The 72,089-nt window shown below is 29.4% G+C and overlaps 5 protein-coding genes across 11 annotated transcripts; 4 read left to right on the plus strand and 1 right to left on the minus strand.

Annotated features, from left to right (window-relative positions):
- Positions 1-12,801: 12,801 nt before the first annotated feature.
- Positions 12,802-15,603, plus strand: LOC112747700 (NEP1-interacting protein 1). The gene is made up of 5 exons (XM_025795870.3): positions 12,802-13,602; positions 14,087-14,265; positions 14,661-14,744; positions 14,879-15,046; positions 15,245-15,603. Exons 1-5 carry the CDS (start codon positions 13,449-13,451, stop codon positions 15,365-15,367), a joined length of 708 nt encoding a protein of 235 aa, XP_025651655.1. The 5' UTR covers positions 12,802-13,448; the 3' UTR covers positions 15,368-15,603.
- Positions 15,604-32,756: 17,153 nt separating this feature from the next.
- On the plus strand, positions 32,757-37,402 carry LOC112747701 (aspartyl protease family protein 1-like). The gene is made up of 10 exons (XM_025795872.3): positions 32,757-33,589; positions 34,176-34,311; positions 34,414-34,649; positions 35,269-35,493; positions 35,682-35,817; positions 35,929-36,014; positions 36,156-36,252; positions 36,359-36,416; positions 36,765-36,836; positions 36,937-37,402. Exons 1-10 carry the CDS (start codon positions 33,273-33,275, stop codon positions 37,134-37,136), a joined length of 1,563 nt encoding a protein of 520 aa, XP_025651657.1. The 5' UTR covers positions 32,757-33,272; the 3' UTR covers positions 37,137-37,402.
- A 2,680-nt stretch (positions 37,403-40,082) lies between these two features.
- Positions 40,083-43,871, minus strand: LOC112747704 (uncharacterized). Of its 6 annotated transcripts, none has more exons than XR_011873104.1 (10): positions 43,442-43,871; positions 43,258-43,362; positions 43,083-43,169; positions 42,935-42,985; positions 42,556-42,649; positions 42,392-42,476; positions 42,122-42,279; positions 41,364-41,801; positions 40,764-41,082; positions 40,083-40,650 (listed from the first exon to the last, which is right to left on the minus strand). XR_011873104.1 is itself a non-coding variant. In XM_025795875.3 (9 exons), exons 1-8 carry the CDS (start codon positions 43,601-43,603, stop codon positions 42,036-42,038), a joined length of 723 nt encoding a protein of 240 aa, XP_025651660.1. In that variant the 5' UTR covers positions 43,604-43,832; the 3' UTR covers positions 41,169-41,801; positions 42,033-42,035. The 6 variants fall into 6 exon arrangements, 2 of the variants coding, with proteins under 2 accessions (XP_025651660.1, XP_025651659.1); XR_011873106.1 differs by lacking the exon at positions 40,083-40,650 and adding an exon at positions 42,033-42,067 and having other exon boundaries at positions 40,681-41,082; positions 42,173-42,279; positions 43,442-43,832; XR_011873103.1 differs by lacking the exon at positions 40,083-40,650 and having other exon boundaries at positions 40,681-41,082.
- On the plus strand, positions 40,425-42,023 carry LOC112747702 (peroxidase 64-like). The gene is made up of 4 exons (XM_025795873.3): positions 40,425-40,628; positions 40,897-41,085; positions 41,170-41,332; positions 41,426-42,023. Exons 1-4 carry the CDS (start codon positions 40,425-40,427, stop codon positions 41,818-41,820), a joined length of 951 nt encoding a protein of 316 aa, XP_025651658.1. The 3' UTR covers positions 41,821-42,023.
- A 12,310-nt stretch (positions 43,872-56,181) lies between the features above and the next one.
- LOC112747705 (la-related protein 1C) lies at positions 56,182-60,337 on the plus strand. 2 transcript variants are annotated; one of them, XR_011872701.1, is made up of 7 exons: positions 56,213-56,878; positions 57,204-57,690; positions 57,762-57,924; positions 58,018-58,108; positions 59,242-59,313; positions 59,426-59,890; positions 60,114-60,337. XR_011872701.1 is itself a non-coding variant. In XM_025795876.3 (6 exons), exons 1-6 carry the CDS (start codon positions 56,477-56,479, stop codon positions 59,726-59,728), a joined length of 1,518 nt encoding a protein of 505 aa, XP_025651661.1. In that variant the 5' UTR covers positions 56,182-56,476; the 3' UTR covers positions 59,729-60,337. The 2 variants fall into 2 exon arrangements, 1 of the variants encoding a protein (XP_025651661.1); XM_025795876.3 differs by having other exon boundaries at positions 56,182-56,878; positions 59,426-60,337.
- The last annotated feature ends 11,752 nt before the right edge of the window (positions 60,338-72,089 follow it).

The raw sequence follows: 72,089 nt of genomic DNA on the forward strand, positions 1-72,089 counted from the left end.
ACCTACATATAAATGAGAAGTCAATAAAATTAAATTACAACATGAAAAATATATGAGAAAGAATTAAAAAAAACTATAGATGGCATAACATCGATATTTAATTGACATTAAAATTTTCAAAAGTTAATCTGAAATACATTGGCCGAAAAAATAAATGAGACTTCAATCGAACTAAAAATGCAGCAAAAAAAACATCTTCTCTAATGCTAAGCAACATACCTGTTTGGATCTTCTTTATTGGCATCCATGGCCATTCAGCCTTATCAGATAGAGAGAGTTGGTATAAAGATTCAAGAACAAAGAAAATATCTTGTCTCTTACTGTAAAAGAGAAAATTATAATAAAGTAAACCCTAATAGGAGATTTCAACAAAGTCAAGAAAAACAGGTGATAAAATTGAATAAAGAAACTTAAAGAACAGACATAAAAAAAGAACAGCAACCATTTATAAATAAAAGAAGAAATAGAGGAACAAAAATATCATTATTTATTCTAGTAAATTAAATTTCTACTAATGCTAATTATAATGTTGAGAAGTTTAAGAAAGCTAACAACTACTACTAATAATAATTTAAAGAAACAATCATGAATTATGAATTTGTTAATTAGAATATGCATTACAAACGATATGAAAAAAAAGAAAATATACAAAAATTAAATCAATAATAAAATATAAAAGACCAGAATGAATATCAAAAAATTATAATTACAATTTTATTTTTTTTACTCTTAAAAGTGTTTTAAATTATCTGCTTAAATTTTTCTTATTCGATACAATATAGTAATACTAAAATTACCGAATTTCACACGGCCAATACAACTTCACTAAAATTGAATTAATTAACTTGCTAAAAAAAATTAACAAAAAAAATAACTTCCTGTTATTATCCTTTGAAGTTCTCTCACGTTAATAACTTACATTTTAGTATGTTACCTTAAATATAGCTTCTTAATCAAGATGATTAACAAAAGTAGCACCTATCCACGTGTAACAACCTGCTAACAAAAAGCATAAAAAAAAGAACTTAATAACAATCAGATGTTGGAGATATCCAAGTGTCAGAGATCCGTTGTTTTGGAAATAAAAAATGTCTTTCTTTCTTTTTAAATCGGGAAGAACCTCTCCTTGAACGATACATGCATGCCAAAATATATGACAATCTCTTATATTGGTTCAAATTAAAACTCAGCAAAATGGGAGAGCAACAAAAATTTGAGTATTAGACAAAAAAATAATCAGAAAAGATACTTGAACTGAGACTATTCACATAAAGGTATTAACTGGATATTTTTAGAAGACAAAACTTTAGTTGATGAAATTACCGAAAGGAAAGCTAGAAAAAATGAAAAGAAAAGCAAAAGAAAAAAAAGTGAAGAGAAGATCATGTTGGGACTGCAATAGTTACGGCAAAACCTTCACTTGTTATTCGATTGTCAAAAAATTTACCTGTTGAAAGAAATGGAGACAGACCACTGGAGATGACGACAAGTTTGTATCTTGTATGATTATTTGGGGTTTAACCATGCAAAAAGTTGGGCGGTGTCTTTCTGGGTTGAGTGAGCTGAGACCCCAGAGAGAGAGAGGATGGACGGCGACGGCGTTAGGTCTTCTTTCTGACCTCCTTTTTTTTTTATTGCGCGTGTGTGTGTAATGTTTGTGAACTTTGTTTTTTGATTGCGTGTGTGTGGAGGTAGGAAGGGGGGTGGGAGAAGAAAGAGTGACCTTTGATTTTTTAATGTTTCTTGGTAATGTTAAAGAGCTAAAAATACTAATAGAAGATATAAGATTATAATTAAAATAATGTAGATAATTCCTTACAAATAAATGACACCAAAAGAACGGTTATGAGAGATGAATTATTAGACAATACAATTAATTTCACAATTATTAATCAGAAAATTTTTTAATATTTATGATAGCTAAAAATAACTAAATACTGAGAAAAATATATTGTAATATAGTTTTTTTATTCATTTGAGAATTTTTTATATCAATAAATTTTATTTGTCTCAAAGTTTAATTAATTTTCATAATTTTTTTATTTTTATTTCTATTGATAATTAGAAAAAAAATGATAGAAAATCACAAAAAAAAAATAATTACTGAACAAAAATTATACGAAATATAAAACAAATTAACATACAAATTAACAAAAAATAACTAAAAAAATAATTAAAAATATTTTTATTTTTTTATAAAAAAATATGGTTCTTCCTCTTAAATATGAAACTTATTAAAAAAAAGTTAATTATTGTTAATAATTTTATCAAAAAAAATTCTTTTTAGTAATAAATATATTCGTATTATTGTACATATCCGAGTATATTGGTCAAGACTTTTATATGATTGATCGTATCTGGATATTCAGTATTTAATTTATATATAATTATGCAGTTGTATCGTATCATTTTTTTTTAAATTATCATATCTCATATATACAATATTCAGTCTGTATAATTAAAACTTAATATTTTTTTTATACGTGTATCCAAAATGTGTAATAGTATTTAAAATCGTAATTTATCTCTACACAATACACATTTCAATAAATATTATATTTTATTAATTTAAATAACAAAATCATCATATAATTTTAGGATTGAATTTATCTCAAATTTGAAGATTGATAAAATAAAAAATAATCATTTAATTATTATATTAAATTAAAAAATTAGGATCTATAATTTTATATATAATGTAAGTTATGAAATGAATTTTTATTTTTTATGTTTTAAAATTTTTAATTTTAGATAATTTTTTCTGCTATCCTGTTTCGGAAGTGAAAAGACAACCCCGTCCATGAGATCGTGGCGAATTGTGGCTCCTGTGATGAGTTACTCTACTTGGTCAATTGTGTCCAGCAACCGTTGACTTTTATAGTAGAGGTTACGTTGAATCTTTTAATTGTTCGATTCATCTCTTTCATTCCCCATAGAAAATTTTTACCTAAATTTTAACATTTCAATTTTATTAGTCATCATTGTCGTCTATTTTAATGATATGTTGAATATTGAATTATTCATTTTTAAAAAATGATTGGTTGAATAAAAAAAATATATTATGAGCAAAACAAATAGGACGCATTTATGTAGAAAGTGGAAACATAAATTTTCAACTAAAATTAATTATTCATAAGTTGATGATGACTGGAAAAAACGAGATACATAGAGCACTTATGTCCATGAATATTCAAATATGGTTAAACATTTATGTATTTATATAAAAAATTGTTAATAACGTATTTATTATATATATAGAATAATAATGGGGAGTCTTAATTCATTTTTTTAATTATTTTCAAATACTTAAATGAGAATAAATTTAAATATGATGAGTTTGAAAAACTCTAATTTAATTTGATGATAAACAAACATTATTAAAAATAATTAATTACAAAATTATTAATTTGATCTTAATTCATATTTGCTTAATTAATAATTTTGTGTGTGCAGATTTGCTATTGGACCGAAAATAAAAGAAAATGTTGCAAGTCCATATATGCATCTCACCTTCAGCCTTGGATATAAAAAATGATAAATTAAGTGGTTGAAGCAATTTGTGATTATTTGGGCCGAAATGAAAAGTAGAGATCCTAAACCCAATAAAATCAAAATTCAGGCTTATGCAATTTTTGTCATATGAATGTTGGCTGAAATGTTTTATTAGATGGGCCAGCTTTACTTATTATTGATACAAGCCCAAATTATTTTGCTTGCCTGGTCCGAAACCAATTGAGAGAGAAAGCAAAAATGCTTCCAATGGATCTCAATTTTTACCATATGATGGATTCCAAATTCATTCAATTATCATTAATTACATGGGAACAATGAGAGAGAAAAAGGCATTTGATTTGATTGCAGCACTTAATGCTACACGCTACTAAGCAAGGGAAGAATCATTTCATTTAATCACATTCTCTTTCCTAATTCAATGCTTTTCAAATTTCTCTCTTCTCTCTCTACTTGCTTCTCACTTTCGGTCATATCACTCAGCAACCATGGAAGCTATAACAAGCTACCATAGAGAAGAAGAAACACGCCTAAAGACTATCAAAATGATGACAAGAAAAATAAAACTAAAAGTATGCTATGGCTAAGATTCTCATTCACTTTTGGTAAGATTTTGTGATGAGATCTTGGCTTCTCCATACCAAAAATGGTTAAAGAAGATTTCGGTCAGCAAGGAGAAAATCTTTGGAAGGATGGCTTGTCTCTGATCTTGCTCAACTACCACAGAAAGTAGCTACAGTGGCTACGTGATGGAAGAGGCAGAGATAGGAGCAAATGAAGCTATCATCATCATGAAGCATCAAGGGCCAGGAGTTCATATTGGAGAGCAAGAAAAGATGAAGGGCTCGGATTGATGAAGATTGGTGACTAAGGAAGGACTAGAGGTAATTACATGTTGGATTTTGCATGGGTTATCTCTTTTCTCTCTGGCCGAACCGGTTCTGCTTTGAAGAAGAAGAAGTTTAGCTTGGTTTGTTTGATTTCAACCTTGAAGGCTTCTCCATATAAGTAAGGGTGAACAATCAGGGTTTGATTCAAGGAGAAAGTGTGAGAGTGCAAGGTACAGAGTTCTCAGAGCTACCTGAATTAACAGATTTTCTTTTCCTTCAATGTATTCTGTTTTGTAATTTTTCTGTTTAATTTTGTCATGTCTTGAGTCTCATGGAAAAAGGCAAACAGTGAGGTTTGTAAGAAAAAGCCATAGAGCGAAAAAATACAGAGAGTGCAAAATTAAAAGAAAAAGCCATAGATGTCCTTAGAGTTCCTTTATACATCTGTGTTGTGTTTCATGATTCTGTGAGAATTCCCTTGTAAGTTGGGTTAGCACTTTACAGTTGAAAGCTTGGCAGTGACCAAGTCAAGTTCAGGATTGGGTTTAGATTTTGGATTTGTCCCAGATAGGAAGGGTAGTTCATAGGGAGAATTGGTGTCTGTAATCAAGAAGATTATAGTGAAATTCTACTCATTGTTGTGATGGAGACTGGATGTAGGCTGCACTGCACTGAGCAGTTGAACCAGGATATATTTGGGTGTAATTCTCTTTCTCTTCTACTCCATTTTCTGTTTCTGCTGCACATGAGATAAAGCCGCAAAATATCTCGTGCCAAATGACGAGACAAAAAGAAAAGTCTCGTGGCCAGGAACGAGACAAAAATTAAATAAATCTCCAGAAATTATTTCAAAGACCAGCAAGCGTTCTAAAGTGAAAAAGGGGCTAAGATTCAACCCCCATTCTTTTAGCCACTGAAACCATAAAAAATATATGTTATTTTTTAAAAATATAAAAAATAAAACATTACAACTTTTTTATTTAAAAGTTAAATAGATAAAAGGAATGAACTATGACTCGATCATTTTTTCTATCCTTTATTATCTTTTGTTTCAAAATCAAACTACAACTATTTTATATACTAACTACTTATGATCCAATAATGGGTAGCAATTAGGGTTGGAAATGAATTGAGCTGAATTTGAGCTTGACTCGCGAAAATTGAGCTTAACTCACGACTCTATAAATATATTCATATTAATAATCGAGTTAGTTCACGATCTAATCAAACTTGACTCATTTAATTTATAAGTTCAATTTCAGATTTAAGCTTGGCTCACCAACTTATGAGTTTAACTTATCGAGTTATTAACGAGTTGAGTTTGAACTAGTTCATGAACTGACTTGACTCATTTTCAGTCTTAATAGTAATATTTAAAGGACCCATACAATATATATATATATATATATATATATATATATATATATATATATATATATATATATATCCTAAAAAAATTTTATTGAAAAATAAAATTTTTTGTTATTTTTTATTAAATATATAAAAAAATTATATTTTTTATTATTATTGTTGTTCTGTAACAAGTGGTAGCTAATTTCCCATTATTAATTAGGGAAGCAATAGATTTGATAGCCCCAGCCATAGATGCAAGCTTGCAATATAATATTTCATGATATCTACATCTGTTAGTTGCTTTAAAATAATGCATATAATTAGCTTGATTAGACTTATTGTATTAAAATACATAGAATTATGTTTAAATATAACGAAAATTTCAAGTAGCAGGCCATGATATAGGTTGAAATGACAATATTATATTCTCCAGGGAACAAAATTAAATTCACATGGTGGATTTAAATGACAATATATATTATATTATCCAGGGAAGAAGAAAATTAGTATCATTTAATTTGTTCTTCTGCAAGCACTGAAGACTTATTTATTAATTAACGATATTCTTTTGTTATATTATATTATTAGAATATGGTGGTATATATTCAATCTTATCCACAAAAACTTTAAGATATGGCCAAATTGAGATTGACCAATGCAGAGAATAACAACTACGTTAATTAGGGGAAGTGAAAATCCACAGAGACAGACATTGACATTATTATACAAGTTTGGATCATTGTAAATGTCTAATCATGTTTTGATTCGTTTAGGATCGGAAGATTATTATATGCTTGGAAAAACTTTTCATATATATCTTTCCATTAGGTGTAGTTGTTTTGGACTTTAATGCCTTACACAATGCAACCACCAACAAGCATATACCACGGCAGAAGTAGGCCTATTTAAATTCAGCTGAATCTCTCAACCAATATTCAAGTATATATATACACTTACAAAATTACTATTATTATTGTTAGAATATAATTAAGATCAATTAGGATTCATTAGAATTATTTAGTATATCTGAATATTTATGATAGAATATTATATCTTTATTATTACGATTCTCTTAGCACCTATAAATACTCTTTTATATTATTTATTCTAGACAATTTGATTACCGTCAATAATACACAAATCCTTCCTCTAGTTTAGTTTCTTATTTTTAATATTGTATTAGAGCCATAGTATCATCTTTGAAGATGATATGTTGTTTTTCTTCTGGTGAAATCACCATATTTTTCTTTTGTGCCATTTTTTTCCTTCTTTTTTGTCAATGTTTTTTTCGGCTTCTCCATGCATCTTTTCAGCTGTTTTTCGGTCACTCTTGCGGTAGTTCCGCCTGCATTCTCGTCCGGCAGTTTTATCTGTTTTTTCGTCTGGTAGTTTCATTTGCTTTCCCGTCCTGCAGTTACGTTTGCTTTTCCATTCGGCAGTTTCGTTTGCATTCCCTTCCGACAGTTTCATTTGCACTTATTTCTGGAAGTTCCATATGCACTTCCTTCAAACAGCGGCAGTTTCATCTGCGCTTCTTTCAGACAGCGGCAGTTCTATCTGCACTTCTTTCTGACAGTGATAGTTTCATCTGCGATTCCTTCAGACAGCGGTAGTTTCATCTGCACTTACTGCGCTTTCTTCCAACAGTGGTAGTTCCGTCTGTGCTTTCTTTCGGCAGTTCCGTCTGCATCCGTTCTATTAGTTTATACATTTTTTATTTCGTTGTTTTAAATATGTTTCAAACTCAAGTGAACATTTGAGTTTGAGGGGGGATGTTAGAATATAATTAAGATCAATTAGGATCAATTAGAATTATTTAGTATATCTGAATATTTATTATAGAATATTACGTCTTTATTATTACGATTCTCTTAGTACCTATTAGGGCTGGCAATTCATACCCTACCCGCGGGTACCCAACCCGGTCCAACCCGTTCGAGTAGGGTAGGCTACCCTACCCACTGTGGGTAGGGTAGGGTACGGGTTTAAGATGTACCCTACCCTACCCTACCCGCACCTCATATATAACATATAATTTATAAAAATCTCTCTATATAGTGAAGGAAGTAAGAGTTGAACCCACAATATCTCTTATGTAATGACTTATAATAAGTGAACAACTACTAAACTAATTAGTTAATTTAGTAATTTAGAGCATTAGTTTTTTATTTTTTATGTTATTAATACGTATAAAATTCGAAATAATTAACTTTTATATTTACTTTGAAAAAATTTGATATTTTTGCATGTAGGGTAGAGTAGGGTAGGGTTTAGAATTTTAGGGTGTAGGTAGAGTTAGGGTTGAGAGATTCTCAACCCGCGGGTAGAGTATGGTAGAATTTTAATAAAATTTTTAACCCGTGGGTAACCCTACCCTAACCCTACCCATTACCAGCCCTACCTATAAATACTCTTTTATATTATATCATTTTAGACAACTTAATTACGATCAATAATACACAAATCCTTCCTCTAATTTAGTTTTTTATTTCTAACGATTATTATTAATTATATTCTCTCGTTATTAATATATAATATTATTTGATTTTTTTACTACTGTCAACAAGTCTATTGTCGAAACGAAAAACATGTAATGAAACTCATTATTCGATCGACAATAATAATAGGTGCATGTTATGGTGTTTATATATATTTGCCTAATTTACTAAAAAAAATAAAAATAAATATTCAAATTAAAAAATATAATTTTTTTAATATTTAAAATTTACCATAAAAAATAAATTCGATAATTTTAGCATCAAAATTATAGACATTATAGAATTTGCCTAATAATAATTAATGACGTACATCAAGTAGCAAAATAAAGTCACGGAATGACGATGTTACACAGACGGAATAAAAATTGTATAAAAAGACAGTAGATAATGATGCCGTAGGCGCTTCTTATCATAACGACAACGACGATAATAAAATTTAGAAAGAACAAATCTAAGTGATGAAGGAATAATGGAGAAGTGAAAACGTATTTCAGTAAATAGAAGAAGTGTTCTTCTACAAAATAATGATTTGATAAAAAAAATAAATTTAGATTTTAATATTTAAAAAAGTTAATTACAAAATAAACCTATTTCATCAATTAAAATATTAATTTTTATTAGATTAGAATAACTCAAATTAAAAATAAATATTCAATTCTAAAATAATATCTCATAAAAAATAATTATATATATATATATATATATATATATATATATCTTCACATAATCAATTGTATATAATTTATTTAAACCAATTGTTTGACTCGTAAAAACGTATGTACATGAGTTGAGTTTCATCTTACGTAAGCCATTTCTTGAAAATTTGATTCATATAATCAATAATTAATTAGGTCCATCGGGCTGGTTAGACTAGATCTTATCTTTTATGCATAGAACGGGAGTGCAATATTATATCGCTTTTGGTTGATACATCCTTAGTCATATATATATATATATATATATAATCCTCACGTTTAGTAATGAACATTCAAAGTATTTAACTATTTATATTTTTCAGGTAAAATTATATTTATTTAGAAAAATAGAACGACAAGCTAAACATAAACTTTAATTATATTATTTGTTAGTTATTATTGAGTTCTATAAAAATAAAATATTTATTTTAATGCACATAGATAAATTTTAGCTAGGTAGAAGTACATAATTAGCTTTATACTATATCTAATAATTATGACTAATTAATTAATATTTTTGGCTTGCGAGCACCTAGTTGCAGTACATGATTTTAATATATTTATGGTAAAGTTTAGAAGCATTTCTCAAATATTAACCAATAATGGACCAAGCTCATCACGTTGCATGTCTTGCAATTCACGATGGACGTTAGATCTAAATTAGCTAAGTATAACCAATGAATGTGCATGCTCCTTCAATAAGTCTATATACTAGCTGAATGGAAAATTAACATAAAGTTAAACTAAACTTTGATTTATAGTATTATTACTTAATAATTACTAGTGAATTAACGTTCATAATGGAGCGGAAACAAAATCTAGCACCTACATACTCCTAATTAATATTAAACAAACATATATTTTTTTAGTAATTAATGCGGGTGCCTTCAATACATAATTACTGAAATAATAACTAGAAAGCTAAATATAATTTAAGTTAGGAAAATATCCCGTCAAATCCATGATCAATTTTGTTTATAATATTTTTTTTTCTAAAACTTTAAACTGATAAAAATAATGACATAAATAATTATATCTTTAATACATCTAAAGACAGAGTTAGAATCTCTTTTAGGGATTTACATAAAAAAAATACAACTAAATAAAAGGCCAAATATAAAATTAGAAAGGGCCAAATCATAAAAATAAAAGATTTCATAAGTACAAGTTATTAATTTCGGAAATAGATTCTTTCAATTTTTTTTAACAATTGAGAGAATAAAATGTGATCTTATACCATTAATTTTATAAGTGAAATCAAGAATAAATATGAGATAGAGAGAGCAATAAAGGGTTAGAGATTACACTTTATACTCAAATTTTTTTAACAATTAAGAGGATCCATTCTATTAATTTGGGAGGTTATTGTCCTCTGATCTTTCCTCTACACTAAATTCTGCTCCTTCTAACAAATACATTTTTTGAATTTTTTGCATAAACTTTTTTGTTTATCTTATACTTTTTTTTTTTGAAAATAATATTGATCAAATTCTAAATATTTTAATTATAAAAGTCCTGATATCATGCATGTTATGAAATTATTTTTTTTAAATTTAAGTTAATAAGAAGATACCTAGAAATAGTTATATATCTAGTAATCTTATCAAAAATAATGGAAAGCTTCGTTATTATTATTATTACTACTAAAAATAAAGTACTACACATATACCATAATGTTTATAGGCAGCACCATTTAAATACAGCTAGCAATATGCATTTCACTATCAGTTAATAATCGTGTAAAACCCCATAACGCATTTATCATGTTGCATGTGGTTTGTTTATGTATCAATCCAATCTAGATCTAGCTAGTCATCAAATGATGGAAAAGTTTGAAGAAACATTTATTTTGTTTCTCATTGTTTTAATTTAATTAGTTTTGCAAAAGATAACATGACCTAAAAAAGGCACATTGTCCATTACCTAGCTACTATACTCATTATGCAAACATCAAAAGTAGTCAACTCTTTATCTATCCATCCGAATAAATTTTTCTTTCTATTATTTTTTTTGCCTCACTTGAATAATAGTTGAATGAATCTTGAGGCATTTTATAATTAAAGTTCATGAATTAAATAAAGGCGTTGAGGAGGGAGATGATGAATAATAATGCATGGACCTCACTTACTAGCATACTAGCATTGATGTAGCAACATGGATTGGGTTCACTGCTACATAGTACATACTATAGTATTATTGTACGTATTATTTATTTATTTATTTATATAATTTTGTTTTGATATCTATTTGAGAGATCAATTGAACTTTGAAGTTGAAGAAGATGGAGCTAAGAAATATAAATATGTTAAAAGTATAACTTAATTAATTATTTCAAATTAAGCACCTAAAAATGTATACATAATTTTAATATACAAATAATATTTTTTTATCAATATATTATTATTATATAGTTGATATATATTATTAAAAGAATTTTAAGTATATCAAATATACTAATATTTTAATAATTTTATCGTTAATCTCAATTATAATAAATATATATAATATATATCAATTAAAAATAACAATTAATATTATTAGAATACTGATATTATAAATATATTTTAAAATATTTTTATATTATTATAGATAAAAATTTAAGTACATTAATTTTATGTGATGTTAATAATTAAAAATTATTAAATAAAAATTTAATTAAATTATTTAACTATTTTTAATTATTAATTTCACGTAAAGTCAATTGAATCTAAATTTTTATCATTATTATATATGTTATATTATGCCCATAATCCCTTCCACCATAAAGTCTCTGGCAATCCACCTACTGTCCCCATCATACGAAGATATTTTGCACCAAAACAATAAGTAAAGGAATACCTACAAAATTGAACTCTAGCTACTAATTGCTTGCACATATATAATAATAATATATTATATAATCACTCACCTCACCCAATACCCAATAGTTAATTAACTATATAGAAACTGTCACCGAACAAAATATTTCTAAACTGCGGGTCAGCTCAGGTGTTGGTCAGAAAGTCCTGGCCAATCAACCCTTGTTAAGCCTAAGCTTTAGAAAACTAAATAGAACATTCTAAGATAATTTTGAACGATTAATCTTGTTTATTTGGACGTGATTATTTTAATAATTTTTTTTATTTTTTAATATGTTTAATAAAATTTTAGTAATAAAAAATATTTTTTTAAAAAAACTATAATTTATATTTTTTTTTAAAAATTATTTTTAAAAAAATATTTTTTATATAATAAATAAATAAAAAAATATTTTTATATTATTATATCCAAACATAATTATTAATAGATAAAAAAATATTTTTATAAAATATTAGAAACTCACCCAAACAAATTCAAGTCGTCAGTATAAAAAAATAGAAGACATTCTATAGTTGTTATTAACAAAATATAGTTTTACTTTAAATAAAATTTACATCTCATCTAATAATATTAATAAAATTATGAAAAAATTAAAAAAAAGAAAAATTTTTATTGTATATTGTTGTTGTATATTATCAAAAAATAATACTATCTATTTATATTAATTACAAAATTGACTTTAAGTTTTAAAATATGCTAAAACAACTAAAATCTCTAAATAATTTTATTAGAGAAAGATAAACATAACTAATTTAAAAAAAGATAAATATAACAAATTTTGTTTTTAATAAAAAAATAAGATAACGAATAAAATAAAATAAGAATTTAATAAATATAATAATAAATGCCATATAAATTAAAATAATATTTTACATCATATATCTAACATAAAAAAATATTAAAAAATTAATAAATTTTATAATTTATAATCATCAATTAACTATCACTAATAATTTTAATAATATAAAATTATTTATTTTTTATTAATTAAATATTAACCAAATTTTAATAAAAATATTGACCCTTAAACTTTCTCATCTAACATATTCAATTAATGCCTACACATAACATTTTTCTTCCAGGAAATAACGAATTCACATTGGAAACTCCCACTTAGAACGCGTGAACCATGGAAAATGAGTGACAAGAGAAAAAAAAAAAATCAAAGAAAGACTAAATTCTTGTGATTATGTATGTATGTGTACGGCTATAATTAAGAGAGCTTGAATTGTGATAAATCTTGCACCCATTTGTCAAAAAAGACCACCTTTGCCTCCTCCTCGTGCCATATATTCTGAAAACGATTTTTATTTTTTTCTAATACATGCTATTAATATAAATATTTTTTAATTAATTCAACAATATAAGATTCATAGCAACCTTATAAGAACAAAAAAAAAAGGGATGGCGTTAAGGCAGAGAAGCTTTAAATGCGAGTTGGTTGATAGCAGTTTCTTCTTACGGACTAAGCAATAAGCATTGTTGCCATTGCGCGTCTTTCATTAACATTTATTTTCTTCTTATGTTATTATTTATTTTTTATTTTATTTTTATTATTATATTTATATTTATAAATAAATTTGGACTTCTATTTGTTCCTTAAACCCAATTCTCAGAAATCAAACACCACCGCACAAAAAAGAAAGAAACTTTTTTGCTTCTTTCTTCTTCTTCTTCTTCCTCTTTCGTTTGTTTCTACAGAGATGGAGTTTGTGCCAAATCCGTCTCCTCTGAGGTCCTCTCTGTTCGGTTCCTTCGGGGATCTCGTCGAGAGGATCAAGCAAATTGGAACCCTCGCTGTTTCTGCCGTCATTGGCAACATCTTCTCTGCGATCTTGACCTTCTGCTTCGCATTAGGTTAAATCCCTTCTCCTAATCGGTTTTTTCAATTTATGCATTTTGTCGAACACCTGATCTGCTTCTTTGTTTTCCAGGTTTTCCAACTTCTGGTTTTGTCAATTTGCCACCTTTTTTGTTTTGTTTTGTTTTGAATGATAAACATGGAAAATAGAGGATGGGGGTGTGGTGGGGTTTGGTTTAGTTTGCTCTGATTTTGTCAATGTCATTGTTTGGTGCTGTAAGACGTTGTTTTGAATTTTGCAACTTTTTTTTCTTCTTTTTTTTTGGTGTGTTTTTGTTAAAAAGACATGAATGAAACTTTGGGATGCGGTTCATCTGTTTGTTTGTTGGCTTGTTTCCATCTTCTAAAAACATACTAAAGTTTTGTCCTTTGATTTTGTTTAATTATTTTTAATTGAACTTTGGGTTTGGCATGCTTGTTCTAAGGCCAGAATAGAAACTCTAAATGGCTTTGGTTTCTTTCTGTTTTTGGTATCTGCAGTTGGGACTTTGTTGGGGGCTATGACTGGAGCTTTGATAGGACAAGAGACTGAGAGTGGCTTCATTAGAGGTGCTGCTGTTGGTGCCATCTCAGGAGCTGTTTTCTCCATTGAAGTCTTTGAATCCTCTCTTGTTCTTTGGCAATCTGATGAGTCTGGAATTGGGTGTCTCTTGTACCTGGTGAGTGAGCAAACTCAGCCTTGTTCAAATTTCAAAATGTGATTTTGAAGCTTTATCATGTGCCTACATGGTTGCTTAGTTTCTGTTTTGTGAGGCTGTGGCTCTGTTCGTCTTTGGTAAGTGTCTCGGTACAAAAATAAAAAGACACCAAGACATGACAAGAAAGAAAGATCGGTCTCAGTTTTTGGTGGACACTAGACATTAAATTGGACGAATTTTTTCTCCATTACAAGAAGTTTACCTATTTTTCTTATGTGTCTTCTTTTCCAAATAGATTTGGTGTCTTCAAGTATCTATCTATATTTGTCGACAATTACGAAACAGGCCTAAATTTGTATTTTATCATTTTCTTTGGAATGTTGTGTTAGCCTAACAATCGGTTGTGTGTTATGCAGATTGATGTTATTGCTAGCTTAGTGAGTGGGAGACTTGTTCGTGAGAGGATAGGTCCAGCAATGTTGAGTGCAGTTCAGAGTCAGGTAATTTAATTTTCATTGCATAAAAAACTTCAAAGGATTATTTACTATTTACATTGATGAATTGGGAAATTTTGCTTGTGTATTCACTTGTCTTTGCTGAGACCTCGTACTCTTTCTTCTTATCTTAATCTCAGATGGGTGCTGTTGAAACCGGTTTTGATGAAGTTCAAAACATCTTTGACACTGGTGGTTCAAAAGGCTTATCTGGAGATTTGGTCGAAAAAATCCCAATAATCAAAATTACTAGTGACAACAATGTTGATGCTTCTGGTGAAAGAGTGTCTTGTTCAGTTTGCCTCCAGGTTTGTTAATTGTAGTTTTCCTTGTTAATACCATTTATTTAGATTATGTATCTTTTGATATCAAGGTTACTACTCATTCATTATTAGCATATCTAGTCAATTTGGACAAAGTGACATTAAAGTTTTGAAACAAAAGTACTATTAACCTTGTGTATTTTGATACTTAAACAAGTTATAATTCTGTATTTGTATATGCAGGACTTTCAGCTGGGAGAGTCAGTTAGAAGCTTGCCCCATTGTCATCACATGTTTCACCTACCCTGCATAGACAAGTGGCTGTTTAGACATGGTTCTTGTCCATTATGCAGAAGGGATCTGTAATTTTTGTATATGTCACATACCGTAAAAAAGGTTCTTTCTTTTTGTTTATGTTTTTTTCCCTCCCTTTTTGTTTATATGCTTATTTAATTCTAGTTCTAGGACTAATACTCGGTTAATTCTAGTGGGGGCTTTGCAGTTATGAGTGGTATCATCATTGTACTAAACTAGTGTAAAGAAAATTTTGAGATAAATTTTACCTTTTTGTACATGAATGAGTGGATTATCCTTCTTTTTAAGTCCTTCCTTCTTCTTTTTCCTGTTCTGTTATGCATTTAATTTCCAAAACAGTGAACATTGATGAGTTGAATGTAATTTAACCAGTAATTTAAACCTTGGTCCTTGGCAGGGTTTAAGGAGTTTCCCTTTGTTTGTATTCAATATATCCATATGAGGAAATGGTGCAAAGTGGTGGTTGGTTCCTTGGCCCCATAATGAATGAAAATTGTTAGTACAGTCAAATTGAGTTACAATGATGATCAATGGATATGCATATAATAATTAATTAATGACCCATCATTTGCTTGTAAACATTTTTGTTTTTATGTGTAGAACAATTTAGTTTTGCTGATTCTGATTATATACACCCTATTGAACTTTTTTTTATGTCAATTTAGCATAAGATTTTAAATTTATTTACATTTTTGGACAAAGATTGTATACATTAGAAGTTTATGTTCATAATATTCATTACATACTGGTTTTTGATTGACTTCACAAGCAGCTCTTACTGTACTACAAAACCAAACCAGACAAGTGCAATCATGGCCTGTGGTACAAGTTCTATATTCATTTTTTGTCTTTGCCTCGTTGTTATTATTTCTACCCTTTTTTTCAAAGAATAGTAAACTACATAAATTTTTGGACATTTTGTTTGTTTCTGAATTAGCTTTCTTTTTCTTTTATATAGGTTTGTATTTTTTAATTTCTTTATATTTGTATTATGAATAGGAGAGTAAGGATTATTAGGATCATGTGTATTAAAACCCATAGTGTTCAGAATTGGACCGAATTGATCGGTTCAATCGGATTAATGGAAAACTAATCAAATTGATTTGGTTCAAACAAAAAATTATAAGAAAAGGACAAATAGGTCTTTGGTCTTTTGATTTACAAACATTCAAGTACTCGAGGATTTGAAAATACGTTTAAGTCTCTGACTTTTTCAAAACCTATTCTTCATGTTTACTTGGGTCTGTCAAACTCAACATAAAAATCAAACGTGACTCTTATTGTACTGACTTGGTTGATACGGATGCACACACGTGAGAGAGTTTAAAATTGAACAAATTAGACTCAGGGGTTGATATGTCCAGATTTTGAAGAGGTTAGAAACTTAAATATATTTTTAAATTCTCAAGGACTTAAATGTCTGCGGACCAAAAAATCAAAAATCGATTTGTCTTTTTCTCAACAATTATTTGACAAAAAATCGGTTAAAGAATCGAAAAACTGGTCAAATAACCAATTAATAAGTCAAACTAGTATGAATTTTTAGCAGTTAATTGTGTACAATAATAAAATATAATTTTTTTTTAAAAAATTATATATTTTATTATATCCGGTTTAATTTTAGTTTAACTTCGATTGAACTTTTAAACTTTCGAATTTTTATTATCAATTCAATAATTGATTTGATTTTCAAAATCTTACTAAAAATAATATATATGATTAAGCAAAAGCTCAAAAAGCATTACTCAACATAAAAGGAAATGAGGGACAAATCATCACAAGAATGGGCTTGACCAACAAAACACAGAACAAATGGAAGTCTTTCACAACTAATTAAGGTTATATTAAATCTTGATTGAAAAGACTAGATTCATTATTATGGGAATGAAGTGGATGTAATCCATTCCATCAGATTTTCCTAACGAACCTGTACCTAAGCTTAGATTCCCAAATCTAAACGTCTTCTGATTTTAATTCCATTCAATGAAAACAACCCAGACTACTTGTTACTTCTCAATTAGACCAAAACCCAAAGACATGGACAATTTGATAGGGAATTTTTTGGTCATCATGTCAATTATCTTGGGGATAAGTTCTGAGTAAACCTTAAGAAAGGTGCTAACGTAGTAATGTTTCTTAAAAGATCAATTTAATAATAATACTCTAATTAAGGATAATGGTTACAAGAACTTGAGTGCTTCTAATTTCCAAATAAATCTATCTTGAATGTTTATTTTCACTACTCTCTACCAATACTACAAGTTTTTGTTTCTTAACTAATTAATGTGTTAAAAATACTTAAATTTTTATGTTGTGACGGTGGAAAATAATCAGGTGCTATTATATAAATATAAGTGGTTAATTTTCCCACTATTATATGAAAAAAGAATTTTTTACTACTTTTGCAACACCTCGTAAATAGATGTTGGCATAATTGAGTTCTATACATTGTTTATATATAGAAATTATAATAAAGTATCAATTTAGTTTAAAAAATTTATGACAGTGACAATCCTTAAGAAAAAGATTAATAGGTATGATCCTCCTGAAGATAAACAATGTTTAACAAAATCCTCCAAAATATAAACCAAAAAATATATAAAATACTTCATCAAATATTGTTCATTTTTTCTGAACGAAAAAAAAAATTGCTCATTTTTTCAAAATTATGAGCGCCTTTTCCAACTAAACTGTGGACTAAAATTAAGGTTTACTCATAAAATTAAGACAAAATTCACATGCAATTGACTTATATATAAAATTGATAGTTAAAAATTATCAGATAACAGTTTAATCAAACATATAAAATAAGGTGGAAACTCAGGTGAAATCGACTTCACGTGAAGTTGATACCTGAGAGCCGTTAGATGATTTGACTGATTTGACTAAATTTTCATCCAATGACTCTCAGGTATAAACTTCACATAAAGTCAACTTCAACTGAGTTTTCATCATAAAATAATTGAATGATTATCAACAATCAACTTTACATAAAACCAATTGCATGTAAGTCTGATAACAACTTTGATTCACACTAAAAAAAAAGAAAAGTGGTAGTTAGAGCATCTTCAATAAAATGTTTTTAGCGTATCACTTTTGATACTTTCAAGAAATGAATTGATTTAGAATTAAAATCTGTATTGAAGTTGATTTATAAAATAATGAAATCGATATTACCTTAGAGATATGACATCACCTTGATGGAGAACTAATAAAATTTTGTTATTCGTATATTTATATTGATGAAATAATTTAAAATAATACAGAATTATAATTGAACTAGTCTACAAATATTCTTATAAAACCTAAAATAAAATAAAATTAGAACTAACATTGGAGATGCTATCAGGGCGAGTAGTGATTAGGAAGCAAACAATTTATTTGGACTGAAACTTGGTAGAGCTGAAATGCATGGTATAGTACAAAGGGATAGTGAAGTGTAGCATATCACATTGTGAAGAATCACCAACCCTAGAAACGATACCATTATCTATTTCATCTGCCACATTAAATAGTTGCGTCCTTTCATAAACCAAATTGGCATCTGAATCTCAATGCACAACACAGACGCTGCCTCATAATAATATGAAATACTCCATACTAACCATAAACTTTGTTTGCTTGGTAGGTGAAACCATGGACCCATACAAATACATCATCCAAATTAGTAAAAGGTACTGCCTAGTGGCTACTATCATAATTGGAAATTAAAAAAGGAAATTTGTTAATATTGTTGAGCTTTATTTATACACACACATCTTTATATAGATTCATCATGGCCACCAAAATTGACAAACATAACACACCAATTGTCATCAGTGTTTTAGTAATTAATGATATTATGTTACCTTTTTATCGGACATGGGCAACCTTATATCATGTGATACTAACTTCACACTTCACATAATCACATGCATGTGGCTTATATGTGGTTAAAGTTTCATCAATACTTATTGGTGAGGTACTAACAAACCCTAAAGTTAGATGGTCCATTATCGTTGGAGTAAATTATGCACCCACATCTTTTTAAATTTGGTGAAATTTAACTTGATTTTTTTTCATCTATTTCTGAAAGTATAAATTGACATTTTTCAAAACTTTGATAATTATACATCCAATGTTTGCTATTTTTAACATTGAACATCACTGTAAATATAATAACTAGATAGTAAATATTTTCACTCATTTTTTTGATAATGTTATTACATGATTATATATTAAGTAATTGTACAAGAACAAGTTTAATAACCTCTGTCATGTACGGAATAAAATAATTAAATTTTATAAATTTTAATTTATTAAATTAAAATGACCGTATTAATTATATAAATTATAAATTTTTAAATATAAAAAATAAATATATAAATACAAATATAATTATTTGACCAAAAAATTGATAAATTGCTAAAAAAGGTTAAAAATTAATATTTAATTTTAAAAGTATAAAAATAAATAATTATTAAATATTCAAAAGTTGTCGTAAGAAGTAAATTAGACAAAAGTTAGTATATATATATATATATATATAAAGGCCAAATAATATAACACATTTTAATTCAACTATTGAATTATAATAAAATATTTTAATTAGAATGAGTTTATTCTTAAATTACAATATCATACACTTATTATATCATCTTAATAACTCATTTCGTAATTTCTAATAAAAAATTTAAAATACTTAGATTACATAATTTAAGATAATAATAACATAACATATCATATTTTTTAATTAGAGACAAATGTATTTATTAAAGTATTAAATAAAATAAATTTTTTATCTTTATCATTAATTAGTTAATTTTTTTATTCAATTTTATGACATTAACCATAGTTTTGTGAACCGCTAACAGCAAGTTGTGATTACGTAATTTAATTGGATCTTCAAATAATTTAATAACCTAAATTGGCTTTGTTTTTATTCAACTGTAACACACTAAATATGACAAACGATGGTGAAAATGAGATATTTTTTCTTTTGTGGGTCATGAACAAATTAATTACTGAAACGTGTCAAAGAAAGTACTCTTAGATGGGACTTAAGCTGTGGGATTGATCTTGTGTGATAAAGTTAAAAAGGACAAAACTTAAATTAAGTAGGGTTGATGCAAGTTGATAGAAACAGTGGTGGAACCTGTGTTAGATCGATTAAATTGACCATATCACGTTCAAGCACTATCGAATTTCTGACACAATATTAATACGTTTAAATTCACATGAAGGTAGTTAACTCGGTTAATAATATCTATCCATCAATTAATGCTATCAATATAACCATTGAATTTCACACTCAATGCACATGGTGGCTGCTGTCAAAACTCAACACAACAAAATAAATGTTTGTTTTTGGTCTGTGTTACCGAATTTTCAAAGATGTATAGTAAACAAATAAAATATATATATATATATATATATATATATATTATCTCAAAATATTTTTTTAACAAAATAATTAGTTATAATAATTTAATATTGGTTTAATTATTCGGTTGGTTTTTATAGTTTTATTAAATTTATAATTAAATTTCTATATTTTTTTTAATTAGATCTCTATATTATTTTCAATTTTATACTTAAATCCTTGCTAGTATAAAAAATATTAGAATTAATTGTATTTTTTTACAAATTAAAAGTATTCATAATTAAAAATCTAACTAAATCTTTGACCTCATGTATTTTGGGAAGAATATCCTGTTAATTCTAATATTTTTCACATAAAAATGACCTAATTATTAAATTAAAAGCAATGTAGGGATCTAATTGAAAAAAAATAATAAATATAAGGACTTAATTAAAAATTTGATAAACTATAAAGACTAACAAAGTAATTAAACCTTCAATATTTCATAGCAAAATAATTAAACTTATCATGACAAAATAATTAAATTTTTTTTATGAATACCAACCATATATTTTATAATATAATTGAATTTTTGGTGTCTATGTAAAATAATTTTCAAACTTTACTTACTAAAAAAAGAGTCTTGTATTTTTTTATTAACTATTAAATAAATTTAGTTCTTTATTTTATTATATGTTATATGAATAACTCAGTAATTAGGTTTACGAGATTTTTTTTTATTAAACGTACTACATGTATTTTTATAAAAAAAAGATTAATAACAAATTATTTTCTAAAAAATATTGCACTTCTTACTAGACCTGAAATGCACTAGCATTTGATGTCTATATCACATGACTGTTTTAATTTTTGTGTTAGTATTTTTATTTTTATGATTTTATTAAAAAAAGTAAAATAAATGATAAAATTTTATTATTTTACTTTTTTTCGTAAAAAATTATACAAAATGAGAACTACTAAAAATAAAAAACGGTAAACATTTTTTCCCAAACCAAGCGTGTCCTAACTAATCAAGATTACGGAATATCAAGGCCCATATAATTATTATTTATTCAGTTTTTTTATATACAAGAATGATTGTGCCAAACTGCCAATTAGGTAGGAACATCGAATCTAAATAACAAATACGGAAATAATGGCGCTGATCTACGTTAGATTTGATGTATCATATACATACCACATTTATTATTCAGTTTGATCCTATACAAATAGAAAATAAATAATACAAATATAACGTGACTAATATTATTTTAATGTATTTGTCTTATACTTAAGTTAATACTAATTAATTTTTGGTAAAATATATTTTTTGTCTCTAAAGTTTAGCAAAAAAATTTCAAAAATACTCCTAAATTATATTTTGTTTCAACTTTGTTCCAAAAATTTTCAATTTGCATCATATATATTCTCGACGGCTAAATTTTCAAAAAATTTAAGACTAATATAACAATAATACATGAAAATTATACTTGATTTGTTTGTGTTGAGAGTTATTCTTATGAAATTGTTATCGAATTGATCTTAATTTTTTAAAAAAATTAACCATCAGGAGTATATTTTATGTAAATCGAAAACTTTTGGGACAAAATTAAAACAAAATAAAACTTATAGGTATTTTTAAAACTTTTGTAAAACTTCAAAGATAAAAAATATACTTTATCCTTAATTTTTGTATTTTTTCATTAAAAGTGTTGATCTCTTAGTATTTTCTATAAATAAATAATTATTTTTTATTATTATAGTTGTGCTTTACTTCTGCTCTTATTATTTAAATTTTTTAATGTCAAATTTATCAATATTTAGATCATATTATTGAATTACAAAGTTAAATCAACTTCATAAAAATTGTGTCATTTCCAATTCAACTTGTGCTATGCCTAGCTGTTCGTTTGCGAAGAAATAATGTGTTTTGTGAGGTTTTGGTCCAAATTGTGAGTGCCTTTCAAAAAACGCAATACTTTGTGTTTAAGGGCGTTTTGGTTTGACTCTGTGTATTATGTTCATACTTGACCTTTCTCAAGGATCATAGTAATTTTTAATTTGTATCTTGCTCCTCAATTCGTAGTTTTGTGAATTATATCTGCTAGAAATAAGAGACTAAACTGAAAAAGGATTTGTATATTATTGAGTGTATTTAAGTTGTTTATTCAAGTTATGTAAAATGATACAATATAAAAATGTATTTATAAGTATTAAGAGAATCGTAATAATAAAAACCTAATCTCCTATAATAAATAAATATTCAGATATACTAAATAATACTAATTGATCCTAATTGATCCTAATTATATTCTAACATCTCCCTCAAACTCAAGTGACAACTTGAGTTTGAAATATATTTAAAACAACGAAATAAAAAAAATGCATAAACTAATAGAATGGATGCAGACGGAACTGGCGGAAGAAAGCGCAGACGGAACTGCCGCTTATATGAAGGAAGTGCTGCTTGTCTGAAGGAAGCGCAGATGGAACTGCCACTAGTCTGAAGGAAGTGCAGACGAAACTGCCTCTTGTCTGAAAGAAGCGCAGACAAAACTGCCGCTATATGAAGGAAGTGAGACAGAACTGCCTGAAAGAAACGTAGACGAAACTGCCACAAGGAAATATAGACGAAACGCAGACGAAACTGTCACGAGAAAATGCAGACGGAACTGCCATGAGAGAACACAAACAGACGAGAGAACATAGACGGAACTTTCACGAGAGAACACAAACAGACGAGATAACGCAGATGAAACTGCCACGAGAGAAGGCAAACGGAACTGCTACGAGAGAAGGCAGACAGAAACTGCCATAAGAGAGCGAAAACTATATGATTTTTTCATGAGAATAGGTAAGCAGCGGATGACAATGGTGTTTAATCATACGACTCGAAAAAAATACAAGACAGAGAAAATAGGCTAGTCGGTGAAGTGAAAAAGCATCAAAGGAGTGACAAAAGGGAAAGAATAATGGCATAGAAAAAATGCAAAAACTACGGTGATTTCACCACAAGGAAAACAACCTATCCTCTTCAAGGAGGATACCATGGCTCTGATACCATGTTAGAAACAAGAGACTAAATTGAAAAAGGATTTGTGTATTATTGAGTGTAGTCAAGTTGTCTATTCAAATTGTCTATTCAAGTTATGTAGAATGATACAATATAAAAGGGTATTTATAGGTACTAAGAGAATCATAATAATAAAGACCTAATATCCTATAATAAATATTTAAATATACTAAATAATACTAATTGATCCTAATTATATTCTAACAATATCTATTGTGTTTATCGCAAAATGTATTAGATCGAATATTATGTTTAGTTTAAGATAAATTAAATATGGAGATTAAAAGATAAATTTAGATTTAAAAAATTAAATAAGTGTATTTTTGAGAAGAAATATTATTAAAATTTGTTCGTCTCCAAAAATGCAGTTTTTTGTGTCCTCACTTTTTGGAAGTATTAAAAAAATTAAAATTTTGTATTTCAAAACTTAACTCTTAATTTCCGTCTTTAATTACTAAATATAATGTTGAGTCTCAATCTCTAAGTCTTTCAATTTCAATCCTAATCTCTTAAAAAACAAATGCTACTAAAGTAGTACTAATGTATTAAGTCAAATATATATTGAAATGATGCATTTTGTATCTCATTGATTTAGTTTCTTACACCAACATTTAATAAGCATATCACATTAGTACATCCACTATCACAAAAATAGAATATAGCAGCGAATGATTAGCGGTTATTTTATCAACTACCACTATTTGTTGGTTTTTTAGCGGTTTTAACCGTAAACGCTAAAAAAGTAGCTATTTGACTTAGTTTTGCGCGACTTTTAAAGAAATCGCCGCTAATCTACCTTTTTTTTTTAATTTGGGAATACTTCGATCTTTCATTTTCTTAATCTCATTTTTTATGTGTTTCCATTTTGATGCCGCTAATTCTATCAGAGGCACCCTTTTTCCTCTTTTCTCTCTTTAGAAAAATATTCCTAAACATGCTAACCTTCACATTTTTTCTCGAAGTACTATCGACGATATTCTGCTCGCTCAGATGAAGACGATGACATTGGATTTTCTATTTCATTTTGTCTGTCAGATTTGCTCGCCATCTCCTCCTATGTTGTGTGAGGTTCGAATATTCTCTAGCTATATAAATTTTTGCCTTCGTCGCCTCCAACTTCCATTGACGCATCATCACAAGTTCAAATATGTTTTAGCTACTTTCCCACGTCTGTATCTTTTGATTCAGATTTTCTGCCAAAGCTCCACGTTGGAATAATATTTTACAGTAACCAAAACCAAAAAAATAATATATACATTTTATAGGGAACCAAAAGCTTATCCAAGCTAAAAATTATCGTGAGAAGCATCTAAAATTAATGTAAAATGAATATCCAAAATATAATAAAAAAACATCCAAAATGTAACAAAAATAAAACATTCAAAATCTAACAAAAAATCTAAATTATTGTAAAAAATTTAAAACCTTACAAAATGACACACAGTACAAAAAAAACACTAAATAATGTCGGATTTATCGTTAGACATTAGTAGTGAGTCTATCAGCCGTTTTTGATTTCCAATAATAAATTTGTCAGTAATATTTGGAGGAAAAAAGAACATCCAAAATATTAAGAAAAAGAACATTTAAAACTATTAAAAATTATTAAAAATCTATAAAAAAGAACCCTTCAAAACATAAGAAAAAAAATATCTAAAACATATTTAATATTTAAAAAAAAGAAACATCTAAAACTAATTAAAAAAATCATCCAAAATCTAGAAGAAGAAAAGAAAAAAAAACGTGCATAACATAAAATATTGGGATGCATTTTTTAAAATCGAAAAAGTTGGCTCAAGTTGATTGTATATATACAATTAATTACCTATACTTTTTTTTTAAAAAAAAGAACAACCTATAGAGTTAAGTCACAAACATAATTAAATGATTTTGGATGATATAGTTGTGATATCTAAATGTGACCTAAAATAACTAGAAATTATTTAAAACGATAATTATGTTGCCTTTAGGATGTTATATCTTTGTCTTTAAATTCATCTATATATCTCTTTCTTGAAGAAACCCTAAATCAACAGAAATCCATTTCACATCTATCTACTTCCTATAACCTTTTAAATATATATACCGAAGCAGAAACCCGCCCCGAATTGAATAAAGACGACAGGTTGGATCGTGGATATGGATTGCATTACCATTCATACATGATATTGGTGTTTCCAATCTTAAACATGGAAGTATTAAACGGCTACACCCAAGTTCTATCTTCTTTTGCCTCCTCCGATTTGGTTATGTTGAGATATTTTATAGATGTTCTTTATTTTAGTATTACAATGATTGAAGCTAGCACTCTCAAAATATTGGGTTGCCCTATATTTCCTAGGTTTTGATTTGATGACTTAATTTATCTGTTATATGTTTGTGTCTTGTGTATTGTTTTATGGGTGAAGGTAATAATATATAGATCTAAAGATAAGATCAGATATTAGAAAAATACATAAGTAATTAATATTGAGACTTAGAAGATTTAAAGTAAATGGTGTTTATTTTAATTTGTCTCTCTTATTATAATTTTTTCCCTTTTATTATGGTGATGACAAATGATCTGAGAGGTTATAATACAAAGAATAATACACAATAGGTATGACTTCTAACATTGTATATCTTTTTTTTTTCTTTTTTTTCACCAGCTATCTAACAGGTTGGAAGTTCAATGACTAATTTTTCGGATATTGTAGAGGCACACAAAATGGACCTTCCAAACAAGCAAGCTTCATAAAATTAGTTAATACAAGGGGCACGGCCCCCAAACTTTTGTTAAAAAAATTAGTAATACTTTTTCAGAAAATAAAAAATAGTTCAGTTGGCTCAAATACTTTACTATAACTTAAAATATTAAAGTTTAATCTTCATCTTTTGCTTTTATTACACAATAATTTTTAGTTTTAAACATTCAAACTTTGTTGAATTTGGACTGAACTAAGTATATTCGCATTTCGCAGTTCTCTATTCAATAAGTAACATTACTTCTATCTTTGAGTTCAAATATAAAAAATTAGGTATTTTTTGTTTATGTAATTTAATATTATTATATATTTTACTTTTTTTATTTAATTTAATTTTTTATATGATAAAAAATATTAGAATATTCAATAAGTATTGATATTATTGTATTTGTATAAATTGATAAAAAATTCAATAAATATTATAAATTTTAATATTTATCCTTCTAATTTCTTTTTTACATATTTTACAGGATATATATTCAAACTTTTATATAAAATAATCATGAAAAATCAAAGAATTGATGCATTTTTAAGAGGAAGGCTAATATTCAAGAAGGAGAACATATAATTTTTACAATATCAATCCCTGTAGATAGTTCTTCTACTTTAATGAATCACAAAAAAAGTGAGATACAACCTTCAAATGTTTAAAGAGTTGCATCTGATGAGTTTGACCTTAATTCTTTAGAATGAGACACTGTAAAACGGCTTTAAATTTGACAATGCTACCCAAATCAGAGAAATGAAGTTAGACGAACTTATCTTAAATGAGGTTCATATAAAAAATATATTGACAATTACCTTCTATCTGATCCCTCAAAATTTTATTTCAAACTCTGCCACTGATTTCATTCCCATTATTCAGTGAGTATCAAATCCAGAAGAGATGGTTAATAGACACAAACTCTCATCTATTTGTGTTAACTTGGGTTGGTTATATCTACTTATTTTAGTAGGACTGTAATATATGAATGGGCCGAAGAATATATGTTTAGATAATTCTATTAGATGTTATACTTCTTAATTTTGTTCTTGTTACTTCTATTTTTTTTAAAATGACTTTTTTTCATAGTTAACCATATATTTCTTCCTTATCTATGTTATAAAGTAATTATGGGAGAAGAGAAGTTCACCAATCACCACCTTCACGACATACTTCCACCGTTCCACGTGACCCAGGCTTGAACTGAAACCCTCGGTTAGTTTTTTTTTCTTTGACAAATAATATTTTATCATATTCAAAATCGTGAAGGATATAATAATAAGTACTTACAATGGTTATTCTTTGCTGTTTAATGCTTATTCTAGGGTATAATGTATTCTTATGTTAATGTTAAAGTGGAAAATACTTTTATATTATCAGCTCTTTCTAATAGCAAAGAAGTGAAGAACACACGAACCTGTTGAGAGAAAAAAGTTTAAGAATAAGCATTTTTCTTAAAATTTAGTAAGTATTTAATCAATAAAAAAAATAAATAATCTCATATCATTAAATATAATCTCATACCATTAAAAATATTAATAATAACTAATTAATGATAAAAAATAACAAAATTTAATTTACTGATATCTTAGCACTCACCGTGTTAAGAATTATCACCGGTATCTTCCACCAATTTTTTTTTCCTCTCCTTTTCCTTTCTTTTTCCCACCTATTTACTTTCTCTCTTTTTTTTCCTTTTTCTTCTTTCTTTCAGTTTCTTGAGTTTTTTCCATCTCTAATTTCAGATTTAAAAAAATATTCTTTTTTTCTTCTTTCTTTTTCTTTCATTTTCTTTTCACTCTCTCTTCTATCTCTTTCTCTATTTCTAGTATTATTTTCTATTTTTGCTTTTTTATTTTTAGTTTTCGGATTTTTTTGTTTATTTTCTTTGGTAGATTTAATATGTTGATAATCCTTTAATAATTATTCTTTTCCTTTCGTAATGTAATTATTCTTTTTTATAGTGCACTAGTTTTCTTCTATGGGTTTTTTATTTCAGTAGTGCAGGATCAGGTCCTCATATGGAAAAAAGACATTTTGAATAAAGTTGGATATTCATAGAAAATTTTGCAAATCTAAAAACTGATGAGATCTATTTAGAATCGAGAAAAAGTTATCCTAATCTGTTGCAAGTTTGAAGTACATCTATGTTTTAAAAACGAAAAAGACTTAATTTTGTTTTTATTTCTGCTCATTAAAATTTTTTGTAATAAAATATTATATCTTCTTTTAATTTATAGCTCAATATATAAAATATTTATCTTCTAATTTAGACGTAGATCTTGGTGTGATTTATAAATGTTGTGTGTCTTTTCTATGAATGAAAGTTGTTCTTCCTAGAAAAAAAAGGATATAATGTACTCTTAGATTAGTCATGTATTTTCTTTCTTTTTTTGTGACGTTAACTTGAATAAATAATTGAATTGTAAAATATGTTTTTTTTAACGTTTGTAACTTTTTAAAAAAATATCTTAAACATTTAATTTCATTTAATTTTGTTTTTAATTTTTTTATTTATATTAAAATTATATCTAAATATTTTTATTTATGTTAAAACTATTTTTAAATTTTTAAATTTTGTCTTTTAAGTTTTAGACGGACTTAACATTCATAAATAACTAGTTTTAATGCAAATAAAAAAATTAGAAATAAAATTGAATGAAATTAAACGTTATAAATATGTTAAAAAAAATTGCAAATAATAAAAAAGATTACATAAATTTTTTCTAATATTTATATATTTATAAATATTATATTTATTTTATTTATTCAAAAAAATATTCCGATACCGGCTAATTCCAAATTCAAATCCCATTTTGATTTTTTTTTCATAGTTTTACCCCTTTTTATTGAGATTTTTTTTTTGGAAAAATAGATTGAATAGATCCGTTGGGCCATTCAATAGCTAATGTAATTGATGCTAACTAATGGGCTACAGCGATTGCATGCCCGGTTCAAGCACATTTGAGTTCAAGTCCAAAAAGAAAAAAGAGTTTGAATTTGGTTTTAGTCAAAGGTGAATAAAAAACCTAATTTAATTCTTGACTTCGGACTAAAAAATATTCTAAAAAAAATAAAAAAAGTTATCTAGTCATTTAAACTATATGATTTTGTGGAGTGTATGTTGTGTAGTATTAAGATCAATTTGAACTCTCTAACTTTTTTATATAATAAATTAAGTGAAATTATGTTTTAAAAATATATTTTAATTATATAATAGTTTTTTTAATTTTTTTTAATATATCTAATCTTAATATATTAAAAATATACAAAAATTATTTTTACGATAAATTTTAATAAGGTATTTTTTACTGATACTTTTTAATTGTGTTTTTAAAACATATATTATTAATAATGAATAAGTAAATTTTTTTATTATTTTAAAGTATTGGGACAAAGATTCAAAAATTAAAATTTAGTATTATGTTTGTTAATCTAAAAACTGATACTAAAATCTTTATTTTTGTCTCTAAAATTTTAGTATTTTAGTATCTTCAAAAAGTGACAGGGACTGAAATTTTTTGAGACAAAAACTGAAACTTTGATAATATTTTATACTTAAAATATTCCGATTTTAATTAATTAATTCCAACTTTTTCTGTTGTGCAAATCAAATTAGATCTCCATTCTTCGCGGTCCCTCACTCCTTTGTCTTTTCATTCCTTTTTCGAAGACTTCTAGCTGCAACATAATCATCCTTTTCTTTTTGATTTGTTCTCTTAATTGTCGTTTTCTCTTCGGAAGAATTTGCACTTGGACATATGTTTCGATTTAAAGTACTTTTATGTTGGTTGCAAGGCTCCTGAAGATTTTAGTTTAGAGAAATGTTTTCAGCGGGTTGGATATCTCGTGTGCAAAATTCAAAAAATTAAAGGTGGCAATTTGTTTTTACGCATATATTATAAAAGAGTTGGGTGAGAATTAATGCACCGAAACTTCAAGATTTGGTTTGGCACTGTAATACAGTTACAGATATGAGTATGCAAATAGAATTTTAAATTTGACATTGGCAACCATTAATTATTCCTTGAACTACTTGATCTCAATGATTTAGCTTTTAAAAGTCAAGAAACGAGTATGAGAGAGTCCAGATAAAAAATTATTCACACTTTGAAGCTTACCAATACTAACATCCTCATTCAATATGAAGAAATCAACTGAGGCATCACCACATAACAAAGAAAATGAATTCGACGAGGCGGTGCGGTTGTGAAGCATTGGAGACTTGCAAGTGCGCCTTGTTCGTTTGGGATCGTTGGTGGTGCTGTCGGTGGTGGAGAAGACCGGAAAATTCCTTCCCTTCTCAGTTAAAATTTTAGGAAAAAAGAGAAAGGGACTGGAGATTGCTGAAAATGAAATATAATTTGAGTTAAGGTTACATTTTAAAGTTAAGGATATTATTGTAAGTTTAAACATTTCATTCTTTACTTTTATTTTAAACCAAATAGAATACTCGACATAATTTAGTCATATATACTTTTATATCAAACATAATACTAAAACATATTTCAATCTTTCAGTCTCTCTTTCAAATGTTACCTTAAGGCTTTAATTCCTTCAATTCTTACATACTGGTTTAAAAAAAAAATTCCTTTTCTTATCCACTTATTCAAGTTTTTTTAATGATATATAAAGTTGTTCAACAAGTATTATATTTTTAATAAGATGAATATTCACATGCAGTTATTTTCATGTGAAATTGATAGTTAAGAATCGTTAGATAATTTAATATATTTAACTAAATTATCATCTAATAATTCTCAACTATCAACTTTATATAAAAATAATTGCATATAAGTTTTTACCTTTTAATAATTATTCTTTTAGCAATAATTTTTCTAAAAAATTTACAATCTATATATTTTATATTTATACCCATATAATGGTGAAAAATAAAAAGGAATGAAACTTTTTTTATAAAGGAAAAGACTAATGTCTAAAAAGGGAGAATGTCTTCAAGTTCTACTCATCTTCATTTTTCGGGTCCTTTAATCCGGCGATTCGAAACAGTTGCACCAAATCAATGAGTTGGCGAATCCACCGTGAGTTTAGAAAAACAAAATTTTGTGTGGACAGATTGGTTTTACATGAGCATAACTTATTATATGATTGACGTCATATATTTTCATCTTATTTTTCTGTATTTCTCTTCGTTTTTTTTTTTGTTGATTTAGTTGGAACAATATTTTTTAAAATAGTAGTTGTTTAATCTGTTTTTTTGTTAAACATTTATGCCTCGTTGTTTACATAAAAAATATAACTTTAATAATATTACCACATATGAATAGTTATATTTATGAATAATTTTTTCTCAAAAAATTCTACACAAACTTTAAACTCCATCATTATTCTCAGGTACTTCTTGTCTTCTATTTAATAGAATTAATTTTTATTATAAAATTAATTTTTAACTCTTCTTTTTTAAAAAAAGTTATAATTAAAATTTAATATTTAAATTTTAAAATTAAAAAATGAATATATATCTAAATAAATCCTTAAAATTCTCAATTTTTTTTTATTATTATGAGATCCCTAAACTTTATAAAAATAAGATATATAAGTCCTTATTTTAGTTAGATTTATTATTTTTATTTAGACAAATAGTTCTTCAAAAGTGCAACGCAATAATCTATAACTCTTGACCTTTTGGATTTAGAACTCTAATATCATATTATAAAACTACTCATTCCAAAAACTTAATCTAATAGGAAAAAGTAATATTAATGGTTATATCTATAATACTGAATTCTCTAAATCTCTTGAACAAAATTTTTACTGGCTCTCTATACTTTTTCATTTAAATATATACTCTTAAAAAATTGACTAAAAGAAGTTGACTTTTTAATTAAATTCTACCAGACACCGATCTTTTTTTTTCGAACTTGGACCAAACACCCCCCATAGGCCCATACCCAGCATGTGGAGGATAAATTAAGTGCAGGTATGAACCATTGACCCATTCTACCCTGCCGGATATTTTTGCCATGCTTGAGTAAACAACCATCTATGAGTTTCTATACAGTACAAAACCCTTGCCGAAACCCCACGCTACTCTTTCTTCTTCTGGTGAAGGCAACTCCTCAATTAAGCAACTTAATGCCTTCTTTTCTTTAGCTTTTACTACCCACTTCTTTAACTTTTTACTACTACACTATTATTATGGACTATTGGACTATTATTTATATATACACCTCGAAGACACAAATTTTAATGAATAACTTATGATTTTTAAGAAAAGAAAGCTACTGTCTGAGTTTTAAGAATAAAAATAACAAAAACATTTACATCATCAATTCATCATAGCGTCCAATCCGCACCATGACAAAATAAAATTAAACAAATCTTAAGTTGAGGAAAAAACATTCAACATAGTTGGCTAAAATACTCGTTTCCAAATTCCACCTGCAAAAGCGTTCATTTTATCCACACCAACTTCACTAAAAAAAAAGTCATCAAAACAATATTAATATTCAAGAGTACAAGTTCAACACTTAACCCGTGGACCCACCTTTTTCTTCTATGTGATCATGGTTTAAGCTAACAAACAAGTGTTTTAGACTTTTTTTTTCTTTTTTTCTTTTAAATTTTTTTGACTACATAATACAACACAATTTTCCAACTTTTCTTGGTCTTCTCTTTCCCTTTCTCACTTCATTTTTCTTTCATTGAGTTTATAATTCAACAACCATGACCAAAACTTTCTCAGAACCTTCTTAATTAGTTATTGGCAATAACACTGATACAAAAACCAAAAGAAAAAACACATATAATTCAGTAAAGGAGTGCAGAAATTTCAAGTGCGATTAGTTTAGTTAATGATGATGATGATGATGGACTATAGGTCTATCTCTATCTGTATAATTGTGGCGGTTTTGACGATGAGTTTGTTGGCTTCACATGGCGGTTGCAACGGTTTGCATTCCTTCGGTTATGACATGCACCACTTGTTTTCCGACCCGGTGAAGGGAATTCTCGGTGTTGATGAGTTTCCTCAGAAGGGAACTCGTCAATACTATGCTGCTATGGAACAAAGAGACCGGGTTTTCCGGCGACGGAGGCTCGCCGGCCAACACGATACGCCGCTCACTTTCGCCGCCGGCAACGATACTTACCAGATTGACTCCTTTGGATTGTATCACTTCTTCGACCATTCTTAATTTTCCATTCCTCCTTCGTTATCTGATTTATTTATTTATTTTTATTATTTTGGTATGGTTGCTAGTTTTTATGAGAACATTAAAGCATGTTAATTAAACTCTTTTTTTTATAAGCAAAAATTTATATATATTTCACACCAAAAGTGCTACTAGGTCACAGGTTCATAGGAGATTTTATGAGTTGAGGAAGTATGGGGAGTCAATAGAATATTTGTACAATGTGTACAATGAAGGTTTAGAGATGTTCGATTCAGTATCAGAGATATAACCATTAGTGTTACATTTTCCTATCAGTTTAAGCTTTTGGGATAAGTGGTTTTATGATATGCTATCAGAGCTCTATGTTCATTTTTTAATTCATATTGGGCCAAATAAATAGCCTATTGTACACATTGTACAAAGATTCCATTGGCTCCCTAGTGGGGTTCGAATGAATTTTGCCATACAGAGAAAGAAATTTCACTTTTTCTTTCTTATTGTGTATTTTTTTATGATGATGTGTTCATGTGTATATGTAATAATGATTTGTAATTCCTTTGTTTTTCTTAATGGTATTTTCAGTTTGCATTTTGCCAATGTTTCTGTTGGGACACCAGCTTTATGGTTTTTGGTGGCATTGGATACCGGAAGTGACTTGTTCTGGTTACCTTGCAATTGTACCAGCTGTGTCCATGGTGTAAAGATATCAAGTGGCAAGGTATAACTTGCACTTTTATCTATAGGACTTTTAATTGGATTTATATTCTGTGTTAGCACTATTTATGATCTTTGAATTTGTTGCTTGTATTGTATGTGACAGACACTTAAGTTTAATATCTATGATCTGAAAAGATCTTCTACAAGCCAAAATGTTCTGTGCAATAGCAGCTTATGTGAAGAATCAAGTCAATGCACTTCATTGGGTAGCACTTGTCCATACCAAGTTAAATATCTATCAAATGGTACTTCAACTACTGGAATCTTGGTAGAGGATGTTTTGCACTTAGTTACAGATGATGATCAAACAAAAGATGTTGACGGTTCAATTACATTTGGGTAAAAATTCTCAATACTACCTTGCTATTTATAAAATTGGACTATTCATTGTACATGGTAAGTGTAGGGAGTAGAAAGTTAGCTTCTAGGAATGTCGATGATATCATTAACCTCACTCCTAAAAGCTTAAAAGTTTGAGGTATTGGATAGAAGTAAGCACATGAATAGTTTTTATATCCCCATATATTCCGTCACACAAGATGCTTGAAGATGAAGTATAGATAATGCATGAGCTTATCTTGTTAAAAAATGAACTCTAGATTTCTCAGTTATAGCAACTTTTGACATCATATCATAAAACTATTTCCTTCCAAAACTTGAATTGTTGGGTAGAGAAATACAAATGAGCTTGCTATGTAACCGATTATAATTGCAATAACAACCATGTGCTAGAAATCTCTAGCAGGTTTTGACTGACTTTTATCAGTGAACAGGAGAATATTAAGTTTCCTCGCGGATTCCTTAAACTAATACTTCTAGTCATGGTTTCTTACTTTCTTTTTCATTCTTGTTCTTCGAAACGGCTTGGTATACTGGACTTTCTTTTCTTCGCATTACTTGTGATTAGAATCTGCAGGTTGTATTATCATCATTTTCATATTTGAATATGTTGTTGCAGTTGTGGCCAAGTTCAGACAGGAGCATTTCTTGATGGGGCAGCTCCAAATGGTCTCTTTGGACTTGGAATGAGCAATATATCTGTTCCAAGCATCTTGGCCAAACAAGGCCTTACTTCAAATTCATTTTCAATGTGTTTTGGACCTGATGGCATTGGGAGAATCACTTTTGGGGATAATACCAGCTTGGTCCAAGGAAAAACACCATTTAACCTCGTGCATTCGCAGTAAGTGCCCATCAATGTTTGGGGATAATAACTACATTTCACACTTATCACTTGAATGGTCATCTACAAGAGAATATCTATTGAATAAAACTCAAAATAGACTCATAGAACTGAAACTAGAGAAGGATATATAATATATCTTGTCCAACTTTACTTGTGCTTATTTTAACATGGATGCCTCTTGGTAGCCCAACTTACAACATCACAATTACCCAAATCATTTTGGGAGGAAATGCTGCTGATCTTGAGTTCCATGCAATATTTGACTCTGGCACCTCATTTACATACCTAAATGACCCAGCTTATACACAGATTACTGAGAGTGTAAGTAATGTACACTAGAGTTTTATTTTATTTTGTTTTATTGGTTTAAGATGATATCTAGAGTGACACGTCACGTAAAAAGTGGTTAATATTTTCTGTTTCTTTTTGCAGTTCAATTCAATGATAAAGCAAAAACGGCATTCATCTAGTTCTGGCTCTGATTCTGATCTCCCCTTTGAATTCTGTTATAACATAAGGTGATTATTTTAACTTGACTCAAACTGTAAACTTCTTTTGTCATTTTAAACCATAGCAATTACTTCCACCATTCTATTCAGAAATTAATGTAACTTCGTACAAATTATCATGCACTGATTTGATTTCCACTTTTCTGGCAGCTCGAATCAGAGTGTTGAAGTTCCCATTGTGAATCTGACTATGAAAGGTGGAGACAACTATTTTGTCAAGGACCCTATAGTAACCGTTACTGGATTGGTGAGAGCATCAAATACAACTTGGTTAAGGATTCATGATACTATTGAGATAAATATCTAATGATTTTCAGCCGTCTAGCCTCATGATTGCTTCTTGTGATATCCAGGATGTTGAGTTACTTTGTTTGGGCGTCTTGAAAAGCGACAGTGTGAACATCATAGGACGTGAGTATTTTGAATCAAAGAAGCTGAACAACATCCATTTATTTATATCTATCACTATCTATCTCTATATTAACTATTAAGGATGTACTAAATTTTCATAGCGACCGATATTCGAGGATTGTGTTATCATTTTGGAAATTTTTTTCTTTCAATCGATGATTCATGATTCTTCCATTCTTGTCAGCAAACCTGCCTCTACTGCATCATTCTTTGGGACTTTTTTGTTGTCTGTCATGTTCAAAAACAATTCATGCATCAATATGACAAATACAAGCACAAAGTTCCATCACTTATTGCTGAAGCTTTGATACATAGTTGCAAACGTTCATTATATTTATCTTCATGCAGAGAACTTCATGACTGGTTACCGCATAATCTTTGATCGCGAGAACATGGTTTTGAGTTGGAAAGAATCTGACTGTGAGTACAGTTTCACTTCTACTCCATCACCATAAGAACTTGGGTTTCATTACTACTTCTCCATTAGTTATTATTGTTAATATGTTTTTTTTTTTACCAGGTTATGATGATGAACTCTCCAACTTAAATATTAACCAGTCTCACTCTCCTGCAATTTCTCCTGCTATTGCTGTGAATCCAGAAGCAACTTCAAATGTTTCTAATAATGACCCTGGAAGGCTGCTACCTAGTCACTCATTTAATTTAAGGCCCAGTTTTGTATTTATGATGGCTCTTTTCTTTATTTTAGCTATTTCTTGATCATACCCTATAGCTATTCAGCATTCAAAGTATTAGTATTTTCTTTCACTGGAGAGTTTATAGGTTTCTTTAGCCCACACATACACACACCATATATAGAAGCATTATTATTACTCTATCCATTTTTGGGGGATATCTCAGTAGCCTTATTGATTTTGCTTATGAGTTTGTAAATAATATAGCAGCATGTGCAGCTCAGTTGTAAACTGTACAATTAATAGATAGCAAAGCATATATAATACACAGTATTTTTTATGTTGAGTAAATAGTCATTTCTAATTATGAAAGATTGAAGCACTGACTCTGATCATGATTAATTTAAATAAATTTTGTAATCATAAAAGATTATATCCGTTTAATATTTCTAACCAAACATTAATTTAGTGAGAGATGCTGATAGTTCTAATTATGCAATACATTCTTAAACCTTTTTTATTAAGTAAAGAGTAGTATTTTTACTAGTAAAATAAATCATAATTTTTATTTATTATATTTTATATCAATTTATAATTTATAATTTAAAGTTTAAAATTTAAAATTTATAGTTTATGATTTAAGATTTAAACTTTAAAATTTGAAGAACATTATACATTTTACTTTTTCTGAAGTGCATTAACATTCGCCAATCATGCTAATGGTGCAAGAATTGGGAACTGTAACGAAAATTAGAAGGAAAACAAATTTATTAGTGGTGCTAATCTTGCTTTATTTCCCCCTTAATTGAATTTTTTGTTCTCGTTTACCAGGGGCGACACCTCTCTATTGTTTGATAGGTATGAGATCCACATGAATAACGGCATATACAAGAAACAAATAGAGGCTTCATTATTGAGACCAAGTTATCTAATCTTGGCTGTGTAAATTAATTAGTTAATTAATTACCACCCGAAAAAATGCATCTCCTTTAATTATACAAAGGCGAACCAGTTAAGAAGACATATTAGCTGCCGTCAGCTTTAGCAGTTGTAATTAAAGTTATTATGTGAAGAAATCAATTTTCATCAATTAGCATAAGTATCCAATGTTATGACCCCACTATGGAGGAAAAGATAGTCACAAACTCACAATAATAAACTTTATATATATTACACTTATCTAATATCTATATAGTTAGTTAATTAGGATTATTTAACAGTAACTTTTCATCTCAATCATGGGAGAAAAAACCTCCAAATTATACTGTTAACTTTTACAAACAGCACCAGACAGACACAAATGTGTAGTTTCCTCTTCTTAAGCTTGCAATACAAGTTATGGCATGAAAACAACAAAAAACCTTAGATGTCTCAATCTTAACAACAAAGTGCATGCCTACTTCATAATTGAGGATGCTGATTCCCTTGGAGGTAAAAATAAAGGGAAAAAACAGAGAGAAGAAAATGTGAATATTGGTGACCATAAAAACAAAAGGTGTCTAACTAATGCTGGATTGTTGGTAGAGTATTACTGTTAGTGACCCCATTTAGAAATTGGTTATGACCACCACTAACTAGGTTGATGGAGCCAATTCTATCAAAAGTCTAACTATAATATCAATCAATGTGTCTAATCAAGAAAAGCGCATAGTAAAAAGTAAAAATTAAAAAGGATTTAACTAATTCGTATTTTAAAGACATATTTTAAAAATATAATAATAAAATTTTTTTAACGTTTTTAATATATTCAATGCATTAAAAACATAAACAAAAAATTTGTAATAATTTTTATAAAATATTTTTTTTATAATATGCTTAACCTATACCCTTAGGTAGCGTTTGGTGTAGAGACAGAGACTGAGAGACAAGAGACAAACAAAGACTAAGAGACAGATTGAAATAAATTTTAATATTCTGTTTGGTGGAAAATGGGAGACAGAAATTGAAACAAGAATGAAACTCTAATTTAATTTGCACAAAGGGTAAAATTGGAATTAATTAATTGAAATGAAGGTATTTTAAGTATAAAATGTTATTAAAGTTTTAGTCTCCATTTCTAAAAATTTTAGTCCCCTATGTCCCACTTTTTGGAGGTACTGAAATACTGAAATTTTATAGACAAAGACAAAAATTTTAGTACCCGTATCTAAACCAACAAACATGATACTGAATCTTAGTCTCTCAATCTCTATTTCAGTACCTCAAAACAAACGCTATCTTAAGGCACAAGTTAATAAAACCCAATTTAAAAAGTTCACTTCTCACATTTAGGAGAATGTACTAATGGTCAACTAATCATAATAATCTATCATGGGAGATCACATTTTGAGCTTAGTCGTCTTATTTGGGAAGACCATCAAATTATGCCTATGTACTAGTGATAGCTGCACAAAAATATAAGTTTTTATGTACACCAAACACAAGTTAGCAACCCTTGAGGTATTTAAAGTGAAAGGTATGTGAAAAATCTAAGAATAATAAAAGAAATGTCAATGTGATAAAAACAGATTTGTACCCCAAAAACAAAATTTGGAGGTTTATTTTAAGAAATTTCAATTTATTCCTATAAATTTTCTATGAAAATATATTTTCATTTTCTTTTGAAGTTTTAATAAAATCTAATTCCAGGAACAACTTGCTATCAAGAATAACTTCTTGTCTAAAATATAAAATTTTATTTTTATATAAAAATGTGGATATTTGATATTCTCTTATCAAGGAAATAAAAATTAAGATATAAGCTTATTATTATATCCCCCAAAATATTATGTTTTTTTTTTTTTATCAAAGATTTCATTCTTTAATTGATATTAGAATTATTTTAGAAATTTAAAATCTATATCCAGGAATATGTAAAATAAAACAAGCATATTATAATTTATTCTTAGAAATATCACAAATTTTTTCATAATACTCCAGTATAATATTCTTAAGCATAATATTTTCGAAAATATAATTCCTTGAAATATATTTCCTAACCTTAAAACAAACTTCGGATTAGAGATATTGGGAGGCTCAAATGAACATGCACTACACCACAATATGTAATTCATTGCGTTTAAGAGGAACATGCACCTAATCACTAAATCCATGGAAAGAATGACAAAGTAAAAGAACTTTATAAGCCACTATTAACTACCAGTTACTTGAGCCTTCTGTAAATGGAGCCTAAAGTAACTTGTCTTTTTGTAATGATAATGCTTAAACATTACGATTCCATCCATTGATAATACTACTTAACGATATGATTCTCTGTGGTCCATCATATGCTAGAAAATAATTAGTCTCTTTTATGACTATAAAATGCCATTTTACCCATCTTTGCATTCCTAAGCTAAAAGCTAACATATCATCAAAGTAATCTTAATTGGCAATGGCTAGCAAGGTCCCTTTCTTGACTATGATTATCATACTTTCTGCAGTTTCCTCAGGAAACTCACTCAGCTTGAACCACTATGAAAAGTCATGCCCTAATGTTGAGTTCATTGTTGCCAAAGCAGTGAAGGATGCCACAGCTAGGGACAAAACAGTTCCTGCAGCACTTCTGCGAATGCATTTTCATGACTGCTTCATTCGGGTAATGCCCTACTATTTCATTCCTGGAGCATGCATTAAATGTGCTTTAAGAATAGGGAAATGATAATGCCACTCCATATATAATTTTTTGTATTGTACGTTTGCATGAATTTGTAGAAAATAAGAGTGACATTACCAAAATAAGAGAGACAATATCCATTTCCTATATAAGGATTTCTCATTTCCTCTTTGTTTCCTACTTAACCCTTGCACCTATGTACTAATGCATAATTTGAACCTGTCATCTCTTGTTTGGTATACTTTTGAAGGGATGTGATGCCTCTGTGCTCCTAAATTCAAAAGGAAAGAACAAAGCCGAAAAAGATGGACCACCAAATATTTCTTTGCATGCATTCTATGTCATTGATGCAGCAAAGAAAGCAGTAGAAACTTCATGCCCTGGTGTGGTTTCTTGTGCTGATATTCTTGCTCTAGCAGCAAGGGATGCAGTTTTTCTGGTAAGAGAACAAAGCCAAATATATCAATTTTCTCACTATAAATTCTAAAATTCTAAACAACAGTTGGTGTATATAATTCTACAGTCTGGAGGACCTACATGGGATGTTCCTAAAGGAAGAAAGGATGGTAGAATATCTAAGGCCAGTGAAACAATAAATTTACCAGCACCAACTTTCAACATATCACAATTGAAGCAAAGCTTCTCTCAAAGAGGTTTGTCAACAGCAGACCTAGTAGCTCTGTCAGGTAAGCTATTAAGAAAGTAAAAACCAATTACCATTTATTACAATCTACAGATTAACAGAGTTTAGAGTAACATGTCTTTCAACCCATGCATAGGAGGACACACTTTAGGTTTCGCCCACTGCTCATCCTTCAGCAAGAGAGTCCATAATTTTGATGCTACACATGATTGGGACCCTTCAATAAATCCATCATTTGCAGTGCAACTGAAATCAATTTGTCCTTCGAAAAACCAGGCCAAAAATGCAGGCACCATTATGGATCCTTCTTCAACAAGTTTTGATAATACATATTACAAGTTGATCCTCCAACATAAAGCTCTGTTTACTTCTGATCAAGTTCTGCTTGATAGCCAAGAGGGTAAGAACCTGGTCTTTAAGTTTGCTGCCTCAAAAAAGGCTTTTTATGAGGCTTTTGTTAACGCCATGATCAGAATGAGCAGCATCAATGGCGGGCAGGAGATTCGGAAGGACTGCAGAGTTGTCAATTAGAAAGTCTTAGGTTAATTCAAGTTAAATAGTGATTTACCAATAAGTAAGATGTGTGAAAGAGGTTGGATCATATTTGAAAGATGGCAAGAACATCACTCATTTTCCTTTGTAATAGAAATTCATGTATTGTACAAGTATGTATCGACAGGAGAAACTCCTGTGGAATGATTATGTTTTATTCCATTGCTTGATTGTCTGGACAAGAGACTAACCTTCTAAAAGCAAATGAATAACACAATAATAGCATCTGTGTCACCAAAAGAAAAGAAAAAGAAACTCCCAATTGTTAACTTTGAGCTACCTCATGCATTATCTTTTGAGATAAGAGCTATCTCTGCCAATTGAATGTTACCACTTAGCAATGATGCCTTGTGGGATGGAAGGAAAGAAAATCCATCAAGCAGCTCGAGACACTTTAGGCCCCATTTCCTCATCAAGAACTCAATAAGGTGATGCCCGCTGCAAAAGATTAGACAGATAAATTTTTAAAACACCATAAAAATATGGAGGTTGTAGAGCTAGTATGGAATCGGCTGATAAATTCTGAGCATCACATAGAGTGAAAAAGTACCTTCGATTGTGGTACGAGGTTATAAAACTTGACCCAGGGGAATTTTGCAGCAGAAACGTCACAGTGGCAAAGAGGTCATCAAAGGCTAAATGCCATAAAATAAACAATGTTTTAGTTAACTTGATGGAGGAAGATGACAAATCCTTAATACCACATTGTCTCACCGTTTGAATCATACAAGACATCAGCTCCTAGAATAATAGTTGGTTGTAAACTGAATATGGATGAATCCCAAACACCCCATGTCAATCCTAGCACCTAGAAACACAAGGGATTTACACATTGACATTTATACAAAACGAAAAATCTGAAAACATAAAATTTCCAACATCATGTCTACACATAACCACTGGTTGTGCTCCCTTGAGCCACATGCTCAGCACATCATAGAAATTCCATATTAAACACGAGTGTAAAATCATAATTTCAATTGTAAAATGAACAAGCACATTGCTACCAATGAAATAACAGTTACTAGAAAGCATGTTACGCAATTCACTACATTTTGTGACTAAATTACTAACTACTCAATCAAAGGCTCACATTGCACTGGATTTTATTCAAGTCACACACTCTTCTCATGTTTTCAAGCACCTGCAAATTCCAAAAACAACAAGCAGCCATTTCAATAAATAAATAAAAACTCAGTCACTATTTGTTTATTAAAACCAAATTCAGCTTAATTTGAAACCTCTAATCTGGTGGAGTCATCAGTAAGAGTAACATTGGCCCCAACTTTTGCTGCAACCAAACCAGGCAAGGAAGTTCCGGCACCAAGCTGCACGAAACATTAACAAGATGAGATGGGAAATGATGATAGTTCATACTTCATATTGAATCCACAATTAAATTGAAAAAGATTATACCTCAATAACAGTAGCTCCTTGAAATCGGTGCTTTTGTTGCCAAACATACTCAGCGAGAACTACGCTGCAGGGCCATACGAACAGGCCATAGTCCTCCTTCATGTTCTGCGTTAAGAGGGGGAAAAAAGTTGCATGGGAATGATGGAAATGTTAGGCGTCAAAATCAGGGTTTCGTTTGGTGAACCTCAATGATGGATATGCATAAGGTTGGTGCTTCGGGGTCATCATCGGCAAAACAGTGGCGAGAGAGGGTGGTCATGGCGGTGGTGGTGGTGGCGGCGGCGGCGGCGTTGTCGTCCTCCGAGTTCTTGTCTTCCCCCATGTCTCCCCTGCTCTTCCCACTCATTTTTACATTATCTCTTAACTAATTTTAATTTGTATTTTCTTTTCCTATAAAACATGCTTATTAACAAGAAAGATATAAACGAAAAAAAATAGCGCGATAATTTTCTTACAAAATTAAAAATAATGTTTTTTTTTTCCTAAACAACAAAAGAAAACATAAAGCAAAACACCTATCCTAGAGTAGATATAATAATTTATTAGAGAGTTTCACAATACTCAAACCAAATACCATGATTGAAATTATTTCTAGTTCTATATCTAGTCATTATTTGCTTCTCTACATATCCAATCAAATTATACATACTAGGATCTTAGTAACAGTTCATGAATCTTGTTAACTAAATTAACAACTTTAGATTCACACCCACCAAGAAAGTCATGTAAAAAATAAAAAATATCCAAACAATCCGTTTCACACACTATGTCTTTCGGTCCGCAATCCCAAATTAAAACAAGGTCGCTCCAAATTGTAAAAAGCTCACATCGGATGATGGAGCAATGAAAAGAGCTACCAGAACAACCCGCAATCCAAACTCCATTAAAATTTTTAACAAGACAACTAAATCCAGCCAAGCTCAAATTAGTAAATAAACTAACATCACAATTAACATTAAAACTATTACTTACAAGAAGTTTTCAGGACAAATAGTTTCTGAAAGTATTAAAAGAAGTATACCTATTCATTAGATTCATGACCGTGCTTCTGATGAGAGCAACCACCTTGTGATCGGTCCAATAATTTTTGGCATTGAAAATAGTATTGTACATATGCCTCCAAAACCACCACACTCTGACCTCTAAAAAAGCCTCCTTACCAGACATGACCTTTTGAAACCAAGCTTTCATAGAGAAGTTTTTAACCGAATCAATAACCTGAGGATCTAACATCTGCCAAATAATTCTGGAATATACACAATCTCTAAGGCAATATTTTACTGTTTTTGGAGTCGCATTGCATCTCTGGCACATAACTGAACTAGCTAGATGCCGCCTGAAGCGGAAGACCTCTATCGGGAGAGCGTTATAAACCCCAAACCACAAAGTTAATTTGATCTTTTTCGTAAGATTCAAGTGCCAAAGCTAGTTTCAGTTGCTATTTTCATTCCAATTCACTTTATTCTTTAACAACCAACAATAACCTTCTCTTACACTATACCCTTTTGTCCCTGCAGGCCACCAACTCTATCCCGGTTCCATGTCAGCTAAGGTCGGATAGTACAGGCAGTAAATGAAATGCTTGACCTTAAGAGGAATTGTCGATGCAAGTCTCTCCACCTCCCAAGATCCATCATGCCACAAATCTGTCACTACAAAATCATACTCAGATATGTGAACAAAGGGAATAAGATCATAAAGCCTTCCAAAAAGAGTCCACTCATCATACCACACAGATTGATGCACATCCCTAATATTTCATTTGAACCCATCCTTGAGAACATCAAATATTTTGAGAATGTTCTTTCAAATGGTTGAAACGTTCTGATTGTTGTTGTTGCCAAGAAAAGTTAAATTCCGAAAATATTTATGCATCATAATCTGAATCAACAATTTGTCTCTATTATTGAAGCAATCCCAAACTAATTTGTTAAGAAGCACCATGTTAGTTGAGTAGGTATCCTTAACACCCAAACCACCCGCCCTTTTAGGAATTATAGCAACATTCCACTTAACCAACAGTAACCCTCTCCCATTAGTTTGGCTTCTCCATAAAAATTGTCTCATCAAAGAATTTATCTTTTCACAGGCATACTTTAGAAGAAGAGCAATCTACATGTTGCAAATCATAATAGAAGCCATTACCGATTTAACCAAACAAAGTCTTCTTGCCTTATTCAGCAAACACGCCTCCCAACTAGTAAGCTTCTTCTGAATCTTTTCAATAACATCCTGATGAGCTATCCTCTTGGGAGACCTTTCATACCCAATATTCACTTTTAGATATTTTTTCAACTCCTGACAAAAACGGATAGTAGAAACTTCCGAGAGCACTTCTTTTCTTCTTTCAGAAATATTCTTTGAGCACTGAGCCTTAGATTTGCTAAGATTCACCTTCAATCCTGATGTTTTAGAAAATAAATCCACAATTCACATAACCTCCCCTACCTAAATTTTTGTAGCTTTATAGAAAAGCAGGAGATCGTCAGCAAACGTCAAATAGGAGATTTTAGGATCATGTCTAGAGACCAACACAGGTATCCACAACCCTTGAGAAACCCGATGAGTAATAAAATAAACAAGAGCCTCCATACAAAATGATATGGAGACATGGGATTCCCTTGACTCAAACCCCTCTTTGGGTTGAAATTCTGAAGTCTCTCACCATTTTACAAAATAGCCAATGAAGATGACATCACACAGGTCATAATAAGATTAATAGTAGCTCTCGAAAAACCAAATATAATCAACAAAATTTCAAGGAATCTCCAATTTACTCTGTCATAAGCTTTCGATAAATCAATCTTAAAAGTCAAAGTCCCTTTTCTAGACTTAGTGTTCTTTATGAAATGCATAATTTCCTGTGCAACAATGATGTTCTTCGTAGTTCCTCTTTCTGGGATAAAACCACCCTAGAGCAGACCAATGATCTCCAAAAAAAATGGTTTGACCTTGTTCACTAGTACTTTTGTAATAATTTTGTAAAAAAACTACATAAACTAATGGAACATAAATCTCTTAATGAAGATGCAGCTTCCACTTTAGGAATCAGAATAATGAAGGTCTCAAAAATAGCGAAATTTAAAATCTCACCCTAAAAACTATCTTGATTAACCCTCACACATCATATCTAAGAGAGTCCCAAAATTCTTTATAAAACAGAGCTTGAAAAACATCCGGCCTCGGAGCTTTGAAAGAATTCATGGCCATTACATCTCTTTTCACCTCTTCTAACGCCACCGGTTCAAGAAATCTTTGACAGGCCTTATTGCTAAGAGAGGGGTAGAAAAAATCTCGCATAGCATTCAGGTCAATATTCTCTCGTGTAAAAAATAGTTTTTGAAAGAAAGAATTTGATTCCTACTCAAGCACCTGCGTCTCACTAGTAGAGGTGGAAACAGGTCAGGCCAGGCCAGACTTTGCTCTTAACAGGCCTGACCTGTCATGTAGTCAATTGGCTTGAGTTTGGCCTGCAGCCTGTTATATGCTTTTTTTTTAAGTACTAAGGCTGGCATGTTATTCAGCTTGGTCTGGCCTGAAACCTGTTAAAAGGCTTGATATTTTTTTTACAAAAACAAAAATATTATTTTAAAAAAATATTTTCTAATAAACATATTTAAATGTAATATGTCATATTTAATATTTATAAAAAAAATTAAATTTTAAAGTATTTAAAATATACAAAACTATTTATAATTAAATATAACAAATTTAAAATATCTCATAATTTTATTAATAATAAAAAAATTATTTATATATGTAATTATGTATTAACAGACCCAAGCAGGCCTGATAGGCCAATAAGGCTAATTAGTGAGCATAGGCCTGGCCTATTAATATAATAAGGCTTTTATAAGAGTCTAAGTCTGTGCCTATTTTATAATAGGCTAGGCCAGGCCAGGCCAAACACAGGCCAGGCTACAGACCCCTGACAAGCCGCCTGACCTTTTTCTACCCCTACTCACTAGTACAGGTTCTATCATCTAACAACAACCCATGGATCTTATTTCTCTTTCGCCTAATAACGTCTGTAGGTAAAAAAAACTTAGTATTCCTATTACTACATCAAACCCACTACTCTCTAAATTTTTGGTACCACAAAAGCTCTTCCTAAAAAGGATATAATTTAGCTCCTCCTGAATACCTTACTCTTTCACCCTCAACTTCGGATCTTTCTCACTCTCGAGAAAAATCTGAACATCATTCAGCTACCTCTCTAACTCCCTCTTTTTAACAGTAAGCACATCCCTCTGAACTTCTAGCAAACTCCTAACAACATTGGGGATCCTTTTATTCCAAGTTGTATGAACAACATTTCGAAAAAGCAGATGAGTCATTCATGCAGCTTGAAATTTAAAGGGACGGGGCCTTCTTAGTTATTCCAACCTTTGTACTTCTGATGAGTAAAGGACAGTGATTAGAGTGAAGACGCGCCAAAACCTCATTATAAGCCTAAGGAAATAGCAAACGCCACTCCTGATTAATGATCGCTCTATCCAATCTTTTTTGCAACATGTAACCCCCTCTGACCTTCTTGTACCAAGTTAAACTCCTCCCAATAGCTCCCATATCAAACAATTAACAATTTGTCAGAGCATCTGCGAAAAGCCTAGCTCTAACATTATTGGACGTTCCTCCTCTAACCTTATTTTGCAACAAAATCTCATTAAAATTCCCTAACACAATTCACAGATCTTGTATTATATTAGATACCCTGATTAAATCATTCCATAGACCCATTTATCGATGGACATGGGGATTAGCATAAACTGTACTGAAAATATTAGAAACATTGTCCATAGAAATTTCAAAACTGATACATTGATCAGCCATGTCAACCATTCTCACAGTCATCATAGAATTAGAACAAAGAACTCAGATATCCCCATTATGGCCTCTAGCCTCAACAATCCCAATATCAAGATAACCAATCTTACTTCAAAAGGATCTCATTCTCTCAAAAGAACATGAGTTTCAATAACAATAAAAATCGTTAGATGAAATTTACTAACTAATTCTTTATAATTCACCCGGGCCATTTTGTTAGAAGCCCCTATAGTATTCCAAGAAAAAAACTTATATATACACAATTCATAAAAATAAAATGGACATAAACAAAAACCAACCTCAGCAAAAGTCTCTTAATGCAGAAATGACGGGCCTCTAACATTTTTACCACTTTCTTGCCTCTCTCCAACTCATGGTTGCTCGAAAACGCTCTCCACCGCAATGGTAGCCACCACCGATGGGTTCTGGTTATGCTGGTTCGACTCACCATCATTGTCTTGGAACACCGGTGGGTTTTGCAACGAGGCTGGCTATTTTTAAGAGTAGGGGTAATCGATGGCGTGACCGCAGCGGCACCCTTGATCTTCACCCCATCATTTGTTGATGTTTGAGACGCTTGAGAGGAGTAAGACCCGCGACCCGACCCAACATGTCATGAAGGCCCCTTAACTTTCTTCTTTGGGCCATTCTCAATCTGACTCATCTGCTATCCAAAAATGAGAGGTTTCTTACCTTTAGTAGAAGATTGGGCCTTCCCTGTTTTACCCACTTTTCCTCTTCTCTTGCCACAAATCTTAGTCCAGCCCTCTTCTTCTCCCAACGTAACCATCCTTTCCTTCTCCCATGCAGCGTGCTTGTCTTTATCTTCTCTGCGGAATCCGCAACTGGCGTGGAATTAATTGATATAGATTCAAATTCAAAAGCTTGCTGAACATAGTCTGACAGACGCTTCTCAGGATCCGTCGCCATGTCAACTGTCCATACCTGGTCCTCCACAGATGCCGAGGTAACCACGGTCATGCTACATTCACCTGTGACATGCCTAAAGCAATTGCACCTCTCACATATCTGATGGTAATCAGTGGCTAAGAGAAGGGGGGTTGAATCTTAGCCCATTTTTCTTTGTGTTACTTTCTGCCCTTAAAAATAGCTTCAAGAGATTTTTCTTCTTTTTGTCTCGTAACTAGTCAAGAAACCTTTTCTTTTTGTCTCGTAACCAGTCAGGAGATATTTTTTAATTTTGTCTCCTATGCAACAGAATCAGAAATAGAGTAGAAGAGAAAGAGAGAATCACACCAGGAAGTATTATGCTTCAGCTGCTAAGGTGCAATGCAACCTACATTCAGTCTACATCACAACAATGATGGAATTTCACTATAATAATCTTGATTACATACACCAATTCTCCCTATGAACTACCCTTTCTATCCGGGACAAGTCCAGAATTTATCCCCAATCTTGAACTTGACTTGGTCGCCTACCAAGCTTTCAACTGCTAAGTGCTAACCCAACATGCAAGGGGATTCCCACAGAATCATGATACACAATACAGATGTACAAAGGACCTCTAAGACATTTATGACTTTTTCTTTAATTTTGTACACTCTGCTTTTTTCCGCTCACTAGCTTTTTCTTACAAACCTAACACTGTTTGCCTTTTTCACCATGAGACTCAAGACAGGCAAAACTTAAAGAAAATACAAAATAAAACACATTGAAGGAGAAGAACTTCTGTCAGCTTGGGTAGCTATGAGAACTCTGTATTTACTCTCATTGTCTCAAGCCTTGGCTGTTCACCCTTATTATAGAAGGGGAAGCCTCCAAGGTTGAAACGGTTGAACCGAGCTAACTTCTTCTTCTTCAATCTCAAAATTGGTTCGGACAGAGAGAGGAGAGAGAGAACCGAATGCAAAAACTAACATGCAATTACCTCTTCCTCATCCCATCACTTCAAGCTTCATCAATCTGAGCCTTCCATCTTGACTTGGTCCCCAAGAAGGATTTCTGACCCTTGATGAACACTTGATCCTTGACAGCTCCTTCTACTCCACTTTTTCTTCTTCCTCCACGTAGCTACAGTAGCTTACCTTCTGTGATGGATGAACAAAAAGTAGAGACGAGTCATACCATTGGGATCTTTTTCTCTAACCGAATTGGATCTTTCACCATTTTTAGGTATGGAGATCTTGAGACTTCCTTACCACATCTTACCTTTAGTGGTAAAGATCTCAGCCACACCATACTGAGGATCTTCCTTTTGTAAGAGCCATCATCACCTTGGCCTCTTACTTGTCCGTAGCTTCTCTGCTTCTACCTCTGATGGCTTGCTTCTTCAACCTTCTTCCTGACATAGAAGTGACCGAAAGTAGAGAGAGAAGAGAGAGAAAATTGAAAAGCTTTCAATGGAATTGAAGAAAGAAATTAAAATGTGTTAAGTTTCCACTTTCCAAAACTCCCATGCCTTGTAATGTGTAAAATCAATTAATGCCATCAAATCAATTTCAAACTTTTTCTTTCCAGTTATCAAGGCAATTAAACACAATTAAATAAATTTGAATTCCATTCCTTTAGTGGGATTAGGTGTCCATGGAAAGCATGTAACATTGCTTTCTTCCTTCTTTTAATTTTGAACTAAGCTTTGTTAGTCTTGCAACAAAGAATTAATTGGGCTTGTTTCTCAATTTTCTGGCCCAACAAACATAGCAATAATTTAGCCACATATTATTAAAACATTTTTGCACAAGGCTGATTATTTTTACCAATATTTTTGGGTTTGAAGTTTTCTTTATGCCCAATGACCAAAATCTACAAGCAACATAGAAATTATTAATTAAACAGATTTGAAGCATAAATCAATTTAATAATTTCTAATTACTATTTTAATAATGTTTGATCATCATCTTAATTTGGAGTTTTCCAAACTCATCAATATCAATTGTAAACATTCATATTCCAGGCTATATTCATAGTCGTCCACAAACACTCTCCGAATAACCAGCAATCCTAAATTTACTTGAACACAAGCCCGAGCAAATTTGTCTCTCTCTGTTGACTTGGTTGCAAGGTCTATCTTGACTAATTTACCTACAATAGAGGCAATAAACATGATGGCTTTCTCATGATTTAAAATCTGGAGACCATGGCTTAACCGCGATGTAATGACCTAACATCATCTATAGACCCCTTAATAAAACATTTTTCCTATCTTCCCTTAGATCAAATTTGACGAGGAAGTGATCGAACCCCACATGCAAAACTTTATAGCCACCTTTAAGCCTCTATACCCCCTTTCAGTTTATGCACCAAGGCCATATAGCTGAAGTGTTTCCCAAGAGCTTTGGCATCGTTTGGTTTCAAAGACACAGACACAGAGACATGGACATGCTAGAACATGTCCTATGTTTGTTTGTTGAGACACAAATTTTTTATGGACATGTTAGTACACAAGTATATACAAAATACATGTATTCAGTGTACTTCCAAAATAACGAGACACAGATACACAATCAATTAGACACAATTTTTTACTCATTTATCCCTTGTTAATTTCTTAATCCTAATTCTTTTTTCTCTTTCTCCTTCTCCATCCACCATGACCATTCTCCTTCCTCCCTCCTCCCTCCTTCCGCCGTCACATCCCGTCGTCTAGATTCGCCGTCAGCGTTGCATCTCCTCATCCAGATCCACCGCCGCCACCGCATTTCCCCCTTTGCTCAGATCCGTGTGCTGCTGCCGCCGCTGCGTTTTCCACTTCGTCCAAATCCGAGTGTTGTCCCTCCGCACGCTGCCACTCGTCTCCTCCTTCGTTCAGATCCACCGTCGCCGCTACGTCTCCTTCTTTGTCCATATTTGCGGCTGTTGCCTCTCCTCCCTCTTTGCAATGCCCACGGCCGCGTCTCCCTCTTCCTCTTCGAGTTTGCTATTGCCACCCCTTCCTCTACCTTAATTCTTCTCTTTTCACAGTTTGCTCTTCAATTACCTTCTCCTCCCTTTTTGTTTTTCTATTGAAAAATAAAATTTTTTATTTGTGGTGAATTGTGTGTGATAATGAATCTGTAGTGGTGGAAATGGTGGATGATAGTAGTAGCGATGGTGGCTGATATATTTTTTTTGTTTTATAAGGATAATATGGACGTTTTCTAATTTTATTGTGTCTTGTTCAATGTTTACCAAACACAGTACATAGACACTAATAATTTGTATCCATGTCTTTAATGTCTATGTTTTTGTATCTTTATCTCAAGAGATACATAAACCAAACGCTGCCTTTAATCACTATGGACTTCCTTATAAGGTTCTAATAGAGCGTTCCTAGCTTCTTCAGTAAAGTTAACATTCGGAGGTGTAATCACTTTGTTTTTCGGAGACTACTGCCATCGTATCACTATCCAAAACATCAACCTTGTCAAGTCCCAAAATTTTAAAAGACCTGATCACTTATAACGTAACTAAACTTTATGAGTCACTATAACATTATTCTTACCTAAGTCCTCCTTATCACCCGAAACAATCCTTGTTGTACTCTCTCCCGTAATCTCCTTGATTGGTAAAACCTCTAGCCTCGTCGTATTCTTCTCTCAGACACTCCACCCAACTCTCACCAGTCACTCTTTCGTTATCCATGTTGTGTAACGTTTTATGTGTACAGAATGCTTTAATCTTTTTTAAATTTAAAAGGTATTTTTTTATAAAATTAAAAAAATATATTTTTGAACTTCTTAATTAATTAATTAAAAGAAAATTTTAATTTTAATAAATAAAAAAATATTTTAATGTAAAATATTATGTAATATATTTTAATATTAATAAACAAATAAATAGTGATGCAGATGACATAATTTATATGTTGTTGTTTAGTTTATCTATAATTTTATTACACTGAAGTATATTAATATACCATCATAGCGAAAGAAACATCAATATATTTATGCTAATTTGATAAGTAAAATAAAATCTCGTTTTACTTCCATAGACTATACCGTGTATATTAATCATATTTTTACTCTATTTATCTATTAAATTACTATACCTCTTACATAAATATTATTGACTTATCTTTTGTATCTAAAATCACGATATTAAAAAATTTTCACATATTAAAATAAAATATTAATTAACTAATAACAATGTTATTACCTACATATCAACAATATTAAATATTTCATGCATATTTAATAATAAAAATTGAATCTATTTTGAACCTTTTAAAACAAAATTATAACTGTACTCAACTAGCCAAAATTATATTTTATTCGATTTTAAAATGTCAAAGGTCGAACTCATTTTTTTTAGTTTTTTTTAAACTAAGAGTACTATGTGTTTTTTTAGTTAAATCTCAAAATATTTTTTTGAATTTGTAATTGAGTTTTAATGTCGTCCTTCATTTTATAATTGATCAATTTTTTTTTAACTTAACAAAAGTGATTCACAATCCTTCCTAAAATATTTTTCGGGACAAATTGATCACATAGTTGGATAAAGACTATACTAAAAGCCATACAAACTTATAAACGTCATAGTTTTCTTTTTAGTGCGCAAATATAATTGAAGTGAGGAGTGTTAAGGGACAGTAATTTTTTGTGTTTTATATCCATCAATCTCACTTTTCTTTTGATGATTAAGTGCTGGTCACAAAAAACAAAAGTTATTGACACATAAACTTTTCCCAACTGAAGGTTTCATATCTGGTACAAAAACTCGTAATACGCCTCCTCTCTCCTCCTCCAATGATGATGGCTCCACCACCACCAACTCCAAACCCAAGCTCAATTTCCCTCGCTTCATCAACATCTCTATTATATCCAACGCATTCTCTGTAACTGCTTTATCCCTTCCATTGCTCCTAATATCGTTATCATCGCTGACTACGTCAAGCGACGCCTTGTCTCCCATGAAAGCTTCTCTCTTACTCTTTCCTTTGCTGACTTCTTTGTCAAGTTCTCCTCCAAAATCGGCCCGGACAGTGTCAACAACAAGGCGACCATCATCTACTTTATTAAGATAATGTTCAAGGATTGCAAATGTGCGAAATTCTAGTATTTTTTTTCTAATCTTTTGTCCAATTTGTCCTTCTTCGATGATGCGAATTTAGACAAGATAATGATTCTTCTTATTAAGTCTTTAGGAGATAATAATAAAAAAGCTTAGATTAACAAGGTTTTATTGATTTTAAAAGATTCCGAAAATAGGGTGCAAGCTTGTCTTTAGAGAATTTCTCAATTTGGTTAGGAAAGAGAGTGAGGTTTTTGAAAAAATTTTGGTTAAAAATCTGTTGCCGTCAAAGAGTTGATAAAAAATATATTAAATTTGATGGTAGCAGTGATAAAAATGTATGTATTATCAACTTCGATTAGGGTATTTAGAACTACTAGAATTAAGGTACTTAAAGCTTTGTGAATTAGAAAGATTGTTTTAGGAAGGTTACTAGGTATATTTCCCAGTATATGGATAGGTTTTCTACTGAAAATGTGAGTACTTTTGGGCAAATTTTGATTGTTTACACTTTTCCCATATACTCATCATTCCATTATTGAATATTGGCGGAAAAATATCTCATGGATGACTGTTATTAAGTTTAGAAAAATATTTGAAACTATTACAAAGCGAGAGACAAAATTAAAGCTCTGTTGTAAGTTTGGAAATTACTTTAATATTTAACTTTTTGTTTTTCTTTCTGCAAATGAAAATGCAAGCACATTTATCACATGGAAGAAATAACAACAAGAAACTCGAAATTAACGGTATTAGTTGTAACAATTAAGTTAGTGTGTGTTTGAATTGGCATTTGTCAAACTGAAGTTTGAATGAAAATAATTTTATAGAATTGATTTTGAGGAGAAATAAATTTGTATCAACATAATTTATATTTAGCAACTCTATACTTAAATTAATTTTGATAAAATAAATATTATTTGAATAATATTAGTTAAAATTACTCTTAAATAGATAATTACTAAAAAAGACATGATAATAAATTATAATATTAGTTTTTTTATGTATGTTTAATTTTTGGATATTTTTTCTAGTATATTTTTATATAATATTTTTTTAGTACTCTTAGTACTTTTTTTAGTATACTATAATAATAATAATAATAATAATAATAATAATAATAATAATAATAATAATAATAATAATAATAATAATTATTATTATTATTATTATTATTATTATTATTATTGGTTAATTTTTTATTTAATTTATTTTATTTAATGGGATCAATAAATTATATTATAAAAAATAATAATAAATATAATACACAAAAATCTCAATTATAAAAATATATAATATCAAATTAAAAAATAAAAAAAATAAACAATAAAAAAAGATGACTCATATAAAGAAAAATAATAAAATTTTATAAACAAAATAATAACATAACATATATAGAAAGTAAGATTGGTACTTGATAGAAAGAAAATAAATGGTTATAATTAATGATTGAATATCAATTAATAAAATACAAAAATTAAAAATTATTGATTTCTATAAATGTGTTTTTGACTGTAAAATTATTTCTATATTTACAAAGATAAAAAATAATTAAACCAAAAATTAAAACTTTCAAAAAATTTAAATATATCAAAATAAACACACCCTTAATAATAAAACGATTTTAATGGACACACAATATTTTAATGCAACAATTAAGTTAATAAGCAAGCTGTCCGGGACAAAGACACAAGATTAAGATTTTAAATGGAGTATTGTTTAAGGCAATTTTAGTCATACGTTTAACTAATGTTCTAAAATTATTATTATTATAAATTTTAATTTTTTTTAAAAGATAAACTAAGTATATTGAAAACTATATTTTATTTTTTCAGTAAAAATTGTTTGATTAGTAATTTTTATATGTATCTTAAAAATATATGGTAGCTAATTCTTTTTAAAATTTAAAAAAATATATAAAATTTTTTATTAATAATAATCTTATCATATATTTTTAAAGTAAGTTAATTTTTTTGAGAGTAATAATAAAAAAAACCCCCCAAAAAACACAAAACAGCCGCAATAGTTATGGGAACTGGGCGTATTTTCTTGACGTGAATAACTAAAGAAAAGTCCAAATAGAAAGGAAACAGGAACAAATGCAGGGGCATTTACGTAAACTCATGTGTGACACTCTCACACAGAGGAACAAAACCTGGCACGCGAAGCGTTCTACGAAACTTTCTTCGAAACGCATTTTCTTCTCTCTTTCAACATAACACAACAAACCAAAAGCTCCTCTCTTCACTGCGATCAGATCGCTCAAAATTTTGGAACCCTAAATTTGCTGCATTTTGGTTTCTCAATTTTGTTGAAACCCTAGAAGCCACTTTGCGTGCAAATCAATAATCTCCTTCTTCCTTTTGCTTTGATCATCAATCTCCTTCCACTAGCAAACGCTGTGAGATTAGAGGTTAATATTAACCCTAAACACCACACCATGGCCATGGCTGGTAACCACTCAGCTGTCTCACCGTGGAATCAGGTTGTCCGCGGTGGCGAGTCCGAGTCTGTACTGGCAGCTCCATCTTCTGCGATGGAATCGGCGGTGGCCGTTGAACCTTCGCTCCCTTCTGGTTCCACCGCCGTGTCAACTTCTCTGTCGGTAGAAGATTCCTGCTCCACCGCTGAAAGCTCCAAAAACGGTGGGAACAAGGGCCGAGCTGCGAAGAAGCCTGCCTGGAACAAGCCATCATCCAATGGCGGAGCTTCGGAAGTTAAGCTGGTAATGGACGCGGTCTCTTGGCCTGCACTTTCCGAGTCTACCAGGGTTGCTATTAAATCAGAATCATCATCAAAGGGTTTGTTGGATGGATCATCATCCTCTGTTCTTCAATCGCAGGTTCGGTTGAGATTTTGTTTATTCTATCACTTAGTGAGTGTTGTTTATTAAAATTTTAAGTTAGCTGAGCTGATGTTTACTTGTGTTCTCTATGGTTTTCTGATTCGTGATCTAGAAAATGCAAGTTTTTATTAGGTTTCAATCGACCAAATTGCATGTTTCTGCTGTTATGTTATTGTGTCTTAGAAAATGTAGGAAAATTGGATTTTGATTTTGCCGTGTGTGATCGTTTGCTTTAGTGGCACATATGTTGTTGTTGTATATTTGTTTTTCTGGTTTATTTGTATGCAAATAGACAATGCCATTGTTTTAAGTGCAAATATAGGGTATGGGAAGCTCTTCCTCTTCACAAAGACAAGTGAATGATAATGCAAGTGCAAACCATATGGTGCCATCTCCAAATCGCCAGAAGCCATTCAAACATAACAGTCCAAATGTGTTTTCTAATGGTGGTCACCCACAGCCGCCTGCTTCCCAAGCTTTGACAGCAACAACTGGGTCCCATTATCAACCTCCAATCGAACATGCACAAAGAAGTGCATTTGTGTCTAATGATCGTCCACAGCAGCGTAATTCATTTAGAAATCGTAACAGTGGTTCACATCAGCGTGGAGATGGGTCTCACCATCATAATTATGGGAACAGACGTGATCAGGACTGGAATACTCAACGGAATTTCAATGGTAGAGACCCCCAAATGCCACCACGAGTTGGTCCTAGATTTCCAAGACCTCCACCTCCACCTCCTAATGCTCCTCAATTTATTCACACAGCACCAGTTAGGGCATTTGGTGGTCCTATTGGTTTCCATGGTAAGTACGCTGTATTAGAGATGATTTCTTTCAGGATATGCATATTCTGTGATGACTGTATTCGTTTTCAGATGTAGTTCCTCCAATAGTATATCTCCAACAACCACCTTCACATCCAAATTTACTAAGAGGGGTTCATTATGGTCCTCCAATGCCTCCTCAGACATTGTTCTACACAGGTCCAGACCCTCAGTTGCATACTAGGATAGTCACTCAGATTAATTACTATTTTAGGTACTGCTTTCTATGTGGTCTGTTAGTAAATTCTTCTTTCTTTAACCGGTTTAGAAAGTTGAGTGTAGACATGCCACTACTTGTCTATTGCAGTAATGAGAATTTGATTAAGGATACATTCTTGCGGCAGAACATGGATGACCAGGGCTGGGTTCCTATAAGATTAATAGCAGGCTTCAACAAAGTAAGTTATTTAGGGTAAATGTGTGCTTGGTTTATTCATATGCGAGAAGAATTCCTTTTCTTATATATATATATATATATATATATATATATATATATATATATATATATATATATATATAATTTTTAATTTATTTTATTTTTAATTCAGAACCTATTTAAAAAGTAGCAATGTTATTTTGATGAAATTATAATTTCATTCCTCTTTCCTTTTATCAGAAGAAAGTTATTCCTCCTTTGGCTACACTCATGGAATGACAAATCATCTTAGCGCACGCTTGCTCACCCACACACGCATATATATAAAAAAAATTTCATTAAGATGAAGAGAATGATAATATAAATTGGGATAAGAGTTATCCTATACAATAGCAGAGCAAGAAAAGCGAAAAGAGGATTTTTTTTTTCAGGTGGCTTATTACTAGAATAGTAAAAGCTTTATCTTTGAATAAGAAGCTAATTTTCTGATTTTGATAAACTTTTTGCCGTCAGTTCTTTTGGATTAAAATCCAGCTTTTCTGTACGGATATTACTATCATAATTATTTACCACTACTATCATCTCACGACTAGATAAGTGGTGTTCTGAATAGATATATATCAAAGTGTGGACTAAAATTAGCTTTATGATTTGATATCAATGATTATTAAATTGTCCTACACTCTATTGTATACTGAGGTCTATCTTATTGAATTGTCTACAATATAAGGTATGACACTGGTAAAATGGAATTGGAATGGTTCAATTGGTTTTTGTTTTCATTCTTTTTGTTGTTATTTTCATTGTTTTGTATTTCCAAGATTTGTATTGAAAAATTGATAACATGAAATGAAAACAAGTATTTTTATTGTTTTCACTTTTTCTCCCTAAGATCTTGATAAAAGTAAATCCTAAAAATGAAATTAGGGAATGAAAACAAAAGCCAGTGAGACTCAAATATTTATCATCGTTTTGCTGCCTCCTTTAGGCCTCAGTACAATAGAGTGTAGGACAATTCAATAATCTTTTGATACTTATGTTTTACCTCATGTTTTTGAATATCATTGTAAACATTTTTTAATTAATTCTATTTGGATAAGTGGCATTATTTGTTATCAAATGATATATTTTTTCTTTCTTTCCGTGGACTGTTAGGTCATGCATTTGACTGACAATATACAAGTCATATTAGATGCTGTTCGAAGCTCATCTGTTGTTGAAGTGCAGGTATTTTCTTGTATTTATTTGATTGAAGGTAGCATCTAGCAATTTTAACTCGTTTATATTTTTATAAAATTATCTTCTTTTAAATTGATTTCTTTTTGTTTATATATCATAGGGTGATAAAATAAGGAGGCGAAATGATTGGAGGAGATGGATCATACCTCCTACAGTTCAATTTCCCAACACTGCAGACTCTTCAATACAGGGAACTGTGAATCAAGATTCGCTGTCAGAACGAGTACAAAATATTACTTTGAGGACAACTAACCATGATGGTACAAGTGAACTAGATGCTCACACAGATCTTTCAGAGCATACTCTTGGGGAATTTAATAATCCATTGCAGTTTTCCAATAGCCAGAGTACTGGTCAATCTGGAATTCAAGGAGCAGATCATCCTGTTTCGGCAGGAAATTAGAGTTGTAATGTGCACTTTTTTTTCTGAGTTCTTAACAGGACATCAAAATCAAAGTTCTAAAGATGGTATCAGTTTTTCGGTATGGCACAGTGGGATTCACAAAAGCGTAGCTCATGATGATTGAGAAACAAGAAGTTATAGAACAACAAAGAGGACTGAATGGTAAATACCTCTCTAAAACACAGATTCTTTGTCCTCTTCTTTGGTTCATCTTTTGGGTGGAGTTAGTAGTAAGCATGATTACTGCCATTACTTGTTGTTATGGGACACAGTGTTGCTCTTACCGGTGGTATGGTTTTGCTTCCGTGTGGGGAAATTTTGTTTTCGTATCCCCTGTTGCCCCCTCAGCTGCATTTTAAAATCTTTGGGGTCATTGTCCCACCAGGTAATGAAGCATTATGATGTACGGTGAGTTGATGGAATGCTTGACATGTTTGATCACTTTGATGCCTACCTGCAATTTGGGACATAATAAGACTAAATGTGCTACTCAGTGCAGCTATAAAGTAATATTAGTTGATATTTATGTGATTGCCAAATTTCCTGTTTAAACATTTCTAAATTTTGGAAACTGCTTTGCTTTGTTGATAAGAATGGAAATTTCTGAAACCATGTGGCCGTGCTTGTTTTTGCTAATAGGATTTCGTATCATTGCTGTTAGCTATTATGATCGTGATATATTATTTTACTCTTATTTCTGAAAATTTATATGATGATATACTAAATATTGGATGACAAAATTATAGTTATATATGCCATCCCTCAAAACATTAGATTGTATAGAAATTTATATGATGTACTTTTACTCCATCAAACTTTGCAAGAATATCCGAGATAGCTATACTAATTAAACAGCACAAAATAACAAAACACAAAATAACAATTTTGTTTTATTCAAATTCTTATTCTAATTAAAGTTGTTTAAAACTCACATTGAGTTATGGGATCAGTAAGGAAGTTTTTAATCTCGGATATTTCCATCTGTTGTCACTATTTATTTACATTCTCATCTACTTACATGCAGTGGTTGATAACTATATTTTTTAGTTTTATTTATTTGGTAAAACCGAAATGAATGAACTTATCTCAGGAATATTTGGTTCTATTATTTTTTGTTATGATCAGACACCAATCCTGCCAAATAAATTTAACATGTTTCTATGTCTGTAATTTATTTTTTTCTCCTCATAAAAAGGAACTTTGGTTTGAGATTTTGGTGCTATCGATTTAATTTTGCTCTTTATAAAAAGAAACTTTGTTTTGAGCCTAAATAGAGCAGTTGGATTTATCTGCTCCCACTATTTCTTTGTTTTCCTTGCCCCTATACAAAAAGTAATGTTTTAAAAGAATAGTTTCAGAATCTTAATACCAAATTATTGTAGTTTCTTTATCATGTTTTATATTATGATGTCATTAATTATATATGTACGAGTGGTTGATATAGTTGTATCTTTTGATCTTATCTGTATGAACTTTGTATAACACGCTTTTATTCTGAGCTTTATACTTATTTAAAAAATTTTGAACTAAAATCAAGCTTTCAACATGAGGTTTTCATAAAGATAAAAATCAACCACGGTTCTAGGGTGATGAAAGCATTTTATGGTCCTTTAAGGATCAGGGTCGTTTTCAAATTTTTAACTGGGGCATTTTGTGTTTATACTTTTTAGGAAAAAGACTCCAACATAGGCCCATACCTAAATATTTGTGTTTATTGGAGATGATTTGAAGGTTAATGAGTCTAATCTTGCAACTAATTAAGAGAAGAATTTAGTTAATATAATTAAGTAAACATCATTTTGAAGTAGTATCTTTAATGGAAGGAGCAAAGTAGCAAGTAGTATTGTTAACTTCTTATGTCCAAAGAGCATGTAAGGCATCCGTCTTATTAAACAACTAAATAACTAAATAAAACTGACCTATTTATATATAACACGCTGTAATTCTTCATGATTGTAGACCTAATATTTAAAAGAAAACAGAATTGGAATTCATTTTGCCCCACAAATTTAACATTTTAAAAGTTAATCTTCAAAAGAACCAGGTTCAACTTCTTCCATCATAGACAAATCCCCAAAACATTTTTATATCGTCTAGACTGAAATAATAATGAATTATAAAGACCAAAACTAATGTTCACAACATGTATAAAGACATCGAAATCTATGATATTTATCGAAAATTCAAATAAACGATTGACAAATTCTTTAAAAACTAAAATATATATAAAATAAAATTCAAGGGTGTAAAATGCAATTAATCTCTAGTTTTATTTTATTAATATCATATCCGGTATTCTGCCATTTTGCTCTGGTTTTGTGGCAGATCAGTATGAACAAGTAGGGCAGCTTTATGGCTCATCATCATCCCCTTTTATTTTTTCCTAATCCCGGTTTACTTTCTCGAGAAAAAGATTCAAGAAGATAACTATGAGAGCATTTCAATACCTGGTCTGAACGCATCTTTCTATACCATTAAACTACATCTATCTTCTTTCGTACTTACTCCTATGTTCGTACAACTTATCATCAATGCTCATGGTTAATTAATTCAACATTATTAAAAACTAAAAGCCTTCTTTGTTCAGATAGATAATGGATTTAATATTTCAATTTTGCGTCAAATTAAATGAACTCGATCTCATTTTAACCAGCCCTGTGCATTTGACATATACAAGATTTGTAAATTTCTTTCTGAATGGGAGAATTCGAAAACTTAGCTATAATTTAACACTTAAAACTAAAACCCTAAACCATAGCAACAAAAATAGGCCTTTAGTTTAAGGTGCTAATAATAACAAACCTTACCATTTTTCTTGACACTACATCATCTGATTTTTTTTTTTTTGCATGTTAAACTAATACATATTTAATTATGAATATATTTTATTTATAAAAAGTATTCAATTAATTTTAATTTTTTATATTAAACATAACTTAATTATAAAATTAAAAATAATATAAAAATTTAATTATTAAATTAATAAAAGATAAAAATTCATGTGCAGTCAATTTTATATGAAGTTAATAATTAAAAATTATTAAATAATTTGACTAAATTATCATCTAATAGTTCCTTTAATTATCAACTTCATATAAAATTAACTGTACCTGAATTTTTACCTTAATAAAATTATAAAATCTAATAAAATAATTAAAAAATATATAAAGATCCAAGTTGAATTGAGAGATGAAGTTAAACATTTATGCCATTTAGATCCTTTGTGTTTGGGGTGTACGCGTGTCAAAAGTTAAACTATATGCGACATGCACAATGCAAGGCAAGAACACCATGTCCCTTTGACACTGGGCACTGGCACGTGCCAACTGTTAGCATGAGAGTGGTTGATTAAACTGAAAGTGTGGCAAGTTGCAAGTTTATTTTATTGCTTTGGAAAGTGAGAAAAGAGAAATGGAAATCATAATGCTTTTGCATTGATTGGGCCAAATGTTGGTTAATAAAGCATGGTCCATTTTATGTTCTCTCCGTCTCTCTTTCCTTCCAACTACGTAGGACTTTTTACTAGGGTGATGTCCTATGTTCTGTGTCAAATCCCACGAAATTCGTGCCCTTCACATGAACATTTTGCATCCAACAGTTCATAAAAACCCATCCACACACTTCAATAATAATACCACTGGACAATCTCACAATGCTACTACATTACATCGCATGTATGTATGTATGTCCTTTGCTACTTGACAAAGACATCCAATGGATACGTTATGTTATGTCACACAGTAGTGAAATATCATCATATTAAAAAACCAAAACATAGACACTTTATTCGATTTACTTGTGGGAAGGATAGTTTTAGAGTTACAGTTAAATTGTTTCTGTATAATTTTAAACGACGAATATTAGGAGATTATTAAAATTTATTATTTTTGTTATTAGTTTATTATTAATATTTAAAATATAGGTTAAAGTATATCGTTAAATTATTAGACTAAAAGAATTGAATTAATTATTAAAATTAATAGTCGTAAATAATAAATTTTTGGGTAAAATATAATTTTTATCTTTAAAGTTTGAGAAAAGTTTTAAAAATACTCTTAAATTTTATTTTGTTTTAATTTTGTCCAAAAAATTTTTAATTTGCATCAAATATACTCTTGACGGCTAATTTTTCAAAAAATTTAAGACCGATTCAACAACAATTTCATAAAAACAACCCCTCAACACAAGCAAATCAAGCATAATTTTCATATATTATTGTTAGATTGATCTTAAATTTTCTAAAAATTTAGCTGTCAAAAGTATATTTGATACAAATCGAAAATTTTTGGAACAAAATTAAAACAAAATAAAAATTAGAGATATTTTTAAAATTTTTGCCAAATTTTAAAGACAAAAAATATACTGCTTTACTCTATATTTTAATAATTTTCTAGTATTTTTTATTTTAAAATTATAAGTCAGTCGTTGATCTAATTATCAAGTTAAGTTGACTATTTACATTACACTCATTAGGTGTAACTTTTTTTAAAAATTTTATGTTAAGACGAGATATTTATATATTGGATTATTTTTTTATTCGTTAACATTAAAATTGAGTGATACTCAAATTTAAAAATAATAAAATTAGTGTTGACGTTAATTATTTTTTATAAAAGAAAAAATGAGTGTTTGAAAATTAATTGTCTTATCTACTTATTAGGACAAAACACACTAAAAATAAAAATGAGAGTGATGAGAGGGACTTTGACTGATGTTTATTATTATCATTTCTGAGCAGCCTAGAGCTTTAATGTCAGTTTCTTGATGGGTCTGGATCAATCAAAATTACACCCAATCTCTCACACCCTTTAAAGGGTTTCGTTAGCAAGCATCATTGGAAATTGAATGTGCCATCTTGATTTGGCTCTGCTGAGTCATCCCATATATTCTTCAGTCCTTACATCTCTCAATATTTAATTCATTTCCAAATATTATTGCACATCTTCACCACCTCTTTTATTGAATTTGGTAAATCCCAAAATGTATGTAGAAAGCGGAAACAACAATGTTGCTGATTTGGTTCGATTCAATACTAGTAGTATACTAAAAAAACAAGAAACAAAATATAGGGTATGTTTATTTTTTTTAAGGAATTTGTGTCTACTCTTGTTATGGTAAAGATAGGTGAAAATGGTAATAAGTTTAACATTGTTTGGAGGAATCGTAGTAGCTATAGCCTATATGTGGTGATGTTAGAGGGTAGTGAATAGTGATATACTATTATGGCAATATGAGGTGTGAACAATACCTATTTTATGTAGACAAATAATAATAGAAAAAATTATTTTAAAAATTAGATTTTATTATTAAAAGAGATTTATTTTTTATTAAAATTATTAAGAATAATTAATTAATAAAATATTTAAAAAAGACTAAATTTTTTTAATTAAAGAGACAAATATACTCTTAAATAATTTTTATTTATTTATTCTTAAAAACATATTTTTTATTTAATTGAATCTTTTTTTCTTTTTTTTTAACTTTGTTTTTATGCATCAAATTAATTTCTTAGTCTTGCTTTTATTATAACTAATTTCATCATTATTTTATTTTATACTTTCACTTTGCACTCTTAAACCTAACACAACAATAGTATAATAAGAATTAAGAGAGGAAAAAAGAGAGGATATATTGTTATTTTTATTATTTTTTGAAAATTATGGAAAAAACTCAATTCAATTATAGTGTACCAATTCTGTAAAATTTTTATGTCGATCGTCAGTTGTTAAGTCCTATAATCAAATTCAATTTTGCAAGGTTAATAATGAAGACAATTTTACACTATCTAACAACAATATCAAAATTAACTTCTTACAAAAAGAAGCGACAAAATCAAGTTGAAAACATGTATAACAACAACAACAATAATAATCATAATAAAATTAGATATAATTTACATATGTATTTCAAGTTCAAAAAATAATAAAAAGTAAAAATATTTTTTTCTCTCTTCATTATTCTTATATTATTGTTGCTCCGTTGGGTTTTGAAAGTACAGTGAAACAATAAAATTATTTACTAATAATAAATTGGTGGTTTATAATAATAAATTTTTGTTATATAGATAAAATTATATTAATAAAGATTTATATATAATAGGTAAATAGAAAGAAAATATATTTATAGAAAAGAAATAAATAAAACAATAACTTAAAAATATATATATCTTTTTCAACAAATATTTAGTCTTTTTTTAGATTACTAAAATTAATCTTCCTTACTAATTTCAAAATTAAAAATTCTATTTTAATAATTAAATTTTTTTCATATAATATTATAAAAAAGAGTATAGTATGTGGGACCTGTACATATTAAAAAAGATAGGATAAGATACTAAAGTGTACATTTTCTTAAGGCGGGGGATTGAACGGATTGGGACAAAGTAAATTGGAATGGACAGCTGTCTAGTTCCAAATAAAGAAGCTTGGTGGAGACTCACAAGACAAGAATAGTAATAAGTGACTATCCATTATGACTTTCAACTTTGAACTTTCTAAAATACACTTTAGGGCAAGAAAAACTTAATGGACAATATTGATTATATTGAACTACACCATTATAATTAATGAAAGATTGAATTACTCTAGAGTAACTTATGTAAATTAATATAACTTAAATAATGTTTGTGTTTTTCAAAAAATCAAAAGAAAATATTTTAATAATAATAATAATAACGACGACGACGGCGGTAATAAGAACGATAATAATAGTTATACCAGTAAACATATAAATATATGAGTAAATTCTATTTATCTCCTCGATAAATATAGGTAATTTTTATAGATATTTATTTTTGAGATATATTTTTTACCCATGATCGTGCATTTTAATGCAATATATTATTAGAGTTTAATTTCATGTCGATATAAAAAAATATGCACAAAGAATCAATCGTATATTATTATATCAATAAAAATAATTATTTTTAAATTTATTACTTACAAAGTCATTTAAATAAATGCATATATGTACTTATATAAATATATTATTATTATTATTATTATTATTATTATTATTATTATTATTATTAGAGTTTAATTTTAATAAGATGATAGTGTAAAATAATTTTACACAATTGTCTAATTATATTATTTTTTTAAGAGGAGTGCTACACATACAAGTCATTTTGGCTTATAACTCTTACAAGTTGGGCCAAATCTAATACGCGCGTCACTGAACCATCTTCGCGTGTTTCATCTTCGTTTTTTTTTTCAAGTTTCTTGTCAAATTTGTTCGATCTCCTTCATGCATTCTCTCTTTGCCTTCGATCTCCTTCTGTTTTTTTTTTTCGATTTTCATGGTTTCTAAAATCAAGCTTTGAAATTGTTTTGAAGATGATGGAATTTCAGAAATACACCCAAACGATTACAGAAATATATCCAAAGGATTACAGAAATACACTCAAACAGTTATAGAAATAAACCAAACGATTACAGAAATACACCCAAAGGATTTAAGAAATACACCCAATATAGGGGAGAGACAGTATATTTCTTCTTGAAATCTTTTAATGTTTTGCTGGTTAAGGACGAGGCACATGGCAGAGACAATTTAGAAAAAAAGTCTAGAAGAACAGTAAAACAGTACCTTAAATAATGTTTCTTCGTTTTTTCTGGTGATTTTGATGAAGGAGAAAGAGAAAACGAAAAAAGGAGAAGAAATTTCAATAGAAAAAAGAAAGAGGAAGAGGTGGTGTTGATGACGACGATAGCGAGAAAGAAAAATTACAAAAAGAAGAAGAAGAAGAAGAAGAAGAAGAAGACACAAAAAAAATGTGAAAACAGCGTAAATATAAATAATTTGTATGACTTATATAAAAAAGTGCTTGTATGTGGGGAATAATCCTTTTTTAATGAGTATTTGCGGTTATATAAAAATATAGTTTTCTTCTGACATACTATTATATAATTTGATACACGTATGAAATTATTTTACATTTAAAAAGACAGTCCATCAAAATTAAAACGGTTATTATTATTATTATTATTATCAAGAAAACGTACTTGGGTCTAAAATCAATTGCTTTCGTTTTAATTTTATTTGCACCATCTTATTATATGCTACTACCATGAAATCACGAGAAAATACATAAATAATATGCTTTCTCATGGGGAAAAAAATTCTAAAATTTTAGGTAACAAAATTCTAATAGTATATCAAAAAATCATTTATCTTGAAAACTTAAATTTTTGCTATAAATAATGATGTGAAAAAAATTTTGGTCTAGCAAAATCTATCTATGATCACGTATACAACCTAATATTCTCATCAGTACTGCTTCAACAGTTCAATGCACTTCCAATTGTTTTTTTTTATAATTTATTAATTTCAAATATCATGAAAAAGACAAAGTGGATGAGTTATTAACTTTTTATTGGCTAGTAATGTAGTGATGTTTTACATTATATTAGTGTGTCACAATAATTTATTTTTCTATTCAAATAAAAGAAACTAAAGTTATGTTTTTACTATTTGTATAAGTTATTTCTAAATAAATATACAAAGTATTTTAATAAAATTTCTTTTCTTATAATTTACAAACCCTAAACACAAGTAAACACCTAAATAAATATTATGTCTTTGATATTATATGTTTATTTGTCCTTAATTAAATTTGATTATATATATGTTTTATGAAAATCGTTGTAAATCACAATAATTTACTAATTTAGCACTTCATAATAATAAATAATTTCTAGTTTTTACCCACAATAATTTAGTAATTAGCATACACATTATATTAATCGTTACATGTAAGAAGGATTTATCATGTAGAAGAGGTACTCGTCCTAATCCTAAAACAATCGACTAGGACAAAGACGATTAATGTTTCAAGACAGTAATTTAGTGTGTATTAGAGACCTATATAAGTAACACAAACTACGAATAATACTAAAATTTTTTATTATAAACTTTTTTTAAAATTATTATTAATATTTTTATAAATTTTTAACAAGTACACATATATGTTACAATGAGTACAACTAAAATTCTTATTGTTAAGCAATTTTTAATTATTTTAAAAAATTTTATAAAGTTCAATTGAGATCTTATAAATATGGTGTAAGATTTAAAAAATATAGAAGACATGTTTATATAAAATCTTTCAAACGGGGCGCTAGTACAAATGATTTACAAACATGTTAATGTACATGTTATTATATTAATATCATTAAATTTATATGATAACATCTTATGAAATTAATTTTTATAGAAAAATGCTTTAAAAACATAATACCTTAAAAATTAAATTGAAAATATTAGCATAAAAATGCAGACAATAAGACGTGTTTGTTTGTGTTTTTTCTTTTCTGTCATTTTGGCAACTGACGGATATAGGTCAAATCAATGTGTCCTTAAAAATCTATAGAGAGCAGCTATTCTGGTGCTTCAACAAGTGGATTAATATCAGTCTTTGAATTTCTTTTTATTTATTTTTCCCACCATCTAGCTGAGAAGGGCATAAATGAACATGTTTTGTTTTTAGTATGTAAATAAATAAGAAAATTATATGGTACAGATCTAAATCTGTACAGATTTAAAGATTTGTTTACATCATATTTTCTAAAGTCACACTTTAAATCGTAACTCTTCACAAAGAAAAGCGTCACCTAATGGAAAAAAGTAAATTAGAAGAGTTAAGAGAAGAAATAATTAAGTTATCAAAATTAATAGATCAAAAATTAATGATTTTAACTAATGTTAAATGTAATGACACCGAATTCTTAAAATCAATACAAAAAGATTTTTCTCAAAATCTTTATTTTACTATAAGTTTTATTGAAGGACTTCAAAAACCTGAAAAAACTTATTTTTCACACGGAATTTCTAAGAAATGTTACCATGGAAATGATTCCCCACATCTTTATCATACTTTTAACCCACAATTAAATTCTATAGTAGATATGCTTGAAGAAATATTAGTATCCATAAAATTTCAAAGAAATAAGGAAAAAGAGAATCCCAAAGAAGAAAAATTTCAAAATATAATCAACATAACAGATTTAAAAGTAAAACCACCACTAAAATTATGAATATTGAGGAAAAATTAGAAGAAGTTGCAATGCTTTTTAAACAATTAAAAATGGCTCAAGAAAATAATATTATGGAACAAGGATTTCAAATAGAAGAAGAATTAGTAAATTCTGAAAATATAGAAAATGAAGAACACATCCTAGATTATTCAAGTGACGAAGAACCAGCAATTCCAATACAAGTAAAGAATGAAGCTGGAACATCTAAAGATAATCAATCTCAATTTAAATGGGAAACAGGTTTTGATAATTATGCTTTCAAAAAAGGGTTTATAAATAAAGATTCAAAATATACAAAAATACCATCAAAATACGTTCCTAAAATCCAGAAAATGGAAGGAGAAAGAATGCTTGACTTAGACTGTAAAAAGAATGAAAAGAAAATTTTCGAAAATTGGTTGAATTCCTTTTTATTAGAAGCCTTTACTAATCCAAAACTTAGTGATTTGTCTGGAAGAGATATTTGGAATTACATAGGGTCTCATACTAAAGGAACTATAAGAGATTATATGACATCAATAGAGAACCAAATAATAGAAGAATTAGCAACAAAAACAACAGCTTATGATAAAATATTATATATAATGATGATTCTATATAAAAAATTTTTTGGAAAAAAATATTATAGATCATAGACAAGAAGTCTATAATAAAGAATATCAAGAAGCAAAAAACCATCTAGCTAATATTCAGATATATGATCTATGTAATGTAGAGTCTTATATATGTGAATATAGAATATATTATTACAAATTAAAAGAAGAAGATAAAAATCATTATCTTAGTATGTATATAACAAAACTTCCATATCCTGCTAATGAATTTATAATGGGAAGATTTATAAGAGAGATAAATAGAGGGACAATTGAAAATAATTTTGGTGGAGCAACATCTGCAATAAGAGAGGAAATAAAAGAACGTTGTATGCAAGAAGCGACTCAAAAAAGATTTGCAAATATAATTAGAATTTGCTGTCAGGATAATGAAGAGATACCTCAAAAATATGGTCTTAATAAAAACCTTCAAAGAAAAAGAAAATATCAATTTAGAAAAAGAAAATATTATCCAAACTGGAGAAAAAAGAGGTATTTTAGGAAGGAAAATAACAATAAAAACAAAAGACAAAAAAATAACTATTGCCCAAATAAAAAAGAAAATTGTAAGTGTTGGTATTGCCAAGAAGAAGGACACTATGCAAATGAATGTCCAAAAAAGAAGGATAAAAGGAATCTTACTAAACAAATAGAAATTGTTAAGTCTTGTTTCATGGAACCATTAGAGGAATCTGATGATAACTTAGACTATATTTTTGAATATGTCTCAGAAACAGACTCAGAGATTGAGTAATAATGCCACATTTATTACTATAAAAATAACAGAAAAGTTTATAAATGCTTTCATAGATTCTGGAGCAACACAATGCTTTGCTAGTTCAAATATAAAACTTGATTGGAAAAAATTAAAGAAACCATTAAGAGTTAGAATAGCTGACAAATCAATACATAAAATTGACCAAAAAGCAGAAATGGCTGAAATTTTTATTCAAAATTATAGGTTCATTGTTCCATCTATATATATGTTAGATTCTGGAATGGATTTTATCATAGGAAATAACTTTTTAAAGCTATATCATCCATTCATTCAAGAATTAACATATATAGTTTTAAAAGCTCCACACGATTCTTCAATAAATCAAAAATCGAAACGTATAAAAATACCAACCACTACTATAGATAAGATTCTAAAATTTAAAATATTTTCTATATTAGAGACATGTTATTTAAATTTATACTTTCAGATAAAAATTCTAAAAAATAATCTTGAAACAAAGATAGAATAAATTCTTGATGAAATTTGTGCTGAAAATCCTTTAGATATTAAAAATACAAATAACGAATTAGTAAGCATTAAATTAAAAGACCCTACAAAAGAGATAAATGTTCCAAATAAAATTCTATATTCCGTAAGAGATAGAGAAGAGTTCTCATTAGAATGTAGAGATCTTTTGGAAAAAGGAATTATAAGATTAAGTAAAAGTCCTCATGCGGCTCCAGCCTTTTATGTCGAAAACAATAATGAAATTAAAAGGGGAAAACGAAGAATGGTTATTAACTATAAGAAGATGAATGAAGCAACTATTGGTGATGCTTATAAACTTCAAAGAAAAGATTCTATTTTAGAAAAAATCAAAGGAGCAACTTGGTTTTCATCTCTTAATGCAAAATCAGGATATTGGCAACTTCGTTTAGACGAAGAAACAAAGAAATTAATTGCTTTTACTTGCCCAACAAAAGAATCAACAAGTGTGTTGCTCTATGAATGGAATG

This window comes from Arachis hypogaea, chromosome 15 (assembly GCF_003086295.3).
Source record: "Arachis hypogaea cultivar Tifrunner chromosome 15, arahy.Tifrunner.gnm2.J5K5, whole genome shotgun sequence".
NCBI lineage: Eukaryota > Viridiplantae > Streptophyta > Magnoliopsida > Fabales > Fabaceae > Arachis > Arachis hypogaea.

Excerpts from the sequence above, each read along its gene's own strand:
- LOC112747700 (XM_025795870.3), top strand. The coding sequence starts at position 13,449 with ATGGAGTTTGTGCCAAATCCGTCTCCTCTGAGGTCCTCTCTGTTCGGT. Across the intron at positions 14,266-14,660 it reads TTGGGTGTCTCTTGTACCTG|ATTGATGTTATTGCTAGCTT; the intron begins GTGAGTGAGCAA and ends TGTGTTATGCAG. Across the intron at positions 14,745-14,878 it reads TGAGTGCAGTTCAGAGTCAG|ATGGGTGCTGTTGAAACCGG; the intron begins GTAATTTAATTT and ends TCTTAATCTCAG.
- LOC112747701 (XM_025795872.3), top strand. The coding sequence starts at position 33,273 with ATGATGATGATGATGATGGACTATAGGTCTATCTCTATCTGTATAATT. Across the intron at positions 34,312-34,413 it reads TAAAGATATCAAGTGGCAAG|ACACTTAAGTTTAATATCTA; the intron begins GTATAACTTGCA and ends TGTATGTGACAG. Across the intron at positions 36,253-36,358 it reads TAGTAACCGTTACTGGATTG|GATGTTGAGTTACTTTGTTT; the intron begins GTGAGAGCATCA and ends TGTGATATCCAG.
- LOC112747702 (XM_025795873.3), top strand. The coding sequence starts at position 40,425 with ATGGCTAGCAAGGTCCCTTTCTTGACTATGATTATCATACTTTCTGCA. Across the intron at positions 41,086-41,169 it reads CAAGGGATGCAGTTTTTCTG|TCTGGAGGACCTACATGGGA; the intron begins GTAAGAGAACAA and ends ATAATTCTACAG. Across the intron at positions 41,333-41,425 it reads AGACCTAGTAGCTCTGTCAG|GAGGACACACTTTAGGTTTC; the intron begins GTAAGCTATTAA and ends ACCCATGCATAG.
- LOC112747704 (XM_025795874.3), bottom strand. The coding sequence starts at position 43,603 with ATGAGTGGGAAGAGCAGGGGAGACATGGGGGAAGACAAGAACTCGGAG. Across the intron at positions 43,170-43,257 it reads AAGGAGCTACTGTTATTGAG|CTTGGTGCCGGAACTTCCTT; the intron begins GTATAATCTTTT and ends TGTTTCGTGCAG. Across the intron at positions 42,280-42,391 it reads ACCTCGTACCACAATCGAAG|CGGGCATCACCTTATTGAGT; the intron begins GTACTTTTTCAC and ends AATCTTTTGCAG.
- LOC112747705 (XM_025795876.3), top strand. The coding sequence starts at position 56,477 with ATGGCCATGGCTGGTAACCACTCAGCTGTCTCACCGTGGAATCAGGTT. Across the intron at positions 56,879-57,203 it reads CCTCTGTTCTTCAATCGCAG|GGTATGGGAAGCTCTTCCTC; the intron begins GTTCGGTTGAGA and ends GTGCAAATATAG. Across the intron at positions 57,691-57,761 it reads TGGTCCTATTGGTTTCCATG|ATGTAGTTCCTCCAATAGTA; the intron begins GTAAGTACGCTG and ends ATTCGTTTTCAG.